General features: G+C 38.8%; 1 non-coding gene across 1 annotated transcript; it reads left to right on the forward strand.

Moving 5' to 3' along the window:
- Positions 1–27,826: 27,826 nt before the first annotated feature.
- Positions 27,827–27,933, forward strand: LOC114912961 (small nucleolar RNA R71). The gene has a single exon (XR_003799003.1). It is a non-coding gene; the product is annotated as a small nucleolar RNA R71 (small nucleolar RNA).
- Positions 27,934–72,089: the final 44,156 nt, after the last annotated feature.

Genomic DNA, 72,089 nt, shown 5'->3' on the forward strand with positions numbered 1-72,089 from the left:
AATTTAATCAATTTCTCTAATTAGTTCATATTTATTTTTAATCCTAGGTCTAATCTAGTTAGAAGACCTAATTCATGCCAACCCATTGATTTATGAGGTGTTCTAACATCTTCAATTCTCAAATCTAGATCTTTTAAATTTAATTCCAAATTAAGTATGCAAAATATGCGTTTCAGTTTGTAAAACTATTTTATAAGGGTATCATGTGAAACATATATCATATATTTCAGATCTTGAAAACTAATTTTTAGATCTATGTTTAACCATTAAACATGTATCAATCTGATCTAAATTTCATATATATATATATCATATGCATCATAGAAACATTTAGATCTCTACATATTACATCATATGCAACATACAATTCATATCTTAAAATCAATTTTCATATCTAAATTTATTTTACTAAAATTATAATTAATTACAAATCACTTTAAATCTAATCTGAATATATTCATAATTAAAATAATTTTAAATTTTTTTGTTATTTTTTTCATGAGATTTGATCATAGTGGCACCCCTATATATCATAAGAGAACCCATCGAATGGATAAGAGAGAGACTTAATCTCTGCTTTCTCTTATGACCGGATGGCCTGATGATCATCTTCATCCGAGTACTAGGCTACTGAGATCAAAAGTCTAATTTTTAAAATTAATTATATCTATATATGCAACAAACAAAAATTTAGGTGTGTACTCATTTGAACATGATCATATCATACATATTATACATCTAATCTAATTAGATTACATCATCATATAATATTTCAGATCTAAAGTTATATTTACATAGCATATAAAATAATTAATTCAGATCCATAATCACATAGAAAACTATTCAAATATACATATCAACATATAGAAATAAAAATTCTGATTAAACCTATTTTTGTATTATGCAGAATTTTATCTAAAATCAGATCTGAAAATCTATCAAAATAGATTTGATTCAGATATAGATTAAGTCTAACTTTCAATCTAAAATAACTCCATAAAAATTTTGTTAAAATAGATTTAAAGTAAAATATAAATAGATTGTTATTTCAATAAAAATCTATAACATAAAAAATTCTATTATAATAGAGTTATAACAAATCATAACCAATCATGGATTAGGATCTTGAAATCTGGTCAAAATCAGATCAAAAAAATTTAGTTACCAAATCTAAATTAGATTTAATATTTAACATAAAAATTTAATTATATACAAGATGTAAACACATCAAAAAAAAATTATCTAAGCATCTATATATCAGCCTGGCTCTGATACCAGTTGAAGGAAAAAAATTCGATTAGGATCGGATCTCCAGGATGCATCTGAAATATTTTTCTATTCTATTAATTTATAACCTTTATAAATTATCTTGTATGTTGTGGAATAAGGATCAAAATTTTCAAGAATTTTTTGAATCCGATGCCTTACAAGATCTGGAAGTGCAGGTCCTCTACTTTGTGCGCACACCAGGCCTCACAGGAAAGATGGATGAAGCCTCAGGATGTCGCACCTTCTGAAAAGTAGCAAGAGAGAGAGGAGATCTGATCTTAGATGTGACTCTTCATGCCAAGAAGGTGGATGCCAGGAAGAAGAGAGCCCAAAATTCTCCATGCCAAGAAAGAAGGGATGCCTCCCTTTCTTTGTCGCTCCTATCTCACGGTGATTCAAGAAATATTTTGTCGCACAAAATAGGTTGTGTTCCATCGATGGTTAGGGGGGCTCCCTTTAAATAGTCGACACCTCCATGATCCAATCAAAGACCTAATTAGTTTAGGACTCAAAGCCAAACTTGATTTGAATTGGTCCTATCCTTATCCAAGTGAAACTGAAGTGAGAAAGGAGAGTGCTCACCCAATGCGTGAACTCTCTTCACGCACGTACAAAAAATGGGGCAAAAAAATATTAGCACCTCACCCTTCTTTTGGTTGGCCACTATATGAGAGAGAGTCTCAGATTTTTGGGACTCTTAGGATCTTATCCCTTTTGGCTCAAATTTGACTCGATTCAAATCTGATTCGAACCTGATTCGAACTAAACTTGAAAAGCTTGTCAATCCCAATCTAATTAGTATACAAGTCCAAATCTAACTTAAATTTCTAACCTAATTAAGTCTTAATTAAATCATATCTAATCTAAAATTAATTAGGACTCAAACTCAATCTCCCATGAATCCCTTGGATCACTGATCATATCATATTCATCCTTAAAATTAAATATGTATCTCATGTCCAGTGCTAGCTAGATATAGTCAACTATTTAATCCTGTATGATCTCTAACTAAATTTTTAATTAAGCTAATCTATTTGTTCAATCAAGTCACATACTTTCAAATTGAATGCATAGACTTAGGCCAATTCTTTCCTACATTGCTTGACTTTATACATGACTCCATAGGTTCGAACATTAAGCTAGTAGCACAAGATTAGTTTTCTATACTAATCGAAGTTATCATCTAGCAATGGTTTCTGACGTTCGATTAGATCGAATATATGCAAAGTAATTTTTAAGAATCTACACATATGGTTACCGCATAATTCATCTCTTTGCCTCTGAATGCATAGGACGATCTAAGATTTAACTATCAACCCTAAATGAAGTCATCCACATCGGATTTTAACCTTTCAAATCCATCACATAGATTATCCTGGCTAAGACTTTACTAAATTGAAATACAGTGGTACATTATCTCCTGTAATCCTGAGGGGTCAATCTCATCTTGATCTACGCACAGACTTCGTAAGTATTTAACTGTACTCAATAGCCTTCCGTCACTGCATTAAAAATATAAATAGTCTGGCACCAAAAGCACAGTAAGTTGCTTGCAAGTCACTATGGTGATCTCAGATCTAAGGGATACTTATTCCTATATGCTTCATGAGCTGCTCTTGATAGCAGAGTACTCAGCAGGTGAGTCACTTATTCAGTGATGATGTATTCCTATATCTCACCTGTATGCCATACCAGTGTCTCCATACTCTTTGATTACGAGGACAACCAACCTATATGGTACACAACTACCTACAATCGATAAACATCATCATCTTTTTAATGACATATCATTTAGTCATGAACATGTTTAAGAACTATTCGATAAATCTTTCTTTATCGTTTATATTGTAGTTCTAAAGACTTTATTATAAAATTGAGAGTTCTATAGGAAAGATGTCAATATGATGAACATGCCAAAATAATTTTTTATTTATTGATAAATAATTTATATATAAAAGTTCAATTGTTTACAATAAGTCAGTTAGCTTTAGAACACATTTTTTAACAGAACACCCCTCGGACTTACTAACTCGAGTCCAAAAAAAACTATGAGGTGAGACTGATTCTATAATAGATTTCTAGGCATCCCCACCTTTTGATGCAAATCACAATACTTATTTAGGTAAAGAGGTTTAGTTACTTAGTAAGACAATGCTAAATCTTTTTTTTTCTTTTAATTTTTTTAAAGAAATAAGAGAAACTTCTGCATATCTTAACCTTTACTTCCGTACCCCAATGAAGCAAATTCTTCATTGAGGTGGTAAGAAGAGGATTCTAGAATAACTCCAAAATTTGATCTGATCTAAACCCTATCATTTATTGGGTATCCTTAATAATAATCTTCTCGATATCTCTAAAATTATCTAGATTATTAATCACTTATTGATTAGAGTGCCTAATTAACTCCAAATTGAGATAAAATTTGGATACACAAAATTAATTATTTCTGACCATACTCAAGGATATAATTAAATTAGTTATTCTCCCTTCCAACTTAATTTTCATTATCTCCAATGGAAGAAGAGAGTAATAAAATATAATAGGAAAGGATACCACCTGAGTTTGATGTGTGCATTCATTGTTCGTGGAGAGGTCCTTCATTTCTGGGCTTGGTGTGTTCTTGACTCCAGCTAACATGAACGTGACTCTTCCCCCAACTTGGCTAGTAGCATCTCTACTGTAAAGATCCAACTTGGCTAATTATCTTTTTCAAAAATTTCTATAACATAAAAAAAATTTTAAAAAAATTGCATAAGCTGGGTTGTCTTCCAACAAGCACTAAGTTTAAAGTCTTCTGCCAAACTGTGTTCAGTTATGACTAAATTCTGCAATTCAATTGAGTCAATTTGCTCGCCATCTCTGATTTTATCCACATAGTATTTCAATCGTTGGCCATTCACTTTGAAGGTGTTTTTCTGTTTAAGGTCTTTGATTTCTGTTGCTCTATGAGGAAACACTTAGGCTACGATGTATAGTCCATCCTAATGTGAATGGAGTTTTTCAAGGAATAGTCATGACCTCAAATTATAGAGCCATACTTTTTGATTAGGTTCTAACATTTTTCATGAAATATATTTATAATGATAAGCCTTAGTTCAAGCCTTTTAGATTCGTTAACTCTCGTATGCTTCATTGAGTAGCTCTTCTAATTCATTCAATTGAAGTCTCCTATTACTACCCACATCTTTCATATCAAAATTGAATTGCTTCGTGGTTCAAAATGCATGATGTTCTAGCTCTATCGGTAGATGATAGGCTTTCGAAAAAATGAGCTGATAAGGAGACATTCTTATCAGAATCCTGTATGCGATGCGGTAGGCCCATAATGCATTGTCTAATCATTCAGACCAATCTTTTCGATCTAGTCTAACCATCTTCTCAAGAATTCATTTGATCTTCCTATTGGGGTGGTATGGTGTGGCAACTTTGTGAGTGATTCCATATTTTTTTATTAAACTTTCAAAGTGTCTATTCATGAAGCGTACACCTCCATCACTAATAATAGCTCTTAGGCAACTGAATCGGCTTAGGATGTTCTGTTGAATGAATCTGATTACTACCTTATGATCGTTTGTCCTGATTGCCATAGTCTCAACCCATTTAGATATGTAATCTACCATGACCAAGATGTATTTGTATCTGTAGGATGGGGGAAAGGGGCCCATAAAATCGATTCTCCATACATCAAAAACTTTCACGATTAAAATGGGGGATAGAGGCATCATATTTTTCTAAAAAATTTCTCCATCTACTGACAGCGCAAACACTCAAGGCAAAATTTGTGTGCATCTTTAAACAATGTTGGCCAATAAAACCTACTTTGTTAACACTTTCACAACCATTTTCTTCCCACTAAAGTATCCTTCACATGCATGAGAGTGACAAAAGGTAAGTATACTTTGAAACTTATTCTCGAGGATACAGCGTTGAATCACTTGGTCAGGGCAATGTTTGAACAATTCGAATTTCTCCCAATAATAATGTTTGACCTATGAGAAGAATCAATTCTTCTCCTATTTTGTCCAATGTAGAAGAACTTGTTTTATTTTCAGATAGTTAATGACGTGGGCAAACCATGGGATTTGGTTAGAGGAGGTTGCAAAAAGTTATCATCAGAGAATTTCTCCTTAATCTCATCTGTACCCATCGTGTGATTAACTAAGATCCTAGAGATGTGGTCAGCTACTACATTTTTGGAGCCCTTCTTATCTTAAATTTTTAGATCAAATTTTTAGAGCAGAAGGATTCATCTAATCAATCATAGTTTAGCATCTTTCTTTGAGAGCAGATATTTCAGAACTACATGATCAGAATACACTAGAACCTTAGATCCTAACAGATATGAACAAAATTTTTCAAGGGTGAATACTACCACTAGTAGCTCTTCTTCCATTGTGGGGTAGTTCAATTGGGCATCGAAAAGAGTCTTGTTAGTGTAGTAGATCGCATGTGGCTCCTTGTTTATTCTTGGACTTAAGATGGGCCCTATTGCAAAATCAAAAGCGTCACACATGATTTCAAATAGAAAATACCAATCAGGGGTTTTTATTATGGGTGCTGTTATCAAAACTATTTGTAACATGTGGAAGGCTTGCAGATATTCTTCATCAAGGATAAATGGTGTATCTTTGTCCAGCAGATTGCACAAGGATCTCGATATCTTACTAAAGTCTTTGATGAAGCATCTGTAAAATCTGATGTGACCTAAGAAGGATCATATTTGTTGAAGCGAAGTGGGGGGTGGTAGTTTTGAGATAACCTTGATTTTGGCTTTGTCTACCTCAATCTCCCTTTCGAAACAATATGTCCTAATACGATTCCTTTTCGATCCATGAAATGACTCTTTTTCCAACTTAAGATTAGATTTGTCTTTATGCAGCGCTTAAGGACTTTGGAGGAGTTATGGAGACAATCCTCAAAGGTGGTTTCAAATATGGAGAAATCATCCATAAAAACTTTAAGATATTTATCCATCATATCTGAGAAAATGGCCAAGATGCATCGTTGAAATGTAGCAGGTGCATTGTAGAGCCCGAACGGCATACACCAAAAAGTGAAAGTGCCATAGGGGCAAGTGAAGGTGGTCTTCTCTTGTTCATTCGGGAATATAGGTATTTGATTATACCCCAAATAACCATCTAGAAAATAGAAAAATATTGATCCGCTAGCCATTCTAGGATTTGATCGATGAAGGATAATAAAAAATGATTCTTTCTAGTAACGGCATTTAGTGTCCTATAGTCAATGCACACTCGCCAACTAGATGGTGTGTGAGTGGGAAGCAGTTTACCTTCTTCATTCTCCACCACAGTAATACCTAATTTCTTATGTACTATTTGAGTGGGGCTGACTCATTTATTGTTGGATATGGGGTAGATGATTCAGCATCTAACTACTTTACCATCTCTTTTTTCACTACTTTTCACATGTTTGAATTTAGTCTCCTCTACATATCTCGGTGGGGTTTGGCATCTACCTCGCAATGAATGTGGTGTATATAGATAGGGGGGTCAATTTCTTTTAGATCAGCAATGGACCAACTGATAGCCTCTTTATGTTCCTTTAGAACACCAACCAATTGTGCCTCCTAATCCGGGGTCAAGTCTGATGCAATGATCATCGGGAGGGTATCATTGGATCTTAGGAACATGTACTTGAGTGCGATCGAGAGTGGCTTCAGCTCTAATACAAGTGGTGATTATAATGATGGTGTTGTGGGTGTATCGGCTAATGCGAGCAATGATTCATAATTGATTGTCCAAGGGGGAGTGGTTTCAGCATTTGGTGTATCAACTAGAATATTTACTTCTTCGCTATCCCCTCCATATTACAATTATCCACTCCAAAGTGTGTCAAGTGGGTATCTGATGTGTGTCATAGCACATCAAAATTAACCCTACTCACTACTATGTAGATAGGGTGAGTTAGGATCGTATCCATAGGGATCTTAGTCTGATTATTTTGAAAATGCAAATGAAAGAAAAAATAGATTACAGGAAACTAAGAATGAAATATGGAGATTGCAATAAAAATTTTTTTCATTGATCAAATGAAGAAGCATACATAATGAAAAAGAAATAAAAGTTCAATACAAGACAACTAAACCAAGCTGAACTTCTCGTTGTACTCAATAGTGGATGTGCCTCCTTAAATCCTTCATCTTCCTCCATGCAGATAGCGACAGGATGGTTGAAAGATTTGGTACAGAAACTCCAAGGAAGAATGGTAGATGAAGTATGGAAATATGAAAAAGAAAAGATAGCCGCACTAAGATTAGGACCTCTCTTAGATTTCGTAGGATACAGAGAAGAGATCTATGGAGAAATATGGTGATGGATAAGGAAGAAGAAGATGGATTGCTTGGGTTAGTACCTCCCCTAGACTTATGGAGAAGAGAAAAAGGAAGAGAGAGAGAGAGAAGCTTGAAGAGAACTTAGGGTTGGCTTGATTGGAGAAGATGGAGACTTTGGGGTTCTATTTATAGAATGGAGAATGGATGATTTCTCATGAATAGGGGCATAAGAGAATTTAGGATTTCATAAAAAAAGGTGGGAGCGTGAATAAGGACCCTTAGATCAAGCCTCTTGCTTTTCCTTCGCTGATCAATAAGTCGTGTTCACACTTGGTCTTCATTTAGAGTGATCTTTTAATCTGAACCCTTGATATTTAAGTTGTGTTTAGACTTGATTCCATTTATCTTCTAATTTAGACCCTTGATTGGAAAGGTTGCTTCTTGACCCTTGATCTTTAAGTTGCGCTCACACTGGAATGGGAGCTGGTTGTCTGATTCTCTCAAATTTGATCTGATTTGAGTCTAATTTAATTTGTATAAACCCAAACTCCTAATTACCTGCAAAATAGACTAAACAGAAATAATTTTTTAATAAATAAAATATAATTAAATAGAATTATATGCCTCTAGTGGCTTAATTCAAGTATTCATCACATCCTCCAACTTGAACTTTACTCATCCTCGAGTGAAATAGATACATTAGCATTGTGCACCAAATTATCCTTGAATCAAAAGTTATCCTAGGCATTCCTATCGATAGTAGATATCCAGTCAGATCATTAAAGAGGTACTTCATTAGATTATCAATTCAACCCAATTAGTGATTAAGTATTAGCCATAGAAATTTTTGGAGATCTTCTTTCACCGACTCCCCACTCTTTTCTTTAAATCTTCTAACTTAATGTGGGTTTGGTGTAGTATCTTTTTGCAGTTTATTCTCTTTATTCTCTTTCTTTTTTTTTTTAGAGAAATATTTACATGTATAGTTGGTGCAATGTTCTAACATCTTAAGCTTTCTAATTGGCTCTTGTAGCGAGCTTTAGGCCAGTGACTCTCAAACTAGTTGGCTTTAGGGCATTAGGTGTAAAACATCTCTCAAACTTACTGACTTAAGTCAAAAAGACTGTGAGTTAAAACTGTATAAGAGGTTTCTTCACATTCTCACCTTTTGACGTGAACAACAATGCTTACTTTGGCGAAGAAATTTGGTTACTTAGTGAGAAATACTAAAAATCTCTTTTTTTCATCAATGATTAAAGTGAACTTTTTGCATACTTTAACATTTTCACCCATACCTGCATAAAGCAAATTCTTCATTGAGATAGGTGGGAAGAGGGATCTAGAATCACTCCAAAATTTAGTTTTGTCTAAATTCTATCATTAATTGGATATTCTTAATAATTTTTTCCTCAATATCTCTAAAATTATCTAGACCGTTAATCACTCATTGATTAGGATGTTTAGTTAACTTCAAATTGAGACAAAGTTCAGATACACAAAACTTATTATTTTTTATCATACTTAAGGACTTAATTAAATTTATTATTCTCTTTCCAACTTAATTTTTATTATCCCCAATGGAAGAAAGAATCATAACAAAACTAAAATAGAATGTAACAAGGAAGGACACCATCTGAGTTTGATGTGTGCAATGTTGATTGAAAGGTCCTTCATTGCTAGGCGTGATGTATTCTTGACTCTATTTTTTCATGGTGCTCCCTGTTGGGTTACAATGGCATATTAGAAGGGTTAGGTGTTTAAAATTTTCATTCAAATCACCCAATACACCGGAAGCCCTAATGCCCAGAAACTCTTGACTATAATAATCAAAGCATAATAAATATAAATTAGGATAAGAAGAATACCTATAGCTCTAATCCTAATTTCTATAAGATATCCAAGTGTCCACCCTCTAATGGTGATCCACACAAAAATTGAATCAAAGACAGCGCTCCTTCTTCACCTTGCTTCAAGAGTTCTAGCCCCTAGAACTCGGCTAGCCTCGTACCGGTCAAGTTTCTTCAAGAACCTGACCTCACCCTCTTAGAACCTCCTCTGAACTTCTGATTTTCTTTCTTTAGAACCCTTACAACCCTTGTTAGGATCAGATAAGGCTTTGTCTTAAATCCCAAAGCCTTGTCCTAAAACTAAGATAGGTTGTAAAAAAGAAAGGAGAGCAACAGGAGAGAAATTGGAAACCCCTCTTAGATCTATCGGATACTCAGTGCCTAGGCCTATTTATAGCCATCAGAGGGATGCCAAAAGAGAGGAACATGCCTTACCCAAAAGGCATATCTGATCTAATTATCAGAGATAAGAGTTCCTTCAAGCAGAAGGACTCTTATCCATGATACGTCGATCAGCACCCTGGTCTGCGCGTGTGCAAACAAAGAAGGGATATTTTCATGTCTCTTCTCAAATCAAAAAAATCCTAAAAAATTCATGTGGATTGAGGATTCAATTTAAATTCCAAAAAGTAAAAATAGTGATAAAATTCTCATGGAAGGATGCTATGCTCGCACCTCTTTATGCAAGTGCTGATCACCATGCGTGCAGGCATTAGGACCGACTTACGGCATCCGTATGGCATCCAGATAAGTATAAAAAAATTACAAAAAAATTATCAAAAATAGCTTATAAAATATAGAACATTATCACTAAAAATAGTTTCAATCTGAGAGTATTTGATAGAGAGAAGGACTCTCCAAATCATGGAGAGATGCGATGCTTCTGTGCGCGCGCGAGACATCCTTCTTTTTCCAATTTCTTATCTTCCCCAAAAATTTTAGAAAAAATATATCTCATACTTTGAGATGTGTATCAGAGGATGGAGGGTGATGTGAGCTACAACACATAATTTTAATCCCATGAAAAAATAATTTTTTTCTTCTTCCCATGCCAACACTTGTAGGCAGAACCTGTTTTATACCAAGAGTCCACCACAACTTGGACTCTTCATATTTGGTGTTAACATGGGATGTGGTGCCCCAATTTAGACTGCTTCCAGGTATCATGACTTGACCCAAATATCTACCAAATTGGGCTAGCTAATTAGCAAGGGATGAGACCAAATTGGTCTCCAAAGGAGCAAGGGTTTCCACATGTGCTAGCATGCTTACCAGAACCCTGATTGAATCCAAAATTCCAATCAACCTTTTTTCAAAAGGGTCCTTGGCCAATTTTCATATGTATGTGACCCATTGGGTTTCACATCTAGCAATATATCATGACTACCTAGAAGATATAAAATTTGATGAAAATACCAAATCTGTCCTTCAGTGGCAAATTATCGTGCATTTGAATCCTTCGATCATCCTTTCACCCTGAATATGTTCATGAGTATGAAATCATGTCAAACTCAAACATATATTCATATTGATTCTCAATTAACCAATGATGACTCCAATGAAGAAGCTTAGAAACTCTTTCTAATCTCCTTACTGCTTTTGGCCAAAAGACTTTTATCGAGTCATCTAGGATTGAGAATACACAGGATGCGATCTCCTCTTATTAGGAGTGATTAATTTCATGTTTGATCTACTCACAACCTCCATACACACTCCACCATATCCAAAACATCCCGTACATGTCTTAATGTCATGCCTGGATATGAACCAAAATATGGATTCATGTGCACAAGACTCCATGGTTGTCTCAGGTCTAAGGATCACTTGCACAACTTTCACTTAAAGAACCATCTTTGACATGCAAATAAGGCTTCCATAAGATGTTCTCTTTCATCGAGTCAATTCAGTGGACTCATTTCTTAAATGAGCACCCATATTTTTGTATTAGTATCTCACACAAGTGGCTAGTGAGATCTACCACCCTCTTCATTGAGCATACATAGGATGTACCAGTCTATCCGAAACATTGATCTCTGACTCAATACTTTTATGATCAGAAATATTTAATTTTAGAATTTTAGGATTTTAGGTCTCACTAGCATGATCAATTCATGTCTCTTAAAATCATTATCCTAATCTTTAGGATTCATTATAATCTTTGACATAATAAGATGCAGCTAATATGATAAATCAATACCTCAAATAATAATAAATATCATTTCATGAGCTAGAAAATTGTAAAGAAAGTCCTATCGCAATACACTTGCGATTGGCTTATAGGATACTTTTGTTTCACTCCCCCCAACTTAGCTAATTATCTTTCTTAGAGATTCTTACAAAATAAAAAAAATTAAAAAAATAATTATATATATTAGATTACCTCCAAACAAGTACTAAGTTTAACGTCTTCAATCAGACTGTGTTCACTTGTAGACTAGATCTTGCAATTCAATTGAGTCAACTTGCTCGTCATCTCTAATTTCATCCACATAATGTTTCAATCATTAACCATTCACTTTAAAGGTGTTCCCTATTTAGGGTCTTTGATTTTTATTACTCCATGAGGGAATACCTGAGTGACGACATATAGTCCATCCCAATGTGAATGAAGTTTTTCAAGAAATAGTCACAACCTTGAATTATAAAGCCACAATTTTTGCTTAAGTTTGAACATTTTTTGTGAAATGAATTTATCATGATAAGCCTTAGTTTGAGTCTTATAAATTAGTGAACTCTCGTATACTTCATTGCATAGCTCTTCTAATTTATTTAATTATAGTTTTCTATTACTACCTATATTTTTCATATTGAAATTGAATTGCTTTATGGCTCAAAATACACGGTGTTCTAGTTCTACTGATAGATGATAGGCTTTTTCAAAAATGAGCCAGTGAGGAGATTGTTGCTCCTAGATTGATTTTGATGATTACAAAGCAGATTGAAGGGATACAATATTTTAAAATGAAAAAGTTCTTATGCTCTTCAAGGGCAAAATCATAATTTTATTAAAATCCTGATTTGATAGTACCATTTGGTAGAACAAATGATTTGAAATCTATTGGTGAAAATTTCATTGTGTTTGGACTTATATTTTTGAAGTTATGAAGGTTTGAAGTGCATGAGTCGACTCATGAGTCAACTCATGGCACTGTGAGCTGATTGGCACGCAAAAATTCTCCTTGGCACGCTAGTTTTCTGGCTTGGCATGACCTGTGAGTCGACTCATGAGTCGACCCACAAGGCATGAGTCGACTCATGAGTCGACCCTTGCTAATTTGAGCCAAAAAATTTCAGAAAAGCACTCTCTGGTTTTTGCAACAGAGGTCGACTCATGAGTCGACCCCTGAAGCATGAGTCGACTCATGAGTCGACCCCTGCGACGGGAAATGTCAGCAACGGCTATTTTTTTGCCCATTTTAATTGCCATTTATGCTTCCTAAAAATCCTCTAACGGCTCTTTATCTGCCTAAATTGTTTTCTCTTGCTTCTAATGCTACAAAATGCTTTAAATGATGAAAGAAATTGCAAATTAAATAGCGGATCAAACGTGAAATCAAATGAAAAAGAAAAAGTGAAGAGAAAAAGAAGAAAAAGAGAAGAACAGAAGAGAGGATCCGAAATTTGCAAGAAAAAGCCTGAGATCAACGAAAAATCCAAAGAGAAAAAGAGAGAGGATCCACAATATACCAGAGAGATTGTGATAGAGAAAAGCTAGATCTTTCAAGGAGAGAATTCTTCACGCCTATTGTTTCAACCTTGATCTAGAGATCGTTCAAAGCTTTCAAGAGATCTTCAATCAACAATCAACCTCTTCTCAAGCGTTCAAGCGTTCATCCATTTTGAGAAATTCTGAAAAAAAAGGGGTTCTTCATTTGAGTAAAGCTTTTATTGTTATATTTGCTCATTTAAGGAGCTGTTATTGTATTAATCTGTGCTCTAAATATTCTTACTCTTTGTGAGTTTTTGCTCTTATTTTTGGAGGATTTCCAAAACAAGGAAAGGTTGATCCGAACCTGAAATCGGAGTGTTTTGGGTTTGCTTGTACCCGGGAAATAAGTGTTCTAGCTTGGGATAGCTAGTGTCGGAGTTTCCGACGTCTTGTATTCTAGCTTGGGATAGCTAGTGTCGGAGTTTCCGACGTTTTGTATTTGGGTTGAATACAAAGGATAGTGGATTGAAATTCCCAAGTGGGATCTTGGGGAGTGGATGTAGGTGCAAGGTTAGCACCGAACCACTATAAATCCTTGTGTTTGTGGTGTGCTTTATCGCTTTATCTTATTTCTTTATTATATCCTTGCAATACTGCTTTAGGTAATTAATATTGATTTAAAGCCATTGTTTTGTTCTTCATAAGTTATCTGTTGGGCTTAAAATTTTTAGAAACCCAATTCACCCCCCCTCTTGGGTTGCATAGCTGGGCAACAAGTGGTATCAGAGCCAGTGCTCTAGCCCTTCTTTGATCTAACAATCAAAGAGCCAAAGATCTATGGCAACCCATGTTGGAACTTCTCTAGCCGAGGGGCAATCAACAAACTGACCTCCACTTTTCAATGGGTCTAATTACACCTATTGGAAAGCTCGGATAAAGATTTTCATACAAGCACTCGACTATGATATGTGGAGTATCATAGTGAATGGTCCTCACACACCCACCAAGATTATAGATGGTGAGGAGTCAACCAAACCCGAGAAAGAATGGGATGAGGTTGACAAGAAATTGGCACAATTAAATGCCAAAGCTATGAATGTTCTTTATTGTGCACTAGATGCTAGTGAATTTAATCGCATTTCTACTTGTGCATCTGCTAAAGAAATATGGAATAGGTTAGAAGTCACCCATGAGGGAACAAATCAAGTAAAAGAGTCTAAAATAAACATGCTTATACATAAATATGAATTATTCAAAATAGAGCATGATGAGTCCATAACTGCTATGTTTACTCGTTTTACTGATATAATCAATGGTTTAAAGAGTCTTGGCAAATCTTATACTAACAGTGAACTTGTAAGGAAGATTCTCATGTCACTGCCAAGAACTTGGGAAGCCAAGGTGACTGCCATCCAAGAAGCAAAGGACTTGAACACTCTACCTCTAGAAGAGCTTCTTGGATCCTTGATGACTAATGAACTTAGCATGATGCAACATCAAGAGGATGAAATCAAAAAGAAAAGAACCATTGCCCTCAAATCCACAACTTCACCTGATTATGAAACAGATGACTCTGAAGATGAAGATCAGGATGAGGAGATGGCTCTCATCACCCGGAAATTCAAGAAGTTTCTAAGAAAAAGGAAACAGGGGATGAGAAAGAAATTCACCAAAGGGGATCAAAGCATAGAAAAGGAGAAAGATCAAACCCCTATATGCTACGAGTGCAAGAAGCCAGGACATTTCAGATCCGAATATCCTCAATTGAAGAAAGGTCCAAAGAAATTCAAAAAGAAGGCAATGATGGCGACCTGGAGTGCGAGTGATGACTCAAGCTCCGACGAGGAAACCTCAACAGAACAAGCGAATCTGTGCCTGATGGCACATGAAAATGAGGTAACTTCTGAATCCACTAGTGAATTTACTTTTGAAGAATTGCAAGAAGCATTCTATGATTCAATTGATGAATTAAAGAAACTAGGAAAGAAAAACAAAGAGCTGAAATTGGAAAATCAGTCCTTAGTGAAACAAGCTGAAAATCTTTTAATTGAAAAATTCACCTTGATTCAAGAAAATCAAAACTTAAAGGATGAAATGAACAAGCTGAAGTCTATAGTAGATAAGTTCACCTTAAGTTCAAACAAACTAAATATGATCCTTGAAAATCAGAAAGCTATATATGATAAGGCTGGACTTGGTTATAAACCCCTGAAGAAACAAAAATTTTTGAAGGATATTTATGCAAATTATTCAAGCAAAAAGTCTACAAATATTACTTATTTTAAATGTGGAAGAATAGGACATAAATCATACACATGTCTTATTAACAAATATGCAAACACAAAGAAAATATGGGTTCCAAAAGGAACCATTCTGACTAACCTGAAAGGACCCAAGAAAGCTTGGGTACCTAAGACAGAAACTTGATCTGTGCTTGCAGGTGTGTCTAGCATCCCAAGAAGAAAACAGGAAATGGTATCTTGACAGCGGATGCTCGAGACACATGACTGGTGATGAATCACAATTCATCACGCTTGATGCTAAGGATGGAGGGATGGTCACCTTTGGAGATAATGGCAAAGGAAAGATCATCGGGATAGGTAACATTGGTATCACTCCCTCCAAATATATTGAGAATGTTTTACTAGTTAAAGGTTTAAAGCATAACTTACTTAGCATTAGTCAATTCTGTGATAAAGGGTATAAAGTAAGTTTTGAATCATCTGTTTGCATTGTGACAAATCCTATTAACGATGGCATTAAATTTATAGGACATAGGCATGGCAATGTTTATATGGTAGACTTGAATGATTTAACTAAATTAGACATGCAATGCCTAGTTTCCTTAAATGCTAAAATGAATGAGACTAGTTGGCTGTGGCATCATAGACTTGCACATATTAGCATGCATTCTCTTTCAAAATTAATCAAAAAGGATTTAGTTCTCGATTTGCCAAAATTGAATTTTGAAAAGGATAGAATTTGTGATGCATGCCAATTAGGTAAACAAACTAGAGTATCATTTAAATCCAAAAATACTATTTCAACTTCTAGACCTTTAGAACTCTTACATATGGATTTATTTGGACCAACTAGAACCACTAGTCTAGGAGGAAAATGATATGGATTTGTAACAATTGATGATTACTCTCGTTTTACTTGGGTTTTCTTTTTAGCTCACAAAAATGAAACTTTTCAAATTTTCATGAAATTTCATCGAAAAGTCACTAATGAAAAAGGGTTTTCAATTCAAAATATTAGAAGTGATCATGGAACAGAATTTGAAAATCATGACTTTGAAAATTTTTGTGATGAAAATGGAATTGGCCACAACTTCTCTGCTCCTAGGACACCCCAACAGAATGGGGTAGTAGAAAGGAAAAACAGAACCTTAGAAGAAATGGCCCGTACCATGCTCTGTGAAAGCAACCTTCCAAAATATTTTTGGGCGGAAGCTATTAACACAGCATGTTACATTTTAAATCGTGCTTTAATTAGATAATTTTTAAAGAAAACCCCTTATGAACTTTGGAAAGGAAGAAAACCAAATATTGCATATTTTCATGTTTTTGGTTGCCGATGTTTTGTATTAAATAATGGAAAAGAAAAACTTGGTAAATTTGATGCAAAATCAGATAAAGCAATCTTTCTAGGTTACTCCTCCACTAGTAAAGCATTTAGAGTGTTCAACAAAAGAACCTTAGTAGTTGAGGAGTCCATACATGTTGTCTTTGATAAATCTAACGATCTTCCTTCAAGGAAGAATGAGGGTGTTGATGATGCAGATCCACTAATAGAAGGTATGAAGGAGATCACTCTGAAAGATTCAGCAACTCCAGAAGACAAGGATCAAGAAGATGAACAAAATGAGAAAGGTGAAGAAATTCGAGAACAATCTCAAGGTACAAATGACTTACCCAAGGAATGGAGGTATGTTCACAACCACCCTAAGGAATTAATTATCGGTGATCCTATGCATGGGGTAAAAACACATTCTTCACTTAGAGATATACTTAATCATTGTGCTTTTGTATCTCAACTTGAACCTAAAACTTTTGAAGAAGCTGAAAATGATCATAACTGGATTAATGCTATGCAAGAAGAACTCAGTCAATTTGAAAGAAATAATGTTTGGACCTTAGTGAAAAGACCTAAAGATTATTCAATAATTGGCACAAAATGGGTCTTTAGAAACAAGTTAGATGAGCATGGAAATGTAATTAGAAATAAAGCAAGACTGGTTGCTAAGGGATATAATCAAGAAGAAGGAATTGATTTTGATGAAACCTTTGCACCTGTTGCTAGATTAGAAGCCATTAGACTTCTACTTGCTTATGCTTGCTTTATGAAATTCAAACTATTTCAAATGGATGTTAAAAGTGCATTTTTAAATGGATATATTTCTGAAGAAGTATATGTAGAACAACCCCCTGGATTTGAAAATCATGCTTTTCCCAATCATGTCTTTAGATTAAATAAAGCTTTATATGGTCTAAAACAAGCACCTAGAGCATGGTATGAAAGGCTAAGCAAATTTCTACTAAATAATGGTTTCTCAAGAGGCAATGTAGACACAACCCTATTTATTAGAAGAAACCAAAATGATATGCTAATTATACAAATTTATGTTGATGACATAATTTTTGGGTCTACTAATGAATCCCTTTGTCAAGACTTTGCTAAGCTTATGCAGGGAGAGTTCGAGATGAGCATGATGGGAGAACTCACTTTCTTTCTCGGACTCCAAATCAAACAATCAAAAGAGAGAATCTCCATCACCCAAAGCAAGTACACCAAGGAACTACTCAAAAGATTTAGAATGGAGAACTGCAAACCAATTGGCACACCAATGAGTCCCTCATGTAAGCTTGACAAGGATGATGAAGGTAAAAGCGTAGACTTAAAATACTATAGAGGTATGATTGGCTCATTATTATATCTAACTGCAAGTAGGCCTGATATCATGTTTAGTGTTTGCTTATGTGCAAGATATCAATCTAATCCTAAGGAATCTCATTTGAATGCTGTTAAAAGAATCCTTAGATACTTAAATGGTACACAAACTATAGGGTTATGGTACTCTAAGGACTCACAAATTAATTTGTTAGGATATTCTGATGCTGATTTTGCTGGATGTAAATTAGATAGAAAAAGCACAAGTGGAACTTGCCAATTTCTTGGAGTTAACCTAATCTCATGGTTTAGCAAGAAACAAAATTCGGTGGCACTGTCTACGGCTGAGGTCGAATATATTGCAGCCGAAAGTTGTTGTGCTCAAATCTTATGGATTAAGCAACAACTCGAAGATTTTGGAGTCAAACTTAATGAAACTCCAATAAAATGTGACAATACAAGTGCCATAAATCTATCTAAAAATCCAATACAACACTCAAGATCCAAACATATTGAAATAAGACATCATTTTATAAGAGAACATGTTCAAAACAAAAATATAATTCTTGAATATGTTTGCACTGAAAATCAATTAGCCGATATCTTTACAAAGGCCCTTAGTGAGGATAGATTCTGTGAAATTAGGAGAAATCTAGGAATTCTAGATCCATTTGCCTAAACTTCTCTTAATTATTATCAAATATTCTTAGAGCTCAATTTCCAACAACTATCCTGGTTCCAAAAGCTCAGTTTTATCACTCTAAAAACTTATCATTGAGCAAAATTCCTTCTCCCAAAATTTTGAATTTTTCTAGAATTTATTTGTATTTTTCCTGATTTTTTGAACTTCATGAGTCGACCCCCATGAGTCGACTCAATGGCAAACTTGTAAATCCCACCAACTTCCATCGGGTTCATTGTTTTTAAAACGGGAAACCTTGTTTATGAGATGACTCATCTTCTCGTCGTCTTCCTTCCAAAAGCCGTCCTCTCCAACTCTTTTTGCTCCAAATCCAAGGATCACTTCTGAGGCAATTCTCCCTCCTTCTCTCCACCAAAAATCGCCTCCTTGAAAAGGACTTTTCTGTGCTTTCTTGCAGTGATAGGCGCGGGTGGAACGTGCCCTAGAACTTCACCGTTCATTCAAAATCCACTTCTTTTCTCCATCAAAATTCTTCTTTACTCTTTTGTGATCCCTCCTCCACTGAATTCAAGTCTTCTTGTCTGTTACTTTTTTGGATATGGCTCCAAAGATGAAACTTCCCCAAAGGAGGAAATCAATCCGAGAGCCTGAGGAAATTGTCCGAAAGAAAAGGCATGCTCCGTCTTCCAGTATTCCCGATCCAGTTTCAGTACCTGCTCAAGGTCCCTCTCAATCCTCCAAAAGCCCCAGTGTAAATCTTCTTTCTGATAGAAAAGTAGAAACCGGAAAAAATATAGATTTTCGGTTCTTTGAGAAAGAAGGCTTTACTTTTGCTACCAAGATCAAAAATCAAGGATGGAAACTTTATTGCTCTCTTAAGGAAGTCACCTATGTTGATCTAGTCAGAGAGTTCTACCAGAACCTAAATTATGGAAACGGGTCTGTGACTTCAACTGTAAAGGGGATTGACATTTGTTTGGATTCTAGGATATTGGGAGAGATACTTCAGTTGCCTAGTGAAGGATACTCATATATGGAACTCCCAATTAAAGAAGAAGGGATCAGAATTATCTTAGGAGAAGATTTTTCAGAAAGTTTAAACAGATTGGAAGCAAAGCTACTGTCCATTGAGATGAAGGTCCTGCATCAGATTGTGACAAAACTATTCTTTCCTAGGAGTGGTAGACATGACTTACTATCTGGCAGAGATGTATGTGTCATGTTTCATATCATCACTCAGACCCCCTTAAACCTCCCTGCACTTATGATAGAGGCCATGAGAGAAACTTTGAACAGATCCAAGGCACACTTGCCTTATGGTATGGCCCTTACTAGAGTATTTAGGAGGTTTGGAGTTAGCTGTGAGGGGGAGACACCTACCAAGCTCTCACATGTGGATACTTTCAACCAACACAGCCTGCATCGAATGGGAATTACAAAGAATGTTGGTGGTTGGATCAAGGGCTCTGAAGAAAGAGCTGAGGAGAGAGCTGAGGAAAGAGCTGAAGACAGAACTGAAGGCAGAGTAGAAGATGAAGGTCCATCTTCTCCTGTACATGACTTCAGGGCAGCATCACCAGATACCCAGTTCATTCCTGATACTGAGGCTGGCCCTTCTGAGTTTACTAGGATGCCCACACCAGTGTATCAGCCAGAGAGCAGAGCACCTCATTCAGAGTTCAGACTGGCTGACGATCAGATCGAGCATATATCACAGCGTGTGGCTTCTTTGTTGTCTAGTCAGTGGGGTAGTACTTCTTTTGCACCTGGTGCCACTTCTTCTGATCAGACCATTACTCCCCACATCTCCACTGTGTTTCAGATGATATCAGATCAGTCCATCAGGATACGGCAGCTTGAGGACACAGTCTGGAGACTTACTGGCAGAGTTCTTGACTTGCAGGGGCAAGTTCTTGCATTGGCCCATCCCCAGCCATAGGAGTCTACTATTGAGGTCACAGACCTCACTGCAGAGGCTGGCAGACTCAGAGGAGCACTAGAAGGTGGATATGAGCTACTGAGGAAAGAGATCCGAGGATCGAGTGAGCATGCTACCACCCAGTTCACTGCTCTACTTCAATCTGTTTCCAGAGCACTGAACGTACTTGATTCTATCAGACTCATGATATCAGCCCTAGCATCTCAGCATTCTCAGCCACCCAGTTCATCTCGCCCTCCTACTCGTGGCAGAGGCAGACGAGGTAGAGGACGCACTTCTGATCCATCATCTCCTCACCCTATATCTGATGACTCTGATCATTGACTTATCTAGATCTTAGGAGTTAGTATCTTGTTCTAGGATCTATACCTTGGGGCCATGTATTGATATTTAGCTGGTTGAATCTTATGTATTGAAACAATTATAATATTAATAGAATCATCTTTTACCTATATTTCTACCTCTTTGTAATGATTATATTTTGGATATATTTTAATCTCCGATACATCTGTTGAAATATTATCTTCTCCTTATTGTTGTTTGCTGTTGATAATTGCTATATTAAGGGGGAGCAAACATTTGTGAAAAACTCTAAAGAGGAGGAAATTAAAGAATATTTTTCAGAAAAAGAAAAGGAAGAGTTAACTATGTTTGATGATGTCAAAAAGGGGGAGAAATTAAAATTAAACAAAAATTGAAATTAGACAAAAAGCAAAACCCTAAATTATGAGAAAAAGGGGGAGAAATTAAATTAAAACAAATATTTAAGAAATTAAACAAATATTGAAGAAATTAAACAAATATTGGAGAAATTGAGAAATTTTGGTATCAAAATTTGGTATCAGACAGAACTTTAACAAAAAGTTATCCATCAAAAGCAAAATCATGAGTACAATGCAAATAAGTATTTTTTATATATAAGCTATGATATTCAAACTTGCTTTTAAAATTTTACTCACCTTGATACATCAATAAGAAATTTATTTTACTCTGATACATCCTACAATTTCTTTCAACTTGATCTGATACATGATAACATTTGATCCGATACAGTGTGAAGGTTTCTCTAATATATTATAACATTTGCTCTGATACTGTATGAAATTTTCTCTGATACATTAAAAATTTTCTTGCTCTGATACATTATAAAATCTTTTCTGATATCATTGTAAAAATTATTTTTGCTCTGATGCATAGAAAAAGTTATTTATCTTCTCTTGCTCTGATATATCTTGAACTCAAAATGATCTAATACCCTTTTCAAATCTTTAAGAAAATGGACAAACTATTTTTGTATTTATATTACATGCCAAAAGAATCATACTCTTTTCAAGCATATACACCTATAATGGATTCTTTTGAAATTAATGCATTAACATAAATATTTTTGTTCATATATTTTGTCATCATCAAAAAGGGGGAGATTGTTGCTCCTAGATTGATTTTGATGATTACAAAGCAGATTGAAGGGATACAATATTTTAAAATGAAAAAGTCCTTATGCTCTTCAAGGGCAAAATCATAATTTCACTAAAATCCTGATTTGATAGTACCATTTGGTAGAACAAATGATTTGAAATCTATTGGTGAAAATTTCATTGTGTTTGGACTTATATTTTTGAAGTTATGAAGGTTTGAAGTGCATGAGTCGACTCATGAGTCAACTCATGGCACTGTGAGCTGATTGGCACGCAAAAATTCTCCTTGGCACGCTAGTTTTCTGGCTTGGCATGACCTGTGAGTCGACTCATGAGTCGACCCACAAGGCATGAGTCGACTCATGAGTCGACCCCTGCTAATTTGAGCCAAGAAATTTCAGAAAAGCACTCTCTATTTTTTGCAACAGAGGTCGACTCATGAGTCGACCCCTGAAGCATGAGTCGACTCATGAGTCGACCCCTGCGACGGGAAATGTCAGCAACGGCTATTTTTTTGTCCATTTTAATTGCCATTTATGCTTCCTAAAAATCCTCTAACGGCTCTTTATCTTCCTAAATTATTTTCTCTTGCTTCTAATGCTACAAAATGCTTTAAATGATGAAAGAAATTGCAGATTAAATAGCGGATCAAACGTGAAATCAAATGAAAAGAAAAAGTGAAGAGAAAAAGAAGAAAAAGAGAAGAACATAAGAGAGGATCCGAAATTTGCAAGAAAAAGCCTGAGATCAACGAAAAATCCAAAGAGAAAAAGAGAGAGGATCCACAATATACCAGAGAGATTGTGATAGAGAAAAGCTAGATCTTTCAAGGAGAGAATTCTTCACGCCTATTGTTTCAACCTTGATCTAGAGATCGTTCAAAGCTTTCAAGAGATCTTCAATCAACAATCAACCTCTTCTCAAGCGTTCAAGCGTTCATCCATTTTGAGAAATTCTGAAAAAAAAGGGGTTCTTCATTTGAGTAAAGCTTTTATTGTTATATTTGCTCATTTAAGGAGCTGTTATTGTATTAATCTGTTCTCTAAATATTCTTACTCTTTGTGAGTTTTTGCTCTTATTTTTGGAGGATTTCCAAAACAAGGAAAGGTTGATCCGAACCTGAAATCGGAGTGTTTTGGGTTTGCTTGTACCCGGAAAACAAGTGTTCTAGCTTGGGATAGCTAGTGTCGGAGTTTCCGACGTTTTGTATTCGGGTTGAATACAAAGGATAGTGGATTGAAATTTCCAAGTGGGATCTTGGGGAGTGGATGTAGGTGCAAGGTTAGCACCGAACCACTATAAATCCTTGTGTTTGTGGTGTGCTTTATCGCTTTATCTTATTTCTTTATTATATCCTTGCAATACTGCTTTAGGTAATTAATATTGATTTAAAGCCATTGTTTTGTTCTTCATAAGTTATCTGTTGGGCTTAAAATTTTTAGAAGCCCAATTCACCCCCCCTCTTGGGTTACGTAGCTGGGCAACAGAGATATTCCTATCGAGGTCCTGTATGCAGTGTGGTAGGCCCATAATGCATCATCTAATCATCCAGACCAATCTTTTTTATCAGGCCTAATTATCTTCTTAAGAATTCGTTTGATCTCCCTATTGGAGACTTCACTTGGCCGCTAGTTCGGAGGTGATATAGTGTGGCAACTTTGTGAGTGATTATATATTTCTTCATTAAATTTTCAAAGTATCTATTTATGAAGTGTGCACCTCTGTCACTAATAATGGCTCTTGGACAACCAAATTGACTTAAGATGTTCTGTTGGATGAATTTGATTACCACCTTGTGATCATTCATTCTGATTGCTATAGACTCAATGCATTTAGATATGTGATTTACCACAATCAAAATGTATTTGTATCCATAAGATGGAGAAAAGGGACCTACAAAATCGATTCTCCAAATATCAAAAACTTCCATGACTAAGATGGGCTATAAGGGCATCATGTTTGTTTTAAAAATGTTCCCCATCTGCTAACTGCATAAGTACTCAAGATAAAATTTATGTGCATCCTTAAACAATGTCGGCCAAAAAAACTCACTTTGTAACACTTTCGTGGTCGTTCTCTTCCCATTGAAATATCCCCCGCATGCATGAGTGGCAAAAGGTAAGCATACTTTGATACTCATTCTCAGGGACACAGTGTTGAATCACTTAGTCAGGGCAATATTTGAACAATTCGGATTTCTCCCAATTATATATAATGTTTGACCTATGAGAAGAATTGATCCTTCTTCTGTTTTGTCCAATGGAGAGGAACTTACCCTATTGCCAAATAGTTAATGATGTGGGCAAACCATAGAATTTGGTCAAAAGAGGTTACAAAAAGTTATTCATCAGAAAATTTCTCTTTGACCTCATCTGTACCCATCATATGATCAATTAAGATTCTAGAAATGTGATCAGCAACCATATTTTTGAAACCCTTCTTATCTCAAATTTTTAGATCAAATTCTTGAAGCAGAAGGATCCATCTGATCAATCATGGTTTAGTATCTTTCTTTGAGAGAAAATATTTCAGAGCTGCATGATCAGAATACACTAGAACCTTAGACCCTAACAGATATGAACAAAATTTTTCAAAAGCAAATACTATAGCTAGTAGCTCTTTTTTCATTGTAGTGTAGTTCAATTGGGCATTGGATAAAGTCTTACTAGCGTAATAGATCACATGTGGCTCTTTGTTGATTCTTTGACCTAAGATGGCCCCTATTGCTAAATTGGAAGCATCACATATGATTTCAAATGGAAAGGACTAATCAGGGGATTTTATTATGGGTGCTATTGTCAGGACTATTCATAACGTGTGGAAGACTTATAGACATTCTTCATTAAAGACAAATGGCATGTCTTTGGCTAGCAGATTGCATAAGGATCTCGATATTTTGCTAAAATCTTTAATGAAGTGTCTGTAAAATCCAGCGTGACCTAGGAAGGATTGTATTTGTCGAATCAAAGTGAGGGGTGGTAGTTTTGAGATGACCTCAATTTTGGCTTTGTCTACCTCAATCTCCCTTTCGAAAATAATATGTCCTAATATGATTCCTTTTTGAACCATAAAATGACTCTTTTCCCAACTTAAAATCAGATTTATTTCCGTGCAGCACTTAAGGACTTTGGAGAGGTTATGGAGATAATCTTCATAGGTGGTTCCAAATACAGAGAAATCATCCATGAAAATTTTGAGATATTTGTCTACCATATTTGAGAAAATGACCAAGATGCATCATTGAAATGTAGCAGGTGCATTGCAGAGCCTGAATGGCTTGCATCGAAAAGCGAAAGTGCTATAGGGCAAGTGAAGGTGGTTTTCTCTTGATTATCTGAGAATACAGATATCTGATTATAGCCCGAATAATCATTTAGGAAACAGAAAAAATATTGATCCACTAGTCATTCTAAGATTTGTTCAACAAAGGGTAATGAAAAATGATCCTTCCTAGTAACGGTGTTTAGTTTCCTATAGTCAATGCATACTCACCAACTAGATGGTGTGTGAGTGGGAAGCAATTCAGCTTCTTCATTCTCCATCACAGTAATACCTGATTTCTTAGGTACTACTTGGGTAGGGCTGATCCATTTACTGTCGGATATGGGATAGATGATTCCAGCATCTAACCACTTTACCACCTCTTTCTTCACTACTTCCCACATGTTTGGGTTCAATCTTCTCTACATGTCTTAATGGGGTTTGGCATCTGCCTCGCAATGAATGTGGTGCATACAGATGGAGGGGTCAATTCTTTTTAGATCGACAATGGACCAGCTGATAGCCTCTTTGTTTTCTTTCAGAATACCAACCAATTGTGCTTCTTGATCCAGGGTCAAGTCTAATGCAATGATCATCGAAAGGATGCCATTAGGTTCTAGAAATGCATACTTGAGTGCGACTGGAAGTGGCTTTAATTCTAGTACAGGTGGTGATTCTAATGATGCGGCCGTGGGTGTATTAGCTAATGTAGATAATGGCTCATACTTGATTGTCTAAGGGGGAGTAATTTCAATATTTGATGTATCAAATAGAGTGTTTACGTCTTCACTACCTCCCTCTATATCATAGTCATCCACTCCAAAGTACGTCAAGTGGGTATCTCAGGAATCATGTGCAAAAATCTTTGATGTTGCTTCCTCTATGATTTTCTCGAATGTATCTATCTCGAAGCAACTATCCATTGATGGTCCTTGGGAAGCACTAAACACATTCAGTCTCAGTTTCTTATTCTCAAATGATATGTCCATGACTCCTGTCCTACAATTGATGCACACATTTGCCGTAACTAGGAAGGGTCTGCCTAAGATAATTAAAATTTATCTTGGATTGCCACTTAGTTCCATGTTAAGGACTAAAAAATCAATTGAAAAATAGAACTCATCTACCTTAACCAAAACATCCTCAATCATCCCACGTGGTGTCTTAATTGATCTATCAGCTAACTATAAAGTGATCGATGTGGGTTTTAGCTCTCCGTACCCAAAAAGTTTATATACCGAGCTAGGTAAAAGGTTCACACTGGCCTTTAGATTCAGGAGAGCTTGTTCGATGTGAAAGTCCCCTATAATGCAAGAAATGGTAGGGGCATTTGGATCTTTAAGATTTAGAGCGATAACGTGCTGGAAGACAGAACTAGCTTGTTCGGTGAGGCATATTTTCTTAGAAAGTTATGATCAATATTTATATTTTTGGGTGCATAATTTTTTCAAAAATTTTGCGTAAGCTGGGACCGTTTGATTGCATCTAGAAGGGAGAGATCAATTTGGACTTGCTTAAATAATTCCAACATCTCGTCGAGTCTATCTCCCTTCTTATTCACAGGAGTAGGGGCTTTTAGGGCACTCAAAAATATGACTTTAGGCAAGTAAGATGATTCTGGTGTAGTTGGTTCATTCTCTACTTTTCGGTCCTCCTTATTCTTTGATGATTCGGGCTTGATCATAGGTCTAGGGTTGGTCTCATTGGTTTTACTCATGTGTTCAATGACCTTCCCACTTCTGAGAGTCATGATTGATTTGGCATGTTCAAAAAATATTTCTAGAGTATTAGAGCTCTCAACCATAAATTTTTCTCTTGGGTTGTTCTCAGGTTGGCTAGGTAATTTCTTTTCTTCCCTCCTATTTAATATAGTTGCTAGTTGACCTATTTGGGTCTCTAGCTTAGTAATGGATTGCATGTGGGAGTTAAGAGTTTGGGTGTTGACTTCTAATCATTCTAGCACTTTCAGAACCTTCTCCTCAAAAGCTGGACTGTAACCAGTGGTTGATGGTTGAGAAGCATTTTGGAACTGATGGTATGGTCCATATCTATATGTCGAGTCCTGATAGTTGCATTTAGGTATAGCAGGGCCAACCACTGACTGTGGTCTCTAGAAAAAATTTGGGTGGTTTCTCCAATAGAGATTGTAAGTGTTCGAGTATGGATCATTTTTTGAACTACGAGCTTGTTCGGTTTGAGCTTGCTGGACCTACTCATGCACAAACATAGAAAATTGAGGTGTGGTTGGGCACTCACTAACAAAATGGGTCGGGCTTGCATACAATGTACAAACATCTTGGACTGGGTTAGGTGGAATCAGAGAGTGTCCAATATTTAGAAGACAGTCTAATTTTTGGGACAACTCATCTACCTTACTGTGGATATTCATAACATTTTCAATCTGATAGATTCCACCTCTTTTCTATTGAGATATAGGTTGTTCTCTAAAAGTGGCAGACATGTGATGCAGGGAGTTCTCATTAAGTATTTCAAAGAGCTGTCAAGCCTCATCTTCGCTCTTTAGCATGAATGTCCCATCACATGATGTATCGATCATTTATCGATATTTCTCTAATAGACCATCGTAGAAACACTGAACAAATTACCATTTGGGGATAATGTGGTGGGGGCATTTATGAATGAGGTCTGTTAACCTTTCTCATGTCTCATGAAAAAGTTCACCATCCAATTTAAAAAAACTAGTGATAGCTTTTCTAATTTGATTTGTTTTTTCAATTTGAAAGTATTTTTTGAGGAACTCTCTCTAAAGATGGTCCTAAGTTGAAATGATTATAAAATCTAGAGAGTTTAACCAATATTTGGCTTTGTCCTTAAGTAAAAAAGAGAACAGTTTCAACTTTAGGGCATCATCGGAGAAGTTTTGGATTTTTACTGTGGAGTATATCTCAAGAAATTCGTCCAAGTGTTTGTATGAATCTTCATTCGATAGTCCATAGAATGATAGTAACATTTGAATAATACTGGACTTGATTTCATATTGTACCGCCTCCACAGGAGGAGGTTAGATACATGGCGAGTAGGTGTAAGATGAGGGAGTAAAATACTCCCTCAATTATCGTGGTGGGTCAGTCTCTTATTTTGGATCCATAGTTTTTTTTTATTTGATTTGTTCGAATTATTCTTTCTAGCTCTAGATCTAGTGGGTGTAAATCAGGTTGTAATGATCGATGTCCTAGCATGCACCCAAAAGATCTCATCGAGTTTTAATTTCAATAATTTTTTTTTTCAAAAGAGAAGAGGAGAAAAGAAGGAGGGAGAGAGAAAAGAGTTCTAAAGAAGAGAATCTAAGGAGTTCTAAGGCTAAGAAGAGAGAGAAGAATTAATTAGGTTTGATGTTTTTAGTTAACAATCAAGTGGTTCAATCAATCCTGACATGGATTATCCTAGATCTAGATAGCTCCTAATTGCCAAGGTCACTTTCAAGCACTCCAAGTAGCAGACTAGCCGCTCAACTGGTCAGGTAAATGAAAGATTGGTGGGAGTGCCTCCGTTGCTTTTCTTAGATACCAACTAAATTGGTCAGATAAGTGAACGGAATCAATTAATGAACTACCTTCCTTCAGGACGTAATATCTGAACCACTTTTCTAGACACCAGTTAAACTGACTAATCTGAATCCGATCCAACCTTTAAAGTTTCTTGTCCTACTGAGCTCGAGAGTTCTTAGGGGTCAATATCTAATTAATTTTAAATTAGAGGTTTAGGTCAATGCAATCGCAGGATGGTGGTTTGTGGGCCAAGAAAGGGTGATGAAATTTTCACCTTATGTTGATTAAGATTTTGCCCTTAAGATTTTTATGAAAATATGCAATATAAGAAAAGATGTCCAAACATGTTAAGTAGCTTTTATGATTTAATTAATTTATTTATATTAGTCAAGTGTTATGTGGTGTCTTTGTATTCTTTTTATATTATGTTATCTTTAAGCAAGAAGGAATAAGAGGTAAGTTTCAAATTAGATTAATTAGATATGAGAAGATCTAGTGAGTCTAACTAAATGAAAAGTAAATAATGCTAAGATTAAAAGACAAGTAGGTAGCCTACAAATAATGCGACAAATCAAATTTACTTTTAGGATAATAAATTATTTTAAGCTATAGAATGTAGTAAATCACTAGGCTATAGAAAGTAAATTTTTTTTTTATGCATGCAAATAAAATAATCTAGCCAGAGGGCAGTAAATATACCATATATAAAAAGTAATATAAGATAAAAATTTTAAAAAGAGTAAATAGAAGGTAATTAAATAATTAAAGTAAATTAATTAACAATAAAAAATAAATTACCAATCAGTAAAATAAAGTATGAAAAATAAGGGTGCAAAAAAAATAATCAACTAGAAAAATAAAGTAATAAATATTTTTTTTAAATTTTTTTTTCAAAATAATTATGTCAAGATTTCTGACAACAGCGTCAAAATTTGATGCGTATCGTAGCATACTAAAATTAACTCTACTCACTATTATGTAGATAGAATGAGTCGAGATCGTATCCATAGAGATCTTAAGCTAATTATTTCAAAAATATAAATAAAAAAAATAATAGATTGTAAGAAACTAAGAATGAAATATGAAGATTATAATAAAAATATTTTTTATTGATCAAATAAAGAAACATGTATAATAGAAAAGAAATAAAAAATTGATACAAGATAACTAAACTAAGTTGAACTTTTCACTACGCTCGATAGTGGATGTGCCTCCTTGAATCCTTCATCTTCCTCCGTACAGGCAGTGGTAGGATGGCTGGAAAGCTTGGTACAGAAACTCCAAGGAAGAATGGTAGATGAAGTATGGGAATATGAAAAAGAAAGGGTAGCGGCACTAGGATTAGGATCTCTCCTAGATTTCTTGGGATGTGGAGAAGGGATCTATAGAGGAATATGGTGATGGGTTAGGAAGAAAAAGATAGATTGATAGGGTTAGTACCTCTCCTAGACTTATGGAGAAGAGAAAGAGGAAGAGAGAGAGAAAGTTGAAGAGAACTTAGAGTTGGCTTGATTGGAGAAGATGGAGGCCTTGGGATTCTATTTACAAAATGGGGAGTGGCTGATTTCTCATGAATAGGGGCACAAGAGAATTTAAGATTTCATAAAGAAAGGTGGGAACGTGAATAAGGATCCTTAGATCAAGCCTTTTGCTTCTTCTCCGTTGATCAATAAGTCGTGTTCACACTTGGTCTTCATTTAGAGTGATCTTTTAATCTGAACCCTTGATATTTAAATCGTGTTCATACTTAATTCTATTTATCTTTTAATCTATGCCCTTGATTGGAGAGGTTGCTTCTTTACCCTTGATCTTTAAGTCATGTTCACACTGGAATGAGAGCTACTTGTCTGGTTCACTCAAATTTGATCCGATTTGAGTCTAATTTAATTTGTATGAACCCAAACTCGTAATTACTTGCAAAATAGATTAGAGAGTATCAAATTCTTAATAAATAAAGTATAATTAAATAGAATTATATACCTCTAGTGGCTTAATTCAAGTGTTCATTAGTGTCTAGGGAATCGTGTGCAAAAGTCGTTGATGTTGCTTCCTCAATGATATCCTCGAATGTATCTATTTTGAAGCAACTATCCATTAATGGTCCCTAAGATGCACCAAACACATTTAGTCTCAATTTCTTATTCTCAAATGATACATCCATGACTCTTGTCCTACAGTTGATGCATACGTTTGTCGTTGCTCAGAAGGGCCTGCCTAAGATAGTGAGAATTTGCCTCGGGTTGCCACATAGTTTCATGTCCAGAACTACAAAATCAACTGAAAAATAAAACTCATCTACCTTGACCAAAATATCCTTGAGCATTCCATGTAGTGTCTTAATTGATCTATCAGCTAACTGCAAGGTGACCAACGTGGGTTTCAAGTCTTTGAACCCAAAGAGTTCATATACTGAGCTAGATAAAAGGTTCACACTTGCCCCTAGATCTAGGAGAGCTTGTTTGATATAAAAGTCCCCTATAATGCAAGAAATGGTAGGGGCACCTGGATCTTTAAACATTAGAGGGATAGCATGCTAAAAGACAGAGCTAGCCTATTCAGTGAGGTATACTTTCTTCGAAAGTTATGATCAAGATTTACGTTTCTGGGTGCATAATTTCTTCAAAAATTTTACATATGCTGGGACCTGTTTGATTGCATCTAAAAGGGAAAGATTAATTTGGACTTGTTTAAATAATTCTAACATCTCGTTTAGATTCCCTCCCTTCCTATCCACAGGAATTGGGACTTTTAGGGCACTCGAAAAATGGGGCTTTGTGTAGGTAGGGTGGTACATGCATTGTTGGTTTATCCCCTACTTTTAGGTCCTCATCATCCCTTTTCTTGCTTTATTCGGGGTTGGTCAAAGGTTTGGGGTTTGTCTCATTGGTTTTGCTTGTTTGTTTGATGACCTTCCCATTCTTGAGAGTCATGACTGATTTGGCATGTCTAAAGAAGGTTTCGGGGGCATTGGAGCTTTCAGCCATGAATTGCCCACTCGGGTTGATTTTAGGTTGGCTAGGTAATTTTCCTCCTTTCCTTCTACTGAATGCGATCGCTAGTTGACCAATTTGGATCTCTAGCTTAGTGATAGATTGCTTGTGGGAGTAAAGGGTCTGAGTGTTGATTTTGATTCATTCTAGTGCTTTCAAGACTTTCTCCTTAAAGTTTGAATCATAAGCCGTGATGGACGGTTGCGGGGCATTTTGGTAGTATGGTCCTTGCCTATATGTCTGGTCCTGATAGTTGGGTCTAGATGTTATAAGGCCAACTTCACGTTATGGTTTGCAAAAAAAATTTGAATGGTTTCTCCAATCAGGGTTATATGTGTTCGAATATAGATCGTTTCATGATCTACGATTTGGTTGGGCTTGAGCTTACTAGACTTGCTCATATATGAACTCAAAAAATTGGGATGCAACTGGGCATTCAGCAATAGAGTGGGCGGGACTCGAGCAAATCAAACAAGCATCTTGTGCTTGTATGGATGGGAAGGAGGTAGTGTCACCAACTTGTAGTAGTCAATTGAGTTTCTGAGAAATTATTTCATCCACCCTGCTATGGATGTCTATCGATTGACCAACTTCATACAACCCACCTCTTTTGGGTCTTGATATGGGAGCTTCCCTAGACATATAATGCAATGAATTCTCACTTAGGGTTTCAAAAAGCTGCCAGGCCTTATGATCGCTTTTAAGCATGAACATCCCATCACAAGACGAGTCAACCATTTGTCTGTGCTTTTTCATTAAACTGTCATAAAAGCACCAGACAAGTTGTCATTTAGGAATAGCATGGTGAGGACATTTTCGGATGAGGTCTTTGAACCTCTCCCAAGTCTCAACATCTCCCCCTCTATTTTGAAAAAAATGGTTATGGATTTTCTAATTTGATTGGTTTTTCCTATAGAAAATACTTCTTGAGAAATTCTCATTGAAGCTAGTCTCAGGTTGAAAAGGTGATCGAGTCTATGGAGTTTAGCCAGTATTTGGCTTTATCCTTAAGCGAGAAAGGAAATAATTTCAATCGAAGGGCATCATCAGAGAAACTTTGGATTTTTACTGTGAATCATATATCAAGAAATTCATCCAAGTATTTATATGAATCCTCATTCGACAGTCCATAGAATGATGGCAGCATTTGAATAATGCTGGACCTGATTTCATATCATGCCACCTCCATGGGAGGAGGCTGGATATATGGTGAGTAAGTGAAAGATGAAGGAGTAAAGTACTCCCTCAATTGTCGTGGTGGGTCAGTCTCCTGATTTCAGTCCATATTCCTGGGTCTATTGGCTCTAAAGGTTCTTTTAATTTTAGGCTCTAACGATTGAATCTTGGATTGCAATGAGCAACGCCCGAGCATAAACCTTACAATTTATACCTTAGAGCAAACACAGATAATTTCAATCTTTTTAAAAGATTTTTAAATTTTAGTTTATTAATAAAAAAAGGATGAAAGAAATTTTAAAGATGAGAGCCTATTGAGTCCTAAATCTAAGAAGTATATGCAAAAAATTTAAGTTAGGTTAGATATTTTTAGTTAGCAATCAAGTGGATCAATCAATCTTAGCTATGGGTTGTCCTAGTTCTAGATAGCTCCTAACTGCCAAGGTCACCTTCGAGCACTTCAAATAAAAGACTAGCCACTCAACTAGCCAGATAAATGTAAGGTGGTGGGGGTCCTCCTGTTGCTTTCCTTGGACACCAATTAAAATTGGCCAAATAAGCGAACAGAACCAATTAATAAACCACCTTCCTTTGAGATGTAATCCCTGATCTATTTTTCTAGACACTAGTTAAACTGACCAATATTAACCCGATCCAACTCTTAGGGTTCCTTGTCCTATTAAGCTCGAGAGTCCTTGGGGCCAACGTCTAATTAATTTTAATTAAGAGGCTTAGGTTAATGCGAATGTAAGATGGTGTTTTGTGGGCCAAGGGAAGGTGATGAAATCTCCACTTATGTTGTTTATGGGTTATGCCCTTAAGATATTTTATAAAATTATGTAATGCAAAAAGAGAAGATGTCCAATACAAGTAAGAAGCTTTTAAGATTTAATTAGTTTCTCTATTTTAGTTAAGTATTATGTGATATCTTTGTTTTCTTTTTATGTTATATTATGTAAAGCAAAAAGAATAAAAAATAGTTTTAAATTAGATTAATTTGATGTGAGAAGATCTAGAGAGTCTAGAAAACTAAATTAAGTTAGGAATATAAGGCAGCTAGATTGTGGGAATTTCAGTGCAGGGGTAAAACGATAATTTTAAAACTTTTTCAAAATTATAATTTTACAATAAAAATTATTAATTAATCTAATTAATTAACATGTATTAACCCTACATAAGGATATAAATATAATATATATAGCATGCATTTAAATTTAAAATTTTGAATTCTACAGTAAATATTTTACTGTTATGTGTTCAGAACATATTATCTTCGTGCAGGTAGTCGATCACCGTAGTCTGATCACCATCGGGATGGTCTGATCATCGTAATATAGTCACACAGTATGTCTGGCCTCTGCGGATCATCCACATGAAGCTCCCGATCTGATCAGCTCCTCACGAATGCTAGTTCGTTGCAGAATCCTTTTGACGGCTGATGCTGATCGAACTCCTTCGATCGGTGTCTACCAATTCTTTAGGTGCTCTGAATTATCAGCAAAGATAGTAGAGAGATTGATAAAGCTCTCCCTGATGTTTGGTGGACTCACGACACTCGTAGCTCACCTTCTCACTTCCCGAACCTTAGGCAGAAACCCTAAGGTACTCTCAGAAAAACCCTGCGTCCTTTCTGTTTCTTTTCTTTTCTCTTCTTTTCTTTTCTTTTCTCATGCACAGAGCCTTTCTCATGCCACCCTTTCTCTCTCAGATCAGATAGTGCACACCCCACCTTTTCTCTCATTTTAAAATGGTGCAAGATCGTGTCTTTTCAGCATTTTCACTACATGAGAGGATAAAGCTAGGAGGTTGCTCACTTGAATTCAAATCGAATTTGAATTTAAATGCCAACCAACCAATCTTTATCCACTCAAGGCATGAGAAGGGAGGGGCATGGGCTTCTTTGTGCATGGAGAGTTTATACGAGAAACTTTTTCTCGTGTAGAGCAAGTGGCGCACAAGTGGATAAGGTGGCGCATGGGATTAGTTGCTCATTCAAATTCAAACATCATTTGAATTTGAATGGCCAACTAATCAATCTTTATCCACTCAGATGGCACACAAGGGAGGGCGTGGGAAGGCTTCTGCATGGGAGAAAATTCATGAGAACTCATTTCTCATGAATTCAAATAGGCATAGGTGGGTGAAGTGGCACAGGGAGATAAGTCAAAGGTGGATTGAAATTTTAAACCAATCTAATTGAACCAACTTTATTAAAATAGGTTAGGCACAATTAGACTAAGTTAAACCCAACACAATTAGGCTTAATTAGGCTCAATAAAATTCTAATCAAATCAAAAATTGACTACGCCCAACTCCTGATCAAATCAGGGACCAAACTACCTCGGCGATTAGGTCAACTCTTAACCTAATCGGGTCAAACCCAACTGAATCCAATTCAATTGGACTTGATCCAAAAATAATTATTCAATCAAATTGAGTTAATTAGTGATCAAATCACTAATTAAACCTCTCATAAATACTGAGTCTAAATTCGATGGGCAATCGGGCATCAGAGTCCATCGATATGAAACCCTGATCGAAGAGTCCCAAACTAGTGGGACTCTTGACCCCGGTACCCAAAATGTGTGGAACTCATGATCAGAGAATCTTGATTCTGGATCACAGTATTTTAGACATATAGGACTCAGAGTCCCCAAGCATTAAGACTCTTGGTCGAAGAGTCCCAGTTCAGTGGGACTCTTCACCAGCCATCAGATCAGATAGGAACCTCTAATGTGTGTGACTCCGTAGGTTCAAACCAAAGCCGGTAGCACAGGAACCAATTTTTGTACTTATCAAAGTGACCATCTAGCAATGGTATCCGACGTCTGGATAGGTCGAATAGTCGCAATCGCAACATTCAGAACCTACGCGAATATGGTTACTATATAATACATCCCTTTTGATCCTTATGTATAGGACGACTTAGGGTTAAACTGTCAACCCTGATTAGATCATCCGAATCATGCTCAACTCAAACAGTCCTGTGACTCCTCACTAGGACTACCCTAGTCAAGATTTTGCTAAATTGAAATACGACTGTACACAGCTCCTAAACTGGAGTGGTCAATCCCATCTTGACACATGCACCGACAAGTCAAGTACTTGACTATACCCAGTAGCCTTTTATCACTGAATTAGAAATTCAGGTAGTCCAGTGCCTAAGTGCAGTGAGTTGCTTGCAAGTCACCATGGCGGTCTCAGGTCAGAGGGACAGTTATACCCATATCCCATCGGAGCAAATCTTGACAGCAGAAAAAACTCCAGAGTCGGTCACGTTCAGTGTAGATGTACCCTTACATCTCACCTGTATACCATACCAGTGTCTCCACACTCTTTGGTTAAGAGGACAACCAACCCATATGGCACACAACGACCTATGCTTGATAAACGTTGTTGTCCATGGTAACAACGTATCATTTGGTCACGAACAGGTTTAAAGACTAAATGACAAATCCTCCTTTGTCGAGTCTAAATAGTCCTAAGGACTTCACCACAACACAGGAGTTCATTAGAAGATGAAACAATTTGTGATGAAAAATACTAAAATAATTTTTATTTATTTATAATTCATATACTAATACAAAAAAGAGCACAACCGTCAATAGGCTGACGATTGACTTTGGGACACTATTCCCAACATAGATATCATACAATTAAAGCAAACAATCAAATCTACTATTCAAGGTAGTCAATTAAAAGATAAAAATACTTTTTTTAGAAAATCTGTTAGAAAGGTAGTAAATTATTCTAAAAATAAAGGGTAAGTCTAAAATAGACAAAAAGTCAAATCTATATAAAAGGTAGAAAACTATATTACTAGAAAGACAGTAAAGCAATCTAAAGCAAGAAATAAAGATCTAAAAAGTAGTAAAATATAATTTTTTTATATTTTATAGATTTTTTAATTTTTTTTTTCAAAATAATCATGCTAAGATCCTCGACAACGGCATCAAAATTTGATGCATGTCGTAGCACACCAAAATTGATCCTACTCATTTACTATATAGATAGGGTGAGTCGGGATCATATCCGTAGGGATCTTAGTCGATTGTTTCGAAAATACAAAAGAAAAATAATAGATTGAAAGAAACTAATGAAGAGACAAGAGCATTGTAATAAAAAGATTTTTCATTAATCAAATAAAGCTTACACAAAAGAAAAGAGAAAGTTACGATACAGGATAATCAATTTTAAGTTGAATCTTCTAGCTGCGTCTGATGGTGGATGTACCTTCTTGAATCCTTTGTCTTCTTTTATGCAGATAGTGGCAGGATGGCTGGAAGGCTTAGTCTAAGAACTCTATGAAAGAAAGATTAATGGAAGTATGGGAATATGAAAAAAAATAATAGCAGCACTAGGATTAGGACCTCTCCTAGATTTGATGGAAGGCGTATTGGGGTTAGTACCTCCCCTAGACTTATAGAGAAGAAAGAAAGAGGAAGAGAGAGGAGACCAGCTTGAAGAGAAACTTTAGGCTTTGGCTTGATGCCAAAGAGAAGAAAGGGATGAGGCTCTATTTATAAAGTGGGAGGTAGGGCTTTATGTTGTAGTTATGAAATAAGGAAAGGCAAGAAGGAGCAGCATGAGCATTGAAAGGAGGCTAGGGTTTTTTGTCATGTAATAAAGAAAGGATTTGTGGCGTGCATGAAATAGCATGAAGGGCAAAGGGTGCATGAATGCTTTTCTTGCATGAGGAATCTCTAGCATGGAGAAATGTTGGTTGGGGCGGCATATAAAAAGAGCTTTGGATGAGGTGGAGTCTTCTCTTTTAGGGTTTTATTAAGTGATGCCTTGATAGCCCTTGGATTGAGAGGATTTGCTTCTTAGCCCTTGATTTTTAAATCATATTCACACTTGATTTCATATATCTTCTAATCTGGGCCCTTGATTAGAGAGGTTACTTCTTGACCCTTGATCTTTAAGTCACGTTCACACTGGAATAGGAGCTAGTCATCTAGTTCAGTCGAATTTGATCCGATTTAAGTCCAATTTAAATTGTATGAACCCAAACTCCCAATCACCTACAAAATAAACTAGTAAGCATCAAATTATGAATAAATAATGAATAATTAAATAGAATTATGTACCTCTAGTAATTTAATTTAAATGTTCATCATAGATCTAGATGCAAATTGACCTAATTTGATTAGACTTCTTTTGATCGATTAAGATCCAAAATGAGCTAACCCGAGTTCAGCAATTAGAATCCTTTCTAATTAGTGATCAAATTAAACTCTTTAATTTGATCAAACCTACAAGTCAAGATTAATATCTAGCAATATATCATGACTATCCAAAAGATGTGAAATTTAGTAGAAATACCAAATACACCCTTCAGTGACAAGTTATCGTGTGATTCAATCCTTTGATCATCCCTATATACCAAATATGTTCATAAGTATGAAATTATATCAAACTCAAATACATACTCATATCGATTCTCTATCAATCAGTGATGACTCCAATGATGAAGCATTAGAAATTCTTTCTAATCTTCAATCTACTTTTGGTCAAAAGATTTTTTCTGAGTCATCTAGAGGCGAAAATTCACAGGATGCCATCTCTTCTTACTAAGAGTGATCGATTCCTTATTGATCGACTTGCAATCTTCATACACACTCCACCATATCCAGAATATCCCGTACATATCTTAATACCATGCTTGGGTATGAACTAAAATATGGGTTCATATACATAAGATCCATGGTGATCTCAAGTCTAAGGATCACTTGCACAACTCCCACTTAGAAAATTATTTTTAATATGCAAGTAAGGCTCCATAAGATATTCTCTATTGGTAAGTCAATTTAGTGAACTTATTTCCTAATGAGCACCCACATCCTTGTATTAGTGTCTTACACAAGTGGTTTGTGAAATCAGTCACCCTTTCCATTGAGCATACATAGGATGTGCCAGTCTATCCAGAACATTAATCTCTGACTTAATGTTTTCATGATTAAGAATATTTTGGATTAGGGTTTTTGAATTTTAGGTTTCACAGACATGAACTCTTTATGATCTTAAAATTATTGTTCTAATCCATGGGGTTCATCATAATCTTAAACATAGTAAGATATAGCTAAAATGATGAATCAATGCCTCATTTTATTATCAAATGAAAAATATCATTACATGAGTTGGAAGTTTACCAAGAAAAATCCTATCGTATCATTTATACGATTGGCTTGTAGGGCACTATTCTTTCAAATTTTTTAAAGGCTTATGCACAAAGAAGAAGACCACCAATGTGCCCAGGAAAGTCTTCTTGATAGCTAGGGTGATCTCATACCTTTCGAGCTATGTGCCGCTTAAATACAAAGATCCAGGGTCTCTTACAATTTCATGTGTCATTAGGGAAACCACCATCAATATGGCTTTGTTGGACTTACAGGCTAGTGTGAATATATTGCCATATTCAGTATATGAGTAGTTAGGGTTAGGAGAATTAAAACCGACTGGGATTACCCTACAATTGGCAGATCGATCTGTTAAGGTCCCAAAAGGAGTCATAGAAGATGTGTTAATCAAGAATAGTAATTTCATTTACCCTATGGATTTTGTGATCTTAGAGACTGAATTTGTGTCAAACCCTAAAGGTCACATCCCGATTATCTTAGGTGGACCATTTTTAGCTACCTCCAATACCTAAATCAACTGCCATAATGGACTTATGAATCTCTCTTTTGGAAACATGTCCATTGACCTCAATATTTTCAATCTAGGCAATGAAATGGACCAACCTGTGAATGTGCACCTGATTCAAGATAATACTTATAAACCTATTCATCTCAGTGATGAAGATTTTGATTTCAATCACTGATTAAATCAAGAATCTAAAAATATTTATGAAGTATCCACAACTAGTGACCAGGGGACTCAACCAAGATGGGAACCACCAATCGAGCCACTCATGATAATGGTTGAACCATTATCCAAGCCATCAATTGAGGAAGCACCTAAGTTGGACCTTAAATCGCTTCCTGATCATCTTAAATATGAATATCTGGGTCCATTAGAAATTTTGGTAGTATTAATTACATTGGACCTTCATCCGACATAAGAGGAAGAACTATTAGCTATCCTTAAAGAAAATCAAGAAGCTATAGGTTGGACCATGACAGACATTAAGGGGATTAGCCCTTCAATTATCCAACATAGAATTCAACTTTGGGAAGAAGTGAAGCCTGTTGAGAACCCTAAAGGAGGCTTAACCCAGCCATGAAGGAGATAGTCAAGAAAGAGATCCTTAAGTTGCTTGATAATGGAATCATCTACCCATCTCAGATAGTTCGTGGGTAAGCTCGGAGCAAGTAGTATCAAAAAAGTCAGGGACGATCGTAGTCCAAAATGAAGCAAATAAGCTTGTTCCAATAAGGATCCAAACTAGATGGGGAGTCTATATTGCTTATAGAAAATTGAATGTGGCCATAAGAAAGGATCACTTTTCTCTGCCCTTTATTAATAAAATGTTGGAGAGATTAGCCGGATGTGAGTTCTATTATTTTCTTGATGGATACTTCGGCTATAACCAGATCCCATAGCTCTAGAAGATCAAGAAAAAACTACATTCATCTATCCATTTCGAACCTTTGCCTATAGATGTATGCACTTTGGGTTGTCTAATGCACCATCTACTTTCCAAAGGTGCATCATCAGTATTTTTTCTAATATGGTTGAGCAGTTTCTAAAAATATTCATAGATGATTTTTTTTAGTTTTGGCTCTACTTTCTTCGAATGCCTTCATCACTTGAGACTAGTCTTAGAAAGGTGCAAGAAAAAAATACTTAGTTCTTAATTAGGAAAAATACTAATTCATGGTCAAAGAAGGCATAGTTCTTGACCATGTTGTTTCAAAGAAGAGAATTGAAGTGGATAAAGCCAAAGTAGATCTAATTATAAATCTTCTACCTGTAGGGTTCAATGAGCATAGTGGAAGCAAAATGGATTTCAAAATTTTGTATAATAAAACTCCAAACTATCAAACCCTAATCCTAAGAACCCTTGATGATAAACATCACTTGCATATATTTGCATAATATTATAGTAGGTATAGAAGAATACCTGTCATGCTATATCCTAAATTCCGACAGAGTTTTCACTCGGGGTCCGAATGTTTGCCCTCCAATGTTGATTCATATGGGAGATGATTCAAGACTCTTGCTCCTTAATTTGGTCCCTCCTATAGAATTTTTTTTCAAAGAATTCCTTCAGGCAGCACAACACCTGGCTTCCTTCCTACTCTCTTGGCTTCCCTCTCTTTACCTTTTTTTTCTCCTTGTCTCGCTTAATTCTCTTTCTAGACCCTTGTCCTAAAATAAAACTTGTCATTACTATTTTGAACTTGTCTTAACAAGGTAGGAAGAGAGTTATTGGGATAATAGGGAGAGTGTGTAAGAAGAAGAGATCGAATGAGTGAATAAGAAACCCAGCACGCCACCCTATTTATAGTTGGCGTGAGGATGCCTTCCGCACCATCTCATGCCCCATCCAAGGGATTTTTCATACCTTTCTACAACATCTCATGCCCCTCTACCTTATCTCATGCCCATCAAAAAATTCAGGACAAGTGGCATGCATCAGGACTTAAACGAAGAGATGCTTTGTGCAGAAGGACTCTTTAGAAAAAAAATTTTCTATGTTTTTCAAAGTGTCGTAAAGTTTTTTTTTAAGAACACGCACTCTATCCAATGAAAAGAGTTTCATCTGATGGCCATCTAATAGCTAAGAAAAGTGGCACCTAATTAGACATGGAGGATTTAAGATACCTTAACCACTTGGACTCTGAGTCCAAGTGGCGCCAAGGATAAGGAGGCAGCATGGGTTCAAGCTTATCCATTTTTCCCAATGACCAAAAGATGACTAAGAGACAGAAAGACTCTTCTATGCCTCTTAGTTATCTAAAGTCCACTCCCAAAATAAGATTAGCAAGGAAACTAAATGGATAAGGATGAGAAAGGGATGCCTCATCTTATGGAGCGCCATTTGGTCTTTAGCACACAAGGAAATCCCACATGCCAAGAGAGATAATCTTTGGTGGGTTTCAGAATAAATGATGCCAAACCCCTTGACTCAACCAGCCAAGGGTCAATCCAATCCAAATAAATTTAAAAATCGAGTCCAATCAGGTTTAATTAGCCCAAATTAGGAACCAAATCGAATCCAATTCGAACATTGGAGCTAGGGTTTGCAACACATGCTACCATTTTCATCTTGCAAATATGATCTAATCCAATTAGACCTTTGATCAATTTTCTTTGTGTGTGACCCATTGGGTTTCACATCTAGCTAGTAGTAGGTCTGAGTACAAGTTAACCTGATTTGATTAGAATCCTATCTAACCAATTTAGATCTAATAGAGCTAACCCGATTTCAACAATTAGAACCCTTCCTAATTGACGATCGAATTAAACTCTTTAATTCGATTAAACCTACAAGACAAGATTGATATCTAGCAATATATCATATCTATCTAAAATATATAAAATTTTGATAGAAATATCAAAAATATCCTTCAGTGACAAGTTACTGTACAATTGAATCCTGCGATCATATTTCATCTTGAATATGACTATGGACATAGAATCTTGTCAAATCTAATTTTATATCTATTTTTCTTTTAATCTTATAATGATGATTTGATTAATGAAATATTATATTTTTTTTTAATTTTTATTTTATTTTGATCAAAGTCTCCTTGAATCATCATTTGATTAGAGCAAGTAGGATGCGATCTTCTCTAACCAGAAGTGATCGATTCGATGTTGACCTACTCACAATCTTCATACACAATCCATCATATCCAAAATATCCCATACATGACTAAGTTATAAATGAGTATGAATCAAAATATAGATTCATATATACAAGGTTTAATGGTAGTCTCAGGTCAAAGGATTACTTACACAACTCTTATTAAGAGAAACATCTTCTGACAGGTTAGTAAGACTCTATAAGATGTTCTCAAGATGGATCAATTCAGCGAACTCACTCTTTAATGAGTACTCACATCTTTGTATTAGTGTCTTACACAAATGATTGTGAGATCTATTGGATTTTGATGGTGCAGCGGAAGGACTAGGTGTTTAAAATTGTCATTCAAAATACCCGATGCATCGAAAACCCAAATACCCAGAAACCCTTGACTATAATAATCAAAGTACAATAAATATAAATTTGGATAAAAAGCATACTTGTAGCACTAATCCTAGTTTCCACAAGATGTCCATGTGTCTGCCCTCCAACGATGATCCACATAGAAATTGAACCAAAGACAGCGCTCCTTCTTCGCCTTGCTTCAAGAGTTCTAGCCCCTAGAACTCGACTAGCCTCATACCGATCAGATTTCTCCAAGAACCTGACTCCACCCTCTTAGAACCTCCTTTGAATTTTTGATTCTCCTACTTTAGAATCCTTACAACCCTTGTTAGGACTAGATAAGGCTTTGTCTTAAATCCCAAAGCCTTGTCCTAAAACAAAGATAGGTTGTAAGAAATAAAGGAGAGCAACCGGAGAGAAATTGGAAACCCGATCCGAATACCTCAGACACCCAGTGCCTAGGCCTTTTTATAGCCACCAAAGAGATGCCAAAAAAGAAGAACACACCTCATCCAAGAGGCCTATCTGATCTGATTATCAGAGATAAGAGTTCCTTCAAGCAGAAGGACTCTTATCAATGATACGTCGATCAGCACCCCGCCCTACGCGCGCGACCAGAGAAGGGATATTTTTGCATCCCTTCTCAAATCAAAAAAATTCTCAAAAATCCACATGGATAGCAGATTCAATCTTGATCTCATATCACCTAATAAGGAGGTCAAAAAATCCACAAAAAGATGTGATCTCACTCCTTTGGATTTTTGATTCTCCTACTTTAGAATCCTTACAACCCTTGTTAGGACTAGATAAGGTTTTGTCTTAAATTCTAAAGCCTTGTTCTAAAATAAAGATAGGTTGTAAGAAAGAAAGGAGAGCAACCAGAGAGAAATTGAAAATTCGATCTTAATACCTTGGACACCCAGTGCCCAGGACCTTTTATAGCCACCAGAGAGATGCCAAAAAAGAGGAACACACCTCATCCAAGAGGCTTATCTAATCTGATTATCAGAGATAAGAGTTTCTTCAAGCAGAAGGACTCTTATCAATGATACGTCGATCAGCACCCTACTCTACGCGTGCGACTAGAGAAGGGATGTTTTTGCCTCCCTTCTCAAATCAAAAAAATCTTCAAAAATCTATATGGATAGGAGATTCAATCTTGATCTCATATCACCTAATAAGGAGGTCAAAAAATCTATGAAGAGATGTGATCTCACATCCTTTCATGTGAAGTCTGATCACCACGCACGCGTGCACGTGAGGAAGATTCCAACATCCGTGTGGCTATCTGATAAGTCTAAAAAAATTCCAAAAAATCACCAAAAATAGAGCATAAAATGAGAAACATTATCAAAAAAAATAGTTATAATTTGAAAGTATTTAGTTAGGAGAAGGACTCTCCAAATCATGGAGAGATGCGACACTTTTACGCGCACGGGCCAAACATCTTTATTTTTTTAATTTTTTCTCCACCACAAAAAATTTAGAAAAGATATATCTCATGCTTTGAGATATGCACCAGAGGATGGAGGATGATGTGGGCTACCACACACATCTTAATCCCATGTTAAAAGGACTCCTCCTTCTGCCCATGCCAACATGCACGTGCAAAACTTATTTTGCGCCAAGAGTCCTTCACAACTTGGACTCTTCATAATTGGCGTTAACATGGGATGTGGCACCCCAATTTGGGATGCTTCCAGGTGGCACGACCTGATCCAAATGCCCATCAAATTGATCTAGCTAATTAGAAAGGGATGAGATCAAATTGATCTCCAAAGGAGCAATGGTTCCACATGTGCTAGCATGCTTACCGAAATCCTGATTGAATCCAAAATTCCAATCAACCTTTTTCAAAAAAGATCCTTGGCTAATTTTTATATATGTGTGACCCATTGGATTTTACATCTAGCTAGTAGTAGGTTCAGGTGCATGTTGATCAAATTTAATTAGATTTCAATCTAATCGATTTAGGTCCAATCGAGCTAACCCGAGTTCAACAATTAGAATCCTTTCTAATTGGCAATCGAATTAAACTCTTTAATTCGATCAAAAACTAATAAGTCAAGATTGACGTTTAGCAATATATCATAACTTAGAAGATATAAAATTTGATAAAAATACCAAATATACTCTTCAGTGGCAAGTTACTATACAATTCAATCCTTCAATCATCCCTGCACCCTGAATATGTTCATGAGTATGGAATCATATCAAACTCAAACACATATTCATATCAATTCTTAATTAACCAATGATGACTCTGATAAAGAAGCATTAAAAGCTCTTTCTAATCTCCTTCCTGCTTTTGGCCAAAAGACTTTTCCTTAGTCATCTAAGATTGAGAATACACAGGATGTGATCTCCTCTTACTAGGAGTGATCGATTCTATGTTGACCTACTCACAATCTCCAAACATACTCCACCATATCCAAAACACTCCGTATATGTCGTAATGCCATGCCTGGGTATGAACCAAAATATGGGTTCATGTGCACAAGATTCTATGGTGGTCTCAGATCTAAGGATCACTTGCACAACTCCCACTTAGAGAACCATCTTTGACATGCAAGTAAGGCTTCCATAAGATGTTCTCTTTGATCGAGTCAATGCAGTGGACTCATTTCTCAAATGAGCACCCATATCCTTATATTAGTATCCCACACAAGTGGCAAGTGAGATCTGCCACCCTCTCCATCGAGCATACATAGGATGTGCCAGTCTATCCAGAACATTGATCTCTAACTCAATACTCCTACGACCAGGAATGTTTAAGATTAGGGTTTTGGATCTCACTAGCATGACCTATTCATGTCTCTTAAAATCATTATCCTAATCTTTGAGGTTCATCATAATCTTAGACATAATAAGATGCAGCTAATATAATGAATTAATATCTCAAATAATAAATATCATTACGTGGAAAATCACAAAGAAAAGTCCCATCGTAACACTTGTGATTGGCTTATAGGGCACTCTTCTTTCAATCTCCCACTTGCTCTAAAGTCAATCGCCTATGTATCTCATACAAACAAGATGGCAATCATATAACTGCTATGGTATGGTCTTAGTGAATGGGTCTGCTATATTGTTCTTTGTGTCAACTCATTCAAGGACAACATCTTATCCCTAACTAGATGGAAGCATCTGAGGATATGCTTGGATTTATAATAAGACCTAGGTTCCTTAGCTTGAATAACGATCCTAGTGTTATCACAATAGAATGACACCGATCCTTCATTCTTAGGAATGATTCCTAAATCCATGATAAACTTTTTTTTTCTAGACAGCTTCCTTAATGGCTTCACTAGCAGCAATGTACTCTGTCTCAGTAACTGAGTCAGATACTATCTGTTGCTTGGAACTATTCCAACTCACTGCCCCACCATTTAGGGTAAATACATATCCTGATATTGACTTGCTATCATCCGGATCTGATTGAAAACTAGAATCTGTATATCCCTCTAGTTTCAACTCTGACCCTTCTCCATATATGAGAAAAATATCTTTATCCTTCTTAGGTACTTTAGAATATTTTTCACAACTTTTCAATGATCCTCCTTTGGATCAGCCTGAGATCTACTAGCTATGCCTAAAGCATAAGCTACATCAGGCCTGGTACATAGCATGGTATACATAATTGATCCCATAACTGAAGCATAAGGGATTTCATTCATCCTCTTCCTCTCTTCTCTAGTGTCTTAGGATATATTTTCTTAGAGAGACGTATCCATGACTTGTAGGCAGGTAACCTCTCTTACTTGCCTCCATATTAAACCTCTTTAATATGAGATCTACGTACCATGACTGGGATAAGCCTAACATCCTTTTAGATCTATCTCTATAGATCTTTATACCTAGTATATAGGATGCTTCACTCAAATCTTTTATGAAAAACTTATTCGATAGTCAAGTCTTGATCGATTGCATTATTGGGATATCATTCTCAATGAGCAGTATGTCATCGACATACAAAATCAAGAAGACAACAGCACTCCCACTTGTCTTCTTATACACACATGGTTCATCCTTATTTTTGATAAAACCAAACTCTTTGACTATCATATCAAATCAAATGTTCCAACTCTTTGAAGCCTGCTTCAATCCTTAGATGGATCTTCTGCATACATGATTTGCCCTCCCACTTGAGACAAATCCTTCTGGCTAAGTCATATAAATCTCTTCCTCTAGATTACTATTGAGGAAAATGGTCTTGACATCCATTGTTAGATCTCATAGTCATAGTATGCTGCTATAGCAAACAAAATCCGGATGGACTTGAGCATAGCCACTAGTGAGAAGGTTTCATCATAGTCAATTTCTTATCTTTGTCTGAAACTCTTCGCCACCAACCTAGCTTTGTAGGTTTCTACTTGGCCATCTGCTCTGATCTTCTTCTTGAAGACCCACTTACACTCTATTGGGGTCACACCCTCAAGTGCATCAACAAGATTTACACTTGGTTGATATACATCAAGTCTATCTTAAATTTTATAGCTTTCAGCCATCTATCTAAGTCTCTACTCATGATAGCTTTCAAATAGGTCAATGGATCATCATTCTGAATGATGTTGATCATATTATCATTCTTAATGATAAAATCAAATCTCAGAGGTGCATGATGCATTCTATCTGACCTTCAGAGAGGAGGTGTGTATTGTGGATGTACTTCATCCTTGGGTACTTCTGATTGAGGATCTTCTTGTGGTCCAACCACAGATATTTCTAAATCGATTTGTAGATCCTGAGCTTCCATAAGTTTAATATTCCTCCCATTACCTCTTTCTTGGATGAATTCATTTTACAAAAAAATGGCATGCCTACTAACAAATACCTTTTGTTCAGTAGGGTAGTAGATGTAGTATCCATTAGTTTCCTTAGGATACCCTATAAATCTATACCTGTCTGATCTAGCACTAAGCTTATGTCCAAAAATATTTTTTACATAAGTAGGACAGCCCCAAATCTTAAGATGTTTAAGATTAGGCTTTCTTTCCTTCTATATCTCATATGGAGTGCTTGCAATAGATTTTGAAGGCATCTTGTTAAAAATATATGCAGCAGTCTCTAGGACAAATCCCTAGAAAGATATTAAAAGATCAGTGAAGCACATCATGAACTGTACCATATCCATCAAAGTGTGATTCTTTCTTTCTGCTATACCATTTAACTAGAATGTAAAAGGAGGGGTCCATTCAGAGAGAATACCTTTAGTCTTAAGATGTTCAAGAAATTCACTAGATAAGTATTCTCCTCCTCGATCAGATCGAAGAACCTCGATACCTTTTTCAGTTTATTTCTCGATCATATATTGATACTCCTTGAACTTATCAAAGGCTTTGAATTTATGTTTTATAAGATACACATTTGAACCTTGATAAATCTTTTGTAAAGGTGATAGTTGGCACAGGATAATTACAATTTTTATTTCAATAAAGACATGTGTTCTATTTATTTTGGAAATAAACTTGTGGCACGTGCTTTCTTGATCGATGGTCTTTATCATTTGCATACAGATGCAAGTGTAAACATTAATGAGCAAATAGTAAATACCATAGGGTCTAAGAGATCTAGAGATAGGATTAGCCAAAAGTATTTGTGACACCTTAGGCTAGGCCATATTGGAGAAGACAGACTCATCAAACTGGAGAAAGATGATCTTCTTGGACCATTGACTTTCGAGTCTTATCCAGTCTGTGAATTGTGTCTTCAAGAAAAAATAGCTAAGCTGCCCTTTGTGGGACAAGAAAAAAGGGTCACTAAGATATTAGCCCTGGTACATACTGACATGTGTGGTCCATTTGATGTTCAAGCCAGGGGTGGCTATATCTACTTCATAGCCTTTACTGATGATTATTCATGATTTGGGTTCGTGTATCTGATGTACAAAAAGTTTGAAGTTTTTGAAAAATTTATAGAATTCAGACATGAAATAGGAAAACAAACCAAAAAACCCATAAAGATTCTTCGATCAGATCAAAGAGGAGAATACCTTAGTGGAGAATTTCGGACCTATCTCAAAGATAATAGCATAGTCTCATAGTGGACACCTCCAGGGATGCCTCAACTCAACGGAGTATCCGAAAGGAGGAATCGGATCCTATTAGATATGGTCCAGTCTATGATGAGCTTCACAGACCTTCCTGACTTTCTCTAAGGACATGCTTTGCTTTCTGCGATTTATCACTTGAATCGAATTTTCTCTAAATCCGTTCCTTCCACACCATATGAATTATGGCATGGTAAGAAGCCAACTCTTGGATACCTCAAGATTTGGGGATGTCCAGCCCATGTCAAGTGATAGCAGGAGGACAAGTTATGGACTAGATCCTTTAGGGCTCATTTTATAGGGTATCCTAAGAAAATCATGGGATACTACTTCTATCTTTCTAAGGATCACAATATGATTATGAGCCACCATGCCGTTTTCTTGAAAAAAGAGTTAATCCAAGATGGAGGTAGTGGGAGGAAGATTGAGCTCGCAGAGAAAGTCTCTGAAGAGTACCAAGTCCAAGGATCTGAACCCAATAATGAGTCAATAGATGTGATACCTCCTCCACCTCGTAAATCAAGTAGGGTCTCCCGTCCTCCTGAAAGATACTTAGGTATTCTTATAGAGGATTTAGAGGAAGCATTCCTTGTGGGAGATAGGGACATTAAGAATGATCCCAAAACTTACGATGAGGCAATGTTAGATGTAGACTTTGAGAAATGGATGGATGCAATGAAGTCAGAAATTGACTCCATACATTCTAATCAGGTTTGGTCCTTAGTAGATTCATTAGAAGGTATTGTACCTATTGGGTGTAAATGGATTTAGAAAAAAAAGATTGGGTCGGATGGTAAGGTAGAGACCTATAAGGCAAGGCTAGTCACGAAAGGTTATAGTCAACGTAAAGGTATCGACTATCATAAAATATTTTCATCCGTAGCCATGCTGAAATCCATCCATATTCTGCTTGCCATAGCAATATTTCATGATTATGAAATCTGACAGATGGATACTGCCTTCCTAAATGGATATCTTGAGGAAGATATCTATATAGAGCAACCTCTGAATTTCACGTCCAGTGATAGTGATCACAAGATCTGCAAGCTGCAAAGGTCCATATATGGACTCAAACAAGCATCTTGGAGTTGGAATACTTGCTTTAATGATGTGATCAAAATATTTGATTTCATCAAAAATGAGGAGCCATGTGTGTACAAAATGGTCAGTGAGAGCACTGTCACATTCCTCGTATTGTATGTGGATGGCATCCTCCTGATTGAAAATGATATTCTCATACTGACATCGGTCAAAGTATGGATGTTAAAAGAGTTCGCCATGAAAGACCTAGGAGAAACTTCCTACATTCTTGGTATAAAGGTCTATAGAGATAGATCTAAGAGAATGATAGGACTCTCACAGCATATGTACATAGAGGAGGTGCTGAAGAGGTTCAGCGTGAAAAAATCCAAGAGGGGTCTTTTGCCCCTTAGACACGGCATTCATCTCTCCAAAAAGATGTGCCCTGACACACCTGAGGAGATCCAGTGCATGAGCAAGATCCCTTATGCTTCGGCAATAGGGAGTGTCATGTATGCCATGTTATATACACACCCTGATATAGCACTTGTCATGAGTGTCACGAGTAGATATCAGGCAAATCTAGGTGAAGAACACCAGATTGCTGTTAAAAATATCTTTAAGTACTTGAGAAGGATTAAAGATTTGATGTTGGTCTTTGGTGGAGGATCAGAGTTGAAAGTTGAGGGATACACTGATTCAAACTTTATGACTGATGTTGATGGTAAAAAGTCTACATCGGAGTGTATCTTCTTGTGTAATAATGGTGTGATTAGCTGGAAGAGTTTCAAGCAGCCGATCATTGTAGATTCGACCATAGAAGCTGAGTACATCGCCGCCTTTGAAGCTGCTAAGAAAGCCTTTTGGTTCAAGAAGTTCATTGCAGAGCTGGGTGTGATGCCATTGCACTGTACTGCGACAACAATGGCACCATAGCTCTCGCTAAGGAGCCCAGATCTCATCAGAAGTCCAAGCACATAGAGCGACGGTTTCACATCATCGTGAATATCTTGAGAAAAAATTCATCGAGGTGCAGAGAGTCGACTCTACACTGAATGTGGCAGACCCCCTGACCAAGCCTCTTAACCAGCAGAAGATCGAAGCTCACCTTGAGAAGATGGGTCTTAGGTATATGATCAATTGGCTTTAGGTCAAGTGGGAGTTTGTTGGATTTATGCCCTAGAAGCTAATTGTTGGCTGACACATTATGTAATTCTTGGGCCTATACTTATACTTGTAATTTTTTATTATCAATAAAGGGCTTTTTCTTTTCAATCATATTTTTGTGTCCATGATTTATCTTAAAAATTAACAAAGATGATTTTTGTATATTCTTAAAGAGTTAAAAATTTGAGACATACATTAATTAGTGGTTAATTTCTAGATGCTCCCAATCAAAGAATAATCAGGGAGGACAGTGATCAATCCATTTGAGATTGGTGCACAGTTCACCTTTCTTGTGGGTAGATGAGTCTCAGGTCTATGGTGTAGAGACACTCGGATGAAGGTGCAGGTGGTTGTTAGAGAATAACTTACACTGAGCATGACCAATACGAGAATCACATGGATGTCTACTCACTCGTCAGTAGTCTTCTCGATGCTATAGTGGTGTGAGTAGTCCTTTGACCTGCAGTGCCATTGGCTATTCACAGTGAGGCTATTGGGTTTGACTATATATTCTCTTGGTCCCTAGCCATTCGGATCCTTGCTGTGTATGTTGACTTTAGTAGGTTCAGGTTTGCTGTTTGAAGTAAGATGTACCTAGATGGGATCTATAGATCTTAGTAGAAAAGAAGAAGTCCTATACAATTTATGAGACTGAGTTCAGAAAATTTTTGGCTAAACCAAGTGTGAATACTGAAAAAGAATTTTCATAGGATTCACAAATGAACTCGAGTCGAGCTAATCTAGCATATGACTGACGATGGGGTCTGACGAGCTCTCTATGACCTCCATCAAGTCGGGACTCATTATAGAAGGACTGAATCATATGATAATTGCACCTAGGAGTTCATACTTTTATCTTACTGAGTTGTCACTATATATTGCTAGGTGTCACTGATGGATTGTGAGACTCATCGGGCATCATCTTGATGATCGATGGCCTTCGAAGGGTAGAATTGAAAATATTTCAATCCATCGAAAAGAGTTTCGATGATATTGTGATAGAGATCACAATATATCTCATTACCAAATAGAATGGAACCTATGGGGTCATACATTAAGGGATTTAATCTCGAATTTGCCAATTGGACTTATGAAGTTCCAATTGGATTAGGGTTTATTGAAATCCTATTAGCTTTATGAGAACCATGCTAGCACATGGTTAAACCTAATTCTTCTCAGGACTTCGATTCGATCAAATCCGTGGCCTTGAACTTAATCTAAATCTATTTGGATTTAATTGGGCTCTTAATTGTGAGCCCAAGAGAATTTGATTAAGTCAATTAGTTGGCATAATTATCCTAACATTATCTCTTCTTTATCTCCTGATTATCTCTAAGTGTGCATGTGGAATAGATGGAAGATTGAGTGGTGCATCTTTTTTTTTTCTGAAAAATTTTGGGTGCCAAATCCTTGAGGGGCCCACCCCCTCTTATGTGTCATGGTGTGGAGGAGAGAGAGTGGGGTCCACACCCCATCTCTTTTTGGCTAGAGATCCCTTTGTGGGGCGCCAAGAGTTGGCGTCCCAACTACCGAACATATATTCTCATGATGCCTCTTGTATATGCTTAAAAGGGCTGATTAATTATCATTTATATCTGATTTTATTTGACATAAATTAGATTAAAAAGGTAGAGGATTCTTATGAGATAAGAATCTACCTTTTTAAGATAATTGAGTTCTTAATATGTGTTAGGACAGTGTCTATATATATAGGGTGGTCTCTAGGGTTTCATAAAATGAATTTTTGATCAAAAAAAACTCTCTCTCTTTTCATCCCCATACCTCCTCTCATCATTTTCTTCCTTTTCATGCTCGAAAGTTGGGTGCTCTCTCTTCCACATGCCAAGAAGAAGTATTGGTGACATAGAGATCAAGGATCAAAGAGAAGAAAAAGAAGGCTGCAGATCAAGGAGTTGATCTCACAGTTAAGATCAAAGGAGTCGATTAAAGTATTCAAGGTCAAGATTCTTCTTGAAAAGAAGAATCTTCTACAAGAAGAAAGAAGTTTGAGATAGATCTCGATGGATACCCATAGAGGCTAGACACGTGTGCAGCTCAACCTTCTACGTATCTGAGATCATCATAAGCGATGAATATCTATCCATGCCAAGGTAATTAGATCTGATCTCATAAATTTTTCTAAATTCTAGATTGATGATATGTGCTTTCTCTTGAACTTGGGTAGGTTTAGATTTGATCTCTAGCATGTGGGGTTAAAGGGTTTAATCCGTTTTATTTTTCGCTACCTGTTTTCAAAGTATTGAAATCTATACATGCTACCTACCTGATTTTCTAACAGTAGGGCATTATTCTTTCACATTGAGATCCTTCGCCTCTTGAGTCATGGTGACCTTTACTTCCCATGTTCTTGATAGAGACCTAAGAACCTTTCTTACAAAATCACTGTTAGAGTAAGACTTACTAAGACTCTTAAGACCATTAATAATATCGATAAAGCAGGTAAACATTTCAATGATAGACTGATCAGGTTTCATTTTTAAAAGTTCATATTTTTGTACTAGCATGTTAATTTTTGACTCCTTAACCTAATTTATACCATTATAAGTCACCTTTAGTCTATCCCAAATTTTTTTAGATAAATTACAAATTGAAATATGATTGAATTCATTTGTATCTAGTGCACGATACAAGACATTCATGGCTTTAGCATTGAGCTGAGCCATTTTCTTACCAACCTCATTTTATTCTTTTTTGGGCTTGGTTGATTTCACACCATCAATTAATTTAATGGATGTGTGTGGTCTATTGACTATAATACTCCACATATCATAGTTGAGTACTTAAATAAAAAACTTCATCTAAGCTTTCCAATTGATGTAGTTGGACTCATTGAAAAGTAGAGATCGGTTTGTAGACTACCCCTCGACAAACGAAGCATCGACTTGACTTGTCATAGATCTTTAGCTCTTAATGATGAAATCAAGAAGGGGCTAGAGCACTGGGCTCCAATACCACTTGTTGTCGAACTATGCAATCCAAGAGGGGGGGTGAATTGGGTTATAAAAAAATTAAGTGAAAAGTGAACCACAAAATGTGCCTTAAACGTAATATGTAATGTGCAGTGACAATCAAGAACAATATGCAGGATATTGGGACAAGCAATAGAGAAATTAATACAAGAGAATAAGAGAAGAGAGTAACATACTACAAATACAGGGTTTATAGTGGTTCAGTGCCAATCCAGCATCTACATCCACTCCCCAAGCTTTTACTTGAAAATTCTAATCTACTAATCGTATATAACAATTATAATGTCGGATCCCACTGACCCTAGCTCTCTCAAGCTAGACACTTATTTCTCAAGTACAAGCCAATCCTATACACTTCGATTTAAGATTCGGATCAATCTTTCTCAAATTTTGAAACTTCTGAAACTTTTACACAAAAGTAGCAAGCAAGAAGAAGATATATAATAATATAGAATAGAATTAGCTCCTTAATGAGCACAATAAAACTTTAAGTATACTTTACTTAAGCTTGAAGAAGCCTTTAAGAACACCTTCGATGGAATGGAGAGTTTAGTGCATTTTAGAGAGGTGGTTGAGCTTGAATTGAATGCTTCTTTGTTTTGAAGTTGTAATCTCTTAAGAATAGATTTTCCTTTAGATTTTTCTATCCTTTTTCCCTCATTTTGAATGGCTTTATACCTTCAATCAATACTGGACAGTGAACAGTAACTATTTAAAGCTGTTGGAGAGCATTTAATGGGCATTTATTACGTAAAAAATAGGCTAAAAAACTAACCATCATGCACATTTCCATCTCAAGGATCGACCTATGGGTCACCCCCTGGCATAGGGGTCGCTCCATGGGTCGCCCCCATAATAGAATAGCAATATCACCTTTTTATTTTTTACCTACGGCATAGTAAGGGTCGACCCATAGGTCACCCCCTAGCACAGGGGTCATCCCATGGATTGCCCCCTGCAACAGAACAAAAACATCACCTTTCTATTTTTGGCCTGTGGCACAATAGGGGTCGACCCATGGGTCACCCATTGGCATAAGTTGCCCCATGGGTCACCCCCTGTTCGTGTGCCAGTACAAAAACAACTTGCTAGCACCCCTTTTCAAAAAGAGTCGACCTAGGGGTCGCCCCTTTTTGTCCAAATTGGTTTATCTCCAAATTTTGGCTTTCGAAACTCCCAAAATTGACTCCAAATATTCTGAAGTCTCCTTTAATGCTCTTAAGGCTTTCAAAAAATATTATCTTGATCTCTAACTTGATGAAATTATAACATTGGCCTTCTCCAAGCATTTTTATCAATTCAAAAATTCTTGAATATCCTAAATTATATATTTAAGCTTCTCCAAAGATAAAAATCATTAGTATTCCCTTCAAATATTTTGTAGTCATCAAAATCAATTCTTGGGATAATAAATATCCATAATAAATGAATCATAACATTGACACTAGGCAAAACTAAACAAAAAATCAAAATAAGAGAAACCACCACCAACCATAGTTGTTAGGTATAGGTAGCATCACACTGAATAAAAGTCAAATGAGGATCTACGTGCACTATGTTCTATCTGCTTCAGTACAAATTTTCTCTTGAACTATTGAGGTAGGGTAAAAAAGAAGTCAATTTTGGACTTGTCTTTGCTGATAACCTCACCAACAGTTAACATATCATTCTCACTCAAACCCTCTATCTTCATAATCTTTTCAAATAGAGCCATATGCCTCTTATTATCCTGGCCCTTCTTCTCAAAAAAGTTTGCAATTCTTGTGAAGTCTTTTCTAATCCCTTCACATGCATTGCTTATCATTCCAATATGAGTAACCAATATCTCCATACTAGTATCATTGTGTCATCTCTTTTTACTTGGTAAGCTCCCATTCTTCTTGCTAATTGTTGCAGTATCAATAGCCGCACCTGTAGGTTGGCAAATAGATGGTGGTGAATCTACTGCATCAGGAATACCTTCCTCAATATCTATATTATCTCCCAAACCCATAGTATTAGCAAAGGCTTCCTCCTCTTTCTTTATTTGTTCATAAGCATCAACTGGATCCTCTACACCCTCACAAGTTGCTCTATCCTTACCAAATGCAATTGACAAGTCATCATGTTGGGGGGAAATTTGTCACTTAGGCTAAAGACATGGATTAGTAGAAGGACAGATGATATGATAGAAAAGGTCGATGTCAAGGTGTAGCTAGGAATGAAAGTGTGCAATCCCGAAGGAATATATTTTTTCCTGTATGGTACAAGAAGCATCTGAAGTCATCCAATGTATAACTCAAAATCTCCCGATCCTAGCTTTAGTCCCTAACAATCCTTAACTCCTAGAGACCCCCCTAAGCAGAACACTCAGGATCAATCAGTTGAAAGAATAGTGCCCTACAAGCGAATCATATGGGTAATGCGAAGGGACTTTTCTATATTTTTTTTCTGTTCATTTGCATGACATTAGTTAGCTTATTCATGAGATATTGTGTTTTATCATTTGTTGTATATTTTTTATGATTATGATAAATCCAATAGATTAGGACAACAATTTTAGGACCATAATGAGATCATGCCAATGAGACCTAAAATCTTGATAGCCTTAATGTAAAATGTTCCTAGTCATTGGATCATCGAGTCAGAGATCAATGATACCAATAAGACTGGTATATCCTATGTATGCTCGATGGAGAGGGTGGTTGATCTCACAATCACTTATGTAGTGACATTAATACAGGGATGTAGGTGCTCATTAGAGAATGAGTTCACTGAACTGACCCACAGAAAGAACATCTGATGGAGTCTTACAGCATGTCGATAGATGGTTCTCCAGTGAAAGTGGTGCATGTGATCTTTTGACCTGAGATCACCATGGTACCTTATGTATATGGATCCTTACTTTGGTTTATTCCCTAGAATGCCACTTTGAGATGTGTGTGAGATATTCTGGGTATGATGAAGTGTGCATGAAGATTGTGAGTGGTCAATAAGGAATCGATCACTCTTTGTAGGAGGAGAGAACATCCAATGTGATCTCATAGGATGATGACTCAAAGAGTCTCTGACCAGAGCAGGAATGAATAGTAAAAAAGTTTTCTACTGATTCATCAATGGAATCATCATCATCAGATCGAGATACAAATGGATAGGTATTTAGCTTGACATATTTTTATGTCCATGGCCTGTTGGGATCTTGTGTGATCGAAGGATTGAATTGCATGGTAACTCACCATGGAAGGATAATTTTGATATTTTTATTAAATTCTAAATCTTCTGAATAGTCATGACACATTGCTAGATGTCAATCTTGACTTATGGACTCATCAAAATTAAAAAAATTTAATTCAAAAATTAATTAGAAAGAGTCTTGGTTGATTGGGACTCTTGACCTGACCTAATCTAATCGGATTAGGGTTACGTTGAGAGTCTGAGTCCACTACTGGCTAGATTTGGAATCCAATGGATCACATACAATAGAAATTTGATCTTGATCCAATCTATTTAGATTTATTGTAAATCCAATAGGTTAATTAAATTGCTAGCACATGAATTAACCCAAGTTTCTAATTGGGTTCAGTGCAAAGGTGTTTATGCTAACCCTTGACTTGTTGTCTTGACCTAATGTGATTAGGTTTAAATCTATAATTAAATAGATGGCTTATTTAATTTTTATAGAAGAGTTTTGTTGGGTATAAAATACCCACAGCCGAAATCCTCAGCAGAATCGACTACGAACAGCACAGCTCCGCCTCCGACATCAACTGCAGAACAGCTCCGCCCGGACTCCTACGGGAGCCGGGCTCCGCCTCCGACATCAACTACAGAACAGCTCCGCCCGGACTCCTACGGGAGCCGGGCTCCGCTCTCAGTGTCAACTACTGGTAAGCTCCGTCCGGACTCCTACGGGAGTCGGACTTCACCTTTAACTTTGATTGCAGAGGACTCCGCCCGGACTCCTACGGGAGCCGGGTTCCGCCCGGACTCCTACGGGAGCCGGGTTCCGCCCGCAACTTCGGCTCCGAGAGGGTTCCGCCCGGACTCCCATGGAAGTCGGGCTCCACCCATGACCCCAACCACCAGGAGGACCTCTCCCGGACCTCTACAGAGGCCGGGCTCCAACCGCTGTCGAGCTTCAATCAACAGGTCCGCGCCCCCTGGCAGGCCACCATAACGGCCACGATCCTGCTCCACTTCCTGTGGCGGATTCTGCGCAGCTCCATCATTCCCTGACAGGCCGCAGTAACCATCGCAGCTCTGCTCCACTTCCTGTGGCGGATTCCGCACAGCTCCACTACCCCCTGGCAGGCCACAATAACGGCCACGAACCTGCTCCACCTCCTGCGACGGATACCGGGCGATTCTCCCATCCGCTGGCAAGTCACGACAACGGACGCTGCTCCACTCCTTGCAACTGATTCCACGTGGCGAGCTGCGGTGATGGCCACGATTCCGCTCCACTACCTCTCACAATAAATTTCTCCTGACTACGGGCGGCCCACGACCAGACGGTTACAGACGTCGCCATCGATCCGTTACCTCCTCCGCCTATAAAAAGGGGGATCCAGATACGTTATTCTCTAAGCTCATTTCTTATCTCAAAACTCTGCTAAATTCTCCGTTCGAGTACTCCATTCTTGTTGAGGCAGAGAACTGACTTGAGCGTCGGAGGGTCTTGCCGGAGCAACCCCACCTCCGGTTTAGACTTCCTTTGCAGGTCCCGACGGCGACCGCGGCTTCCCCAACTCCAGCTTCTCCGGCGCAAGAAGATTTTTGTACCAATAGGATTGGCGCTAGAGGAAGGGGTGTGTCTTCGCAGCACCCTTGTTCTTAAAGGAGTGTTCAACGGAGCCGCCTCCGACCGTCTCTCCGTCACCCACTCCTAATCTTCCCGCACGAGATCGACACTCGATGCCTCCGCGCAAGGCGTCCACCCGACGGTCCACGGCCTCCGCGGCCAGATCTCAGGCTCCGGCCTCCCCTCCTGTTTCTCAGCCTCCTCCTCCTCCCCCTCCGGCGGCGGCGGTCAGCGCAGAGCAATTTGACTTGCTGGCACAGCAGGTCAGAGGCCTCGTCGAAGCTGTGCAAGCAATACAGCAGCAGCAACCGCAGGCGTCAGCGCACCCGGAAAGGGCATCGTCAGAATGCCAGAACCCGACGGCAGGGCGGGCCACCTGGGCCAGCCGCCCCGTCCTTCTTGGGAAAACAAATCTGAGGGTAGAGAGCCCTCAATCGGACCACGACTCCACCCCTGGAAGATCCCTGCCCCCGTTCTGCCAAAGGACCCTCGAGACTCGAAGTCGAGAGAATTTTCTGGACCAGAGGCTCCAGGAGATGAACCGACGGATTGAAGAACTCCGCCACGCGCCCTCCACTTATGGTGAGGATATTTGCACTGACCCTCCCTTCTCCCAAATGATCATGCAGGAACCGATCCCGCCGAACTTCAAGCTTCTCCAGTTCGAAAGCTACGACGGGACTTCAGCCCGGTTGATCATCTGGAGGCCTTTCGGACGATGATGCTGCTTTACGGTGCTCCTGACGCCATCTTATGCCGGGCTTTCCCATCTACTTTGAAGGGAGCGGCGAGGAACTGGTACTCGGCTTTGAAGCTGGGTACCATCTTTTCCTTCGACCAAATGAGCCACCAATTTGTGGCCCATTTTGTCAGCAGCCAGTGTCCCCAGAAGGGTTCGGAGTCCCTCATCAACATCAAGCAGAGGGAAGGAGAGTCCATACGGGCCTACGTCAACCACTTTAACATCGCGGCGTTGGAGGTCCGGAACTTGGACCAGTCAGTTGCCATGGCCGCCCTGAAAGGTGGCCTTCAGAAGAACGATCTTTTGTACTCCCTAGAGAAGAAGTACCCCAGGGATTTTGCCGATTTACTGGCTCGGGCTGAAGGATACGCCCGAGCGGAAGAAGCCTTCAAAATGAAGGACGAAGAGACAGCAAGGGAGCGTCAAGCGGGAGATTCGAGTAAGCCCGCAGTTGAGAAAAGGCCAAAGGAAGCCCGACCGCGTTCTCGATCCCCTCCTGGTCATAAGCGCGCCCATACTCCACCCCGAGCACGCAGGCAGAGAAGCCCGGACCGTGGGGTTCGGCGGGGATCCCCACCAGGGAGATTTCGCAACTATGCCCCCTCAACGCCTCAAAGGCCCAGGTATTAATGGAGGTCAGGGAGCAGCTCCCTAGGCCGGAGAGGATGCGCACACATCCCGGGAAGCGCAACCCCAACAAGTTCTGCCTCTACCACCGTGACCATGGCCACGACACCGAAGAATGCATCCAGCTCCAGGACGAGATCGAGGAGCTCATTCGGCGAGGTCGACTCGACAGGTTCATCCGTCGCAGGCCTAAGGGTAGAGGAGACCGGCCAAGAGCCCTCCCACAGCCTGAACCGCAGAAAAGGAAGGAGCAACCCGGGGACCGGCCTCCCATCGTGACCATCGACTCCATCACCGGAGGGCCTCAAGGAGGAGCGGGAAAACTGTAAATGTATCACTTACGATTTCGTCTTGAATCTAATTTTCTTTCTACCTAACGTGCTCTTCCCACCTGGCATGGATTTGTTACGACTGGATACGACCCCTCCAAAAACCACAGCCATGTCAGGAACAGGAGGAGAACCTCGTCCTGACATGAGCAAAGTCAAAGGCCCAGTTCTTTTAGACCGGATGGGGGGAGAGGCCTTACAACGCCCTAATGTGCCCCCACAGCCCTGTTAGGGACAGGAGGAAAACCTCGCCCTAACTTGAGCAAAGTCAAAGGCCCGGTTCTTTTAGACTGGATGGGGGGAGAGGCCTTACAACGCCCTAATGTACCCCCACAGCTCTGTTAGGGACAGGAGGAAAACCTCGCCCTAACTTGAGCAAAGTCAAAGGCCCGGTTCTTTTAGATCGGATGGGGGGAGAGGCCTTACAACGCCCTAATGCGCCCCCACAGCCCTGTTAGGGACAGGAGGAAAACCTCGCCCTAACTTGAGCAAAGTCAAAGGCCCGATTCTTTTAGACCGGATGGGGGGAGAGGCCTTACAACGCCGTAATGTGCCCCCACAGCCATGTCAGGAACAGGAGGAGAACCTCGTCCTGACATGAGCAAAGTCGGAGGCCCGATTCTTTTAGACCGGATGGGGGAGAGGCCTTACAGCGCCCTAACGCGCCCCCGCAAACCAGGCTGGAAACGAGAGGAGAACCTCATGCCGGCTCAAGCAAAATGGGAGGCCGGGCTCCTACGGAAGCCGGGCTCCGTCCCCAATTCTACCACAAGGAAGACTTCACCCGGACTCCTACGGGAGCCGGGTTCCGACTACAAGGAAGACTCCACCCGGACTCCTACGGGAGCCGGGTTCCAACGCCAAGGAAGACTTCACCCGGACTCCTACGGGAGCCAGGTTCCGACTACAAGGAAGACTCCACCTGGACACCTACGGGAGCCGGGTTCCAACGCCAAGGAAGACTTCACCCGGACTCCTACGGGAGCCAGGTTCTGACTACAAGGAAGACTCCACCCGGACTCCTACGGGAGCCGGGTTCCAACGCCAAGGAAGACTTCACCCGGACTCCTACGGGAGCCGACTTCCGACTATAAGGAAGACTCCACCCAGACTCCTACGGGAGCCGAGTTCCAATGCCAAGGAAGACTTCACCCGGACTCCTACGGGAGCCGGGTTCCGACTACAAGGAAGACTCCACCCGGATTCCTACGGGAGCCGGGTTCCAACGCCAAGGAAGACTTCACCCGGACTCCTACGGGAGCTGGGTTCCGACTACAAGGAAGACTCCACCTGGACTCCTACGGGAGTCGGGTTCCAACGCCAAGGAAGACTTCACCCGGACTCCTACGGGAGCCGGGTTCCGACTACAAGGAAGACTCCACCCGGACTCCTACGGGAGCCGGGTTCCAACGCCAAGGAAGACTTCACCCGGACTCCTACGGGAGTCGGGTTTCGACTACAAGGAAAACTCCACCCGGACTCCTGCGGGAGCCGGGCTCCGACAACAAGGAAGACTCCACCCGGACTCCTACGGGAGCCGGGTTCCAACGCCAAGGAAGACTTCACCCAGACTCCTACGGGAGCCGGGTTCCGACAACAAGGAAGACTCCACCCGGACTCCTACGGGAGCCGGGTTCCAACGCCAAGGAAGACTTCACCCGGACTCCTACGGGAACCGGGTTCCGACGCCAAGGAAGACTTCACCCAGACTCCTACGGGAGCTGGGTTTCGCCTACAAGGAAGACTTCGCCCGGACTCCTACGGGAGCCGGGCTCCGGCCACGACTTCTGCAGCGGGGGTTAACGGTGGCGAAACCCGGCCGCCTAACAAGATCGGATGAAGGGAAAAAGCCCCCAACCCCCGACGACGTCTACATCAAACAAGTCAAACGACAAGAAAGGTTCAGCAGACAACAATATTAGTGCAGTGCGCGGACGAGGTAACGCAAAATGCCCTTTTCATTTCATTTCTGATATGCACACTACAAGGCCAGGACGGCCAAGGAAAGAAGGGCAAAATGACAAAAAGATAATAACTACATGTTAAGTCAGAAAGACAAAAGAACTCTAAGGAAGCCCTGCTCCCTCCGGCTTAGAGTTATCTGTTCCGTCCCTTAACCAGGACTGCCTCAGGTTCTCTATTGCTTCTTCTAGTTCTTCCCTCTTCCGCAGCGTGTCCTGGAGCACCCGACGAAGTTGCTGGCTCTTAGACTCCGCTTCTCGATGCCTCTTCCGCAGAACTTCGGACTCCGCCTCCACGTCTGCGATGGCCTGCCGCTCAAGTGCCAGTTGGATCTTCACTTGTTGCAGCTCAGCTGTCTTCTCCCCGAGGGAGACAGAAATCCCTTCAACAGTGCCTCTCAAGGCTTGGAGCTCTTCGAAATCTTGGGCGGAAGTAAGCTGCGCCCTATGAACCAGCTGCCTCTGGAGACGAACGACCTCGTCAGCCGCCGTCCGGAATCTCCCTTTGTACTCTTCCACTTGCCGGCGCCAGCTGGCCCGCTGCACGTCGTGACTCATCTCGGCATCTTGAAGCTGCTTCTGGAGGTCGGAGACCTTCTGCGACCACTTCTGTTCATCATCAACCCGGGCCAAGAGCCGGGATGAGTTTCCTTCCAAATGGCCGATCTTCCTCTTCGCAGCTGATAGTTCCACCTTAAGGGCGCTGATCCTGGCTTCTTGAGCCCAAATTCGGTCGCTGGTGCTCTTCTTGCATTCCTCGAGCTCCTTTGTGAAGTTCACCTTCCTCCGGCTGTAATCCATGATCGCCTTCACATGAAGACTCCGAAAGTGGGCGGCCTCAGCGGCAGCTTCAGAATGGCCTTCTCTCGATTTGCGAAGCTCGCCTTCTGACTTCTTCAACTTCTTCGTCAGGTGAAGGACCTCTTTTTTCAACCGCTGGATTGTCGATTTCAGCGGGACCCCCAGGGGCAAGGGGAGTGCTTCAGCAGGGCACTACCATCGGAAGGTGCAAGCATCAAAGATCGACTCATTGCAAGAAGAAAAGCAGAAAGAAGGAGGAGGAGGAAGGAGAAGCCATCCACAATAAGAAATTCGACTTTATTGATTGAATAATTTTGAAGACAAACAGAAAGGAAATATGGCAATAAAATAAGGGCACAAGGTCAGAGGTCTTAGACCTCAGGGGCAGGAGGTGGAGAACTCGGCGCGAGGGGTGCGACTGCGGTGGCGACGGACGAGGGGCCGGCCTCGTCTTCAGACTCCTCGAGAAAGCCGAGGTCGAGTTCGGGGAATTTGCTGGCCACCTTCTCTTGGCAGAGCTCGAACCCCTTGGTGAACGCCTCCTGGCCGAACTGGACATTCAGGTCCCTCATCTCTGCGGAGGCCTTGAATTCCTCCACTGCAAGGGCCCTGGCCTCCGAGACCAGAACCGGAGTTTGCTCGACCAAATGGGCGACCTCGGCCTCCACCTTCCTCGCCGACTCCTTCAAGATCCATCTCTCCTCTTCCCGGGTTTGTCTCTCCTCTTCCCGGGCTTGCCTCTCTGTTTCCAGGGCCTCCTGGAGGGCGACTACTTCGGTCGTCTTCGCTTGGAGGTGAGCAACCTCGGCTTGGTAGCGTTCCTCTGCCTGAAGGAGGTCCCTCCTCATGTGGCTCGCCGCCCCGACATAGGCGAAGAGCTGGTGCCCAATCTGCAAGGATGGATAGAGAATTACGACAAAGGCCGAGTGACCATGTAAATAAATATCCGCTTACCTCGAGGAAGGACCCCAAAGAGTCCCAAGCTCGCTGCTCAGGATCGACGCGGTCGATCCTCTCCACGACGTCGGACAGGATGCAGCCATCGAGTAGCCGCCTGATCAAGTTCCTATCGTTGAAGGGATTCTCCGATCCCTCCTCGGAGCAGACGGACTCGTCTGCAGCAGCTCGGTGGCTACTCGCCCTGCGAGCCACCGATTTCCTCCTCCTCCCCGTGGCAGGCGCCTCCGTGGGGCGAACCCCCGGTGTGGGGGCCCCAGTCGGCGGGCTCCTCGAGGAGGCCCGGGGAGCCACTGGCTCGGCGTCTGAAGGAATGTCGATGGTCGGAGCTTCCTGGACGGGCGCAGCCAAGCTCGTCTCCTCCGCCCTGGCCCTCTTCGCCGATCCAGAGGCCGCCGCGCCCTTTCTCTTCTGAGCTCTCATGCCCCTGGCGAGCATCCGCGTTGCTTCGGCGTCCATTGCTAAAAAAAAAAAAAAAAAAAGAAATGATGAATGATGAGAAAAGAAAAAAGGGAAAAAGAGGCAACACCGATCAATCAAAAAAAAAAAAAAAGAAGAGAAGAAAGAGAGTGGGAAGGAAAAAGAGGTAAAGAGAAGACGAAGAGGAAGGCAAGAAAAGAAAAGATAAGATGAATACTCGCTGGATCCTGAGGGCTCAGGCCGATGTTGAAAAGAAGCTGCTCCCTCAGAAGATTAGGAAGGGAAGGAGCGGGATAAGTTAGAAGCTTCTGGGCGGCCTGGAGGTCGTCCTCCCCCAGGCTAGGAGCCCGGCGGACGGAATCCCTCAGAGAACCCCAAGGGGGCAGGCCCAATTCCAGGGTCGGGCAGTGGACGAAGAGGTATTTCCCCTTCCAATTGTGAATCAAAGAAGGGGCGCCCTTCAACAACCCCTTCTTACCAAACTGGGGGGAGAAGTACCACCAGTCCTTCGCCGAAGGATGGCGTTTGAAGGTATAAAAATGCCTAAACAAGGAGAGGGATGGCTGAACCTCGACTATGTGGCAGAGGGAGAGAAACCCTATCAGAAACCTAAAGGAGTTCGGGGCCACGGAAGTGAGAGAGATGTCCAAGAAGCGGAAGAAGGCAGCGACAAAGGCAGGAAGCGGAAGCCGGAGTCCGGCACGAAACGCTTCCTGATACAAACAGAAGCGACCGGGAGGAGGAGTGCTGGCCCGGTCAGAGGGACCAGGTAGCTCCAGATCGTACTCTGGAGGAATCCCATACCGAACCCTTATCAGAAGGAGTTCCTCCGAAGTCGACGAACATGGAATAACGCCCGGTGCGAAAACCAGACGAGGCTCAGCCCCGGACGCGGGTTCGTCCACAGGGAACTGGGGATTTGAAGCAGAAGAACTCTCGGAACTGTCGGGAGCAGAAGAGCCAGAGGACATTTTGAGTAGTTTCGAAGAGAGGATCTAAAGGACCCTAAAAAGACAGACCGAAAGGGGAACGAGTGGCCGGAGGCTAACTCAGAGAGATGCACAAAAGTGATGATGAGAGGAGAAGCCACTAGGCGTTGAGAGGAAGGTTGGCACTAACCTATGTTACTCTGAGGGACCTGGGGGATGAGAAACGGGAGGCGCCTACGGCTCGAGAAGACGCTCACTAAAGTAGGGCTCTCGAAGAGAAGACAGACACCAGCGAAAACTCAGGAATGGAGTAGGGCGCCTAAAGGAGGGAGGACGGGTTTAAATAGACCCTGGGATTCGGTGCCATAATGATCGCGAATCCCCCAGGCCAGTCCGCATCCGACACGTGTCCCACTCCCCCTGGCAGATGGCTAAAAGTGGCTGACGGTTGGTAGGATCATAATTGCGCCGTACCTAGGCCAGAGTACCTGCGGGATTTTTGAAGCGTCCCCTCATACCGCTCCAATTCGAAAAGACTCCGGCACGCGCACATTTAATGCCAAAATATCCGAAGGCGGCAGTGCGCAGGATTCGAAGGGACGGTTTCGGCTGTGCCCATCTCTCTCTCTGTACTTCCTTCGTTTGAAAGTCAAACTCGAAAGTAGGGGGACTGGTGTTGGGTATAAAATACCCACAGCCGAAATCCTCAGCAAAATCGACTACGAACAGCACAGCTCCGCCCGGACTCCTACGGGAGCCGGGCTCCGCCTCCGACATCAACTACAGAACAGCTCCGCCCGGACTCCTACGGGAGCCGGGCTCCGCCTCCGACATCAACTGCAGAACAGCTCCGCCCGGACTCCTACGGGAGCCGGGCTCCACCTCCGACATCAACTACAGAACAGCTCCGCCCGGACTCCTACGAGAGCCGGGCTCCGCTCTCAGTGTCAACTGCTGGTAAGCTCCGTCCGGACTCCTACGGGAGCCGGACTTCACCTTTAACTTTGATTGCAGAGGGCTCCGCCCGGACTCCTACGGGAGCCGGGTTCCGCCCGTAACTTCAGCTCCGAGAGGGTTCCGCTCGGACTCCCACGGAAGTCGGGCTCCACCCACGACCCCAACCGCCAGGAGGACCTCTCCCGGACCTCTACAGAGGCCGGGCTCCGACCGCTGCCGAGCTTCAATCAACAGGTCCGCGCCCCCTGGTAGGCCACCATAACGGCCATGATCCTGCTCCACTTCCTGTGGCGGATTCTGCGCAGCTCCATCATTCCCTGACAGGCCGCAGTAACCATCGCAGCTCTGCTCCACTTCCTGTGGCAGATTCCGCACAGCTCCACTACCCCCTGGCAGGCCACAATAACGGCCACGAACCTGCTCCACCTCCTGCGATGGTTACCGAGCGATTCTCCCATCCGCTGGCAAGTCATGACAACGGACGCTGCTCCACTCTTTGCAACTGATTCCACATGGCGAGCTGCGGTGATGGCCACGATTCCGCTCCACTACCTCTCGCAATAAATTCCCCCTGACTACGGACGGCCCACGACCAGACGGTTACAGACGTCGCCATCGATCCGTTACCTCCTCTGCCTATAAAAAGAGGGATCCAGATACGTTATTCTCTAAGCTCATTTCTTATCTCAAAACTTTGCTAAATTCTCCGTTCGAGCACTCCATTCTTGTTGAGGCAGAGAACTGACTTGAGCATCGGAGGGTCTTGCCGGAGCAACCCCACCTCCGGTTTAGACTTCCTTTGCAGGTCCCGGCGGCGATCGCGGCTTCCCCGACTCCAGCTTCTCCGGCGCAAGCAGATTTTTGTACCAACAAGTTTCATATGAAATCAACCTCCTCCATGCCAAATGCCACACACAAAATAAAAGTCAGGCCCATTTAATTTTGGTGTTAAAGAAGAGGAGTCCTTCTTTCATACTCCTCTTAATTTCCTTACATGATTCCACACGTTCCTTTGGATTTTGCACCATTAGATGGCATCTTGGAATATATGGGCATAGATGAGAAGAAAGAGTCCTTCTCTGGGAAGGAACTCACATGCCACAAAATAAATGGGATGCCCTTTATTATGTGTGTTGAATATGGAAGAGTCCATCTTGTTTTGGACTCTTGATTTCATTCCTTTCGTTATTCTCATGCACCATCAGATGGCATTTTATTTTTTCTATGTAGAGGAGGAGTCCTTTTGCTAGTAAATCACTTCTTATTCCATGCCATCCCCTTTGGTTTCCATGCAAAAATTAATTCTTTGCATGTAAGAATTAAGGGACGCCAGGAGTTGGCGCCCCTTCAGACCTTATATAAGGGGTGCCCCATAAGAGAAAATCTGATCCAAATAGGGCTTTAGGCATGGGATATTGTGAGGAAAATATAGAAAACATATGAAAAGAAAAAAGACAAGAAAAGAGAAAGAAAAATAGAAAGGAAGGGAAGAAGAAAAGGAAAGCATGTGATGCTTGTCCTAAAATCAGATTGTTCAAGTGTTGAACATCAAATCTGATTTTTATGTGGTGTGTTCTAATGATGAAAGGTTCCTACAGTGGTCTTAGTGGAGGTCTCAAAAGTATACAAGTAATGGTGCAATCCATTCTTATGAAAGACGATCAGCAGCATACTTGCGAAGAAGGCAGTAATACTATTTCAAATTGGAAAGGACCCTGATCAGTCTCGTATGGATCACCGTTGGAGGGCTTCTACTTTGAAGTCTTATGGAGATCTCATGATTACCAGATCATCATCTTCATGTTGGTATATAGCTTCTGATCTCTGCTTGTTATACATGCTTATGTTGTCTGATTGTAATCATCAAGGTGTTTCTAGGGCTTTTATGTTTCAGTAGTCTAGTTTGATTGTTAAGCTTGTTTTCAATTGTTGAATGCATATAAAAATTTTTAAAATTTGCATTTCACTGCATCATCAAAACTCAATAGTGGTATCAGAGCTACTCTCGATTGATTCAATCAAATATCATGTTATTATTGTGATATGGATTAGATCCAGTTCATATTATGTCAAAATCAGATTTTCTGAATGATGTTTAATTGATGTTTTTGATACATCTTTTGTTAATGATAAAATATTATCAATCCATGATCATACTTAGATATGAGTTTTCATGGTCTTTAGACTTGTGTGACAAGTTTAAGTTAGATCCTATGATCTAATTTTATATGGAGTTGTAAATCTAGTGTATGTGATGCGTGAAACCTTGGAATGATACATTAGATGTATATTGCTAAGATTTAGGATTTTTGCATTTGATGCATTCACCTAAGATCCAAGGGCTGACCATCATGTCATTGGGCACTCACCATTGTGGGTCTTCTATCTTGGTTGTTATCCTAGGTATGTGTGGAGCCGAAAAAATTTGGTCATAGAAAGGATACATCAGACATGGATTAGGATTTTTACCGATGGATTTGTTTAACTATAATTCATTGATCTAATATGATTAAAATTAATGATTATAGATTAAATCAAATTCATAATTCTAATTTTATTAGAAGTTGTATTTAATTTAGGTTGATCAAATTATTATTTACCTAATTTAATTAGGATTTGAGTCATGGTTGATCGAATCTATGCTAACCTAATTGATTTAGGTTAACCTAAGAATTGATCAATCCAACTCAAAAAGGATGACAAATGATGGACTTAAAATTAAAAATTGGGTCAAGTATTGAACCCAAATCAAAAATCTTAGATGGATCCTATGTCCATATATTTAAACATCTCCATTGATATGTTTATGAATGATATCACAATTAAGATAACATGAGAAGTTAATTATCATATTTTATAATTATTATAAAATACATATTGAGTGCTTATGGACTATGGTACATCCATGTGATGGATGTATGCATAAACACTTCTATATTACCTGATTATATAAATACATCTACAAGAGTTGCAATAAGGGCCGGGTGCCCCTGATGCATTGTATTATCAACTGAATCTTTCTTTTATATGTTTTCAACTATTGATTGAAATTTTTACATATTGATATAAAATTATAGAAAAAAAAATATTTGAGAATAGATAGAAATTATTTCTTTCTATTTTCAGATAAAGATTGAGCATTTATGAAAGTCTTCATGGAGATGAAGACTAGACTACCAATCATTTGTAGAGCAGAGGCGCATTAAGACTGAGATGGTTCAATCTAGAATGCACTTAGGGTTAGACCCATAAACCATCCTGTGGCTCGAATGATTTTTTAAAAGTCCATAACTATTAGATTTTCTTTTTATGCTCTTACATGCTGATAATTAGAATTAAAATTAAAATTATATATGATGCATTTTTATATATATTTTAGATGTGCATGAGACCTAAGTCTTTCGTTTAAATTATATTAAGTCATAATGGCGAAGTGTTAAGAATACTACCCATGCCTTCCTTCATGCCAAGCCAATATTATGTCAAGAACTATAGTAGGCTTGTTGTGCTATCCATAAAGCTTGTTGTGGGGACTAATTTGATATTGTCTTGGTGCATAATGAAGCTAATGATATTTAGCTTATACTAAGTTAATAGAGTATGTCAAAAACTGTAGTGAGTTTGTTGTGCTATCCACAAGGCTTGCTATAGTGATTGGTATGATGTTGACTTAGTGATGCTTATGGCATATTCTGGTAGTGCTGCCTTATTGTGCTATCCACAAGGATAGTATTATTCAGATATGACCATATAGAATTGAAGGATACGACTTAACTAAAATACTATAATTTGTTATGCTATCCACAAGACTATAAGTATTTTAGAGATAAAAATTATGTTGAGAGTTACATGAGATGCAATTGGTAAAGAGTTACCTACCCTTGAACTCATAGGAGCTTGTTGTGCTATCCACAAGACTTTTTATGAGAAATTGGGATCTCAACCCTATGAAGGAACTAGATGATATGTTTCTTCATTTTCATACTTGAGGGCTATGAAATTCGCTAAAATAGCGGGAGATATATTTAGATAAAAATCTCATCTAAATTGTGCTTGTCATCATGAGTAGTCCTTTTATGTTCTTATATATTAATCTGCATCTTCACTATTACTATATGGTATGTTTGATATTTTTAAATTGATCAAACTTCATGGAATGGTTGAGAAACCAGAGAATAGAGCTCACATAGGAGATAATCTCCTATTCTTCTGATTTCAATTTGATCAGAGATGATACTATAAAGAAGGAAAATCGCATATGAGATATGACAGAGATGACAGTATGACTGTTAAATATATCATGATTAACTTAATCATGCTATTAAGTCATTATCATAGATGGTGAGTTAATTTAGGATTCGATCTTGCTAACTCTCTCAAGTTCCTTCTTTAGCATCTTCTAGGAGAAAAGGTTAAGATTATCTTTGCCATGGGTATCTATTATCATTACAGCAATGATGAGTATTAGAGATAAATTACAAGAGTTGTCTTGCAAGTGTGAAGCAATAGCAAGATGCAAAAGTTGCATTTGCTAATGGTTTGTATATGATTTAAACTAATTTATTATTGAGTGTTTCAGCTTTAAAATTTTAGGTATGTGATACCTTATATAGGTTCCACTTATGCAAAATATTGCTGGACCTATAAAGTTAAAGTAAGGTGACTACATACTTTTTGGTACTGATGGATAGTCCATTTATACTAAGGCTGTAGGAACCTATACAACCTTCTAGCAAGATTTAGAAACTAGTAGACCATTGTTATATACCTAAATTTATCAGAAATATTATTTCAATTCTTTTGTTATTGTAGCATGGTTTTGAAATTAATGTAAAGAGTAAAAGTTACTCTCCTTCTCGTAAATTTTATGGCTATGGATTTATGATAATGGTCTCATATTTCTGTCACTCAATGATGTTGTTCTTCATGTTGATGAGAATAAGAAATAAATATGTGATGGTCACATATCTCTAGTATTACTAACTTGATTATTTTTGTGAGTCAAAGATAAACAAGTAATATAAAGAAGAATTCTTTGATCTGTATGATTTTTGAATCATATAGAATTTATAAATCTTATCTCATGGATAAAATGATCAAGATCCTATTTACTAGACATGGGAAAAGACAAGCAAGGTATTAGCTCTTGAACATATGGAAGTTCAAAGGCTAATAATATCTCGACCCAGAGATGGACACTTCATATGAGATATGGTGTATTCTCTAATTTACTTCTCAAATCTCATTCTGAGGATATACCCTAGAAATTGCTGTATATGTTTTGAATTAGATAATATCAAAATCTATTACTAGCACTCCATATGAGATATGGAAAGAGGCAAGTTGCCTAGCTTATGTGAAAAAAGTTGATGTAC

This window comes from Elaeis guineensis, chromosome 16, assembly GCF_000442705.2.
Source record: "Elaeis guineensis isolate ETL-2024a chromosome 16, EG11, whole genome shotgun sequence".
Classification (NCBI taxonomy): Eukaryota; Viridiplantae; Streptophyta; class Magnoliopsida; order Arecales; family Arecaceae; genus Elaeis; species Elaeis guineensis.